We start from the raw sequence: 71382 nt of genomic DNA on the forward strand, positions 1-71382 counted from the left end.
TTGAGTACAGGCTTAAGATGCAGATGGACAAGACATGATAAATCTCCTAAAAGAAAACATAGGCAAAACATTATCTGACATAAATCTTAGCAACATTCTCCTAGGGTAATCTACCCAGGCAATGGAAATAAGAGAAAAAATAAACAAAAGGGACATAATTAAACTCATAAATTTCTTCACAGCAAAGACAACCATAAGTAAAACAAAAGGAAACAACAACCTACGAATGGGAGAAAATATTTGCAAATGATACGACTAACAGAGGCTTAATTTTCAGAATATATATAACAGCTCATACAACTTAATAACAAAAAAACAAACAACTCAATCTTAAAATAGGCAGAAGACCTAAACAAGCATTTCTCCAATGAAGACACAAATGGCCAATAGGCACATGAAAGAATGCTCGATATCACTAATAAACTGAGAAATTCAAATCAAAACTATAATTAAGTATCAGCTCCCATCATTCAGAATGGCCATCGCTCAAAAGTTCATGAATGATAAATGCTAGAGAGGCTGTAGAGTGAAGGGTACCCTCTTACACTGCTGGTGGGAATCTAGTTTGGTGTAGTCATTATGGAAAGCATGGAAATCCCTGAAAAAACTAAAAGTAGACTTACCCTATGACCCAGCAATCCCACATCTGGGTATATAACTGGAAAGAACTCCAATGTGAAAAGATACCTGCACACCAGTATTCACAGCACCACTGTATACAAGAGCCGAGACATGGAGGAAAGCTAAATGTAGCAACAGATGACTGGATAAAGAAGTTGTGGCATATTTATACACTGGAATACTACTCTACCATGAATAGGACAAAATAAAACCATTTGCAGCAACATGGATGGAGCTAGAGATCGTCATTCTAAGTGAAAGCAGCCAGAAACAGAAAAATACCAAATGATACCACTCATATGTGCAATGTAAAAAAAGAGAGAAAAAGACACTGTGAACTCATCTACAGAACAGAAACAGACTTGCAGACTTAGTAAACAATCAAGGTTACCAGGGAAAGGGGATAGGAAGGGATAAATTTGGGAGTTCGAGATTTACAAATGTCAGCCACTATATATAAAAAGAGATTTTAAATTAAGTTTCTTCTATATAGCACAGAAACCTATGTTCATTATCTAGCAATAACCTATAATGAAAAAGCTGATACAGCCACCAACTGAGGAAGCAGGAGAAGAAAGGAGAGTTAGTTATGCTGGGCTAGAGCCCACTTCTAAAATCCTTGTCAGCCACTGAGGCTGCCCCGAGTACACTGAGCTTTCCTCCCAGGGACAGGCTGACATGACATGCGTCCTGCAAACCTGGGGCAGCAGAGGCCGTCCCCAGGTCTGGCCCTAGGGGAGATGGGAGCAAGTCCACCTGCTCCCCTTGGGGCAGCACCCCTCCCTGCAGCCCCCGCCACCTGACTGCACCACGCCTGCATCTCAGGAAACCACTGACTTGAAAACAACTGATCCACGAACCTGGGGCAGCGGCAGGGAGATGGGCAGCGACCTGGCAAGCTGGTAGACTTGCCCCCATCTCCCCCATGGCCTGTCCAGGGCTCGGCCTCTGCTGCTCCAGGCACGGTCCGCAGGTCAGCCTGCTCTCGGGAGGAGGGCACGGTGTGGTTGAAGGCAGTGGCGGGTTATGGGGTCTGCCCATGGGAGCCCTTGGATTTGCTTCAAACTCCCCAGCGCATGGCCTGAGCTTGGCCTCTGCTGCCTCAGGTTCGTGGAACTCAGGTTACAGGTCAGCCTGCTCCTGGAAGGCGGGTGCTGTGCTGTCAGGGAAAGGCGGCAGCTGCGATGGCGGGATTGGGGCTGCCCTGTGAGAGCGCGGGGGTTGCAATAATTTCCCGCTGCTGCTGCAGCCATCCCAGCACACTCATCGCACCGAGCCCATCTCCCAGGAGCAGACTGACCTGTAACCTGAGTCCCACTAACCTGGGTCTTTAGAGGCCGCCCCCAAGGTCAGGCCGCAGGTAAGATGGGAGCAAATCCATGGGCTCTCATGGGGCAGTCCCCATTCCATCCGAGGCCCCGCGACCGCACCGCACCCACCTGCAAGGAGCAGGCCATCGTCTGAGGGCCAGTCGGAGATGCTCTGGAACCGTCCGGCGCCCTCCCAACTCCCGGGGCTGTACCTGCTCTCCTAAACCCGTGTATAAGCGGCGGCAAAAACACGGTGTTCAGGAACTACTAATACCGGGGTTACCACGAACCACAGCGGCGGCTGGGACCCGCCTCAGGGTCCTAACGGGACGCGCGGCCGGGACCTCACCTCCGCACCCCTCCCTGGGCGCCTCCTCAGCTGCACAGCCCAGGCGTCACCCGCCGGCTCCCCGAGCAGCACGCCCCCACCAGCGCCCTCTTAACTGTCCGGCAGCGGCAGCCGAGCCGCGGGCAAGCGGCGGCCCAGGCCCCAGGCCGTGTTCCTCTTCCAGGAGCTGGTCCAGGAGCAACCGGCTGCTGCCAGCTTCCACGCGTTCTGGGTGGGTTCCGGCGTCCGCGCGTCTGTCCGTCTGCGCGTGCGCACCCCTCCTCCTCCCGCCCGCAGCGCAAACTGCTCGGGTGGGTCTCCTGCTTTACCGGCCCTGGCCGCTGGGGCCGGGAGGAGCCAGGTGGGGCCCCTCCTGCTTGTCCCGCCGGGTCTCCATCCCCAGAGCCTTCACCCAGCCACCGACTGGGTCCTGGCATTGAACTAGAACCACGACTGCCCTAGGCCAGGCCTCACCCACCCAGCCCCACTTTCCCTGCTCAACTTCCCCTCCCTGTTACTACCCTCCCACCACTGGCCAGGCCCAGTCTCCCACCAGACCTTGAAGACAGGGCTCCTTCTCCTCACACCATGGTCCCTGCCCTGACACTCCATCCTGCTAGGTCCTAACCTATGGCCCCTACACCCACAAGCTTACCCCTCATGCCTCAGCACAGGACACCCAACATCCTGAAATTATCCCCCTCACCTCTCAGCCAGGTCATTTCCACTCTGATCGGGCCCCACACCTCTCAACCTGTACCCCCACACCATGGGATCCCCTTAAATCTGAGTGCACCCCTACCCTGAGCTCACTCACTCACCCTTCACCCTGTGGTTGGGGTGGGGAAATCCGTGCTCCAGTAATGATGACTACTGCCACCAGTGGGGGATCGAGCCTAGTGTGCACCTTCAGAGTTAATGTCTGAGGCTACAGGGTGAGGCAGGCTGGGATGAAGGTGGTTCCAATTCCTGCCTTGGCACCCTGATCCCCGCAGCCTGTGCCTGAACTGACCTGATGGGTCAGGTTGATCCCAGACTGCCAGCCACTGGCCTTGGGCTTTCGGTGGTTGATGGTCCTGATGGTGATCTGGACTCCTAGGGCGGAGGCACTGGGCACGCGGACCTTTGGGGTGGGGGAGTTCAGAGTATGCACTTAATCCCAGGGTTAGACATCAGATGGTGGGCTGTGTGCATGGGGCTTTGTGCATGGCATGGACTCAGCACAGGTGGGTGCAGGGAACTTGTTCATTCACACCAGGCCAGAGGGAAGAGGGAAGGGAGCTTTTAAAGTGTCAAAGTGAGGAAGCCAAAGCTTTAGAGCAAAGTAGGAAGGTGCACTGGCCAGGCCACCATGGATCTTGCCGCAACGCTTGTCCCTTGCATCAGGGGAGACTGGCAGTTGACTGGCCAATGAGACATCCCCTGCTGTGGTATAGTTTACAGGCAATTGAAGGGATTTTGAAAGGTAATTTTAATCCAATAATTTTCAGTTTCTCTGTGGTAGATTAGGTCCAAAATCATGGTGAATCTGGCAGGGATCCTGCCTGAAATCCAGCCTGGGACAGTGGAGGACCCACCCAGGAATCATCCACTTAGCTCTCACCAAAAGTCACTGTAATAGAGAAGAACAAATCTGACTCCATATTGGATCTGTTCCTTTTCCTTTAACCCTCTGCCGTGTTATCTAGGCTTAGACTTGCAAGCTCTGCACTTTTTGTAAAACAGTGTTGCCTTTAGCCTGAAATAAACAGGAGAGCCTATTCTCAAAAGTCTGAGCTTTAAGGATATTAACACTTTGCACTCCTATAAAGATAACAAGTTGCAGAATAGAAAAAGTTTGTTTTGTTGCAGGTTTTGCAGGAACACCATGATCTGACCCACGTGGACAGCTGCAAAGGATTCCAAGAACAAAGAATTCCTACACCAACAAGTTTGCAACAACCAACCACAGCCCCTCCCCTTTTTAGTAGAAAAGGAGCCTGAAGTTGACATGGGGAAGATGGTTCTCCAAGATATTAGTCCGCCATTATCTTGGTTTACAGCTGTTTACGTAGACCAGGTCATAGTGCCTCTGTAAATCCCCTAACAAAACAAAAGTAGTTTTCTATTCTACAACCTGTTGTCTTTATATAAGTGCAAAAGTGTTAATATCCTTAAAAAATCAAAGCCTTGAAAGTAGGCTCTTCTGTATATTTAAGGCTAAAGGCAACATTGTTTTACAAAAGGTGCAGAGCTAGTAAAACTAAGCCTAGAAAAGAGGGCAAAGGGTTAAAGCCAAAAGGACAGATCTTCTATGGAGTCAGATTTTTTCTTTTCTATTATACTATATTCTATTTTTGTTTTAAGTATATAAGAATAAAGTTTAGCCTTTTCCCATTTTAAATTGTGCAATTTTAAGGAGCATTAATTGCATTCACAGTGCTGTGAGACCAGCACCTCTTGTTTCAGACTATTTCCTTCCTCAAAGTAAAAGCTTGTATACAAAGAGCACCCCACGTCCTACCTCCCCTAGCCCATGACAAGCCCTAATCCCCTTTCTCTCTCTATGTCTTTACGTATCCTGGAGGTTCCCTATCAGTGAAATCGTATAAAAGGTGGCTTTTTTTTGGTTTGTCTGCCCACATATCTTAAGTAGGGACGGGTAAATTATTTTTTTTTGTTTTCACGTGAATTAGCATTTTTGTATTTTGAGAGGAAAGTCCAGATGGATTAAAGATGAGACGTACCAAATGAAGCCCTTTTAGTAACTCTGTGTATAATCTCGGGGTAGGCACTGCTGTTCTAACTGTGAAACCAGAGCCAGAAGGGAGATGCTTAGCTCTTCTTGTGGCAAAATAAATCCAAACAAAAGCAGAAAACAAAGGCCAAGAAAGACAGCTGGAAAGACAAACCACAGCCTGGAAAAACCTTTCCTCATGACCCAAGATCGGAAAAAAGCTTCACATCCCTGTGGTCCAAAAAGCTCTTGAAGCCCAGTGTTCTGAAAAGAAACAAAACACACAGAGTCAGTTCCAACGAGAGGCAGTGCAGGTGGCCGGTTTGTACTGGAGATGCTTGACCTCTCAGGTGAGGACACAGGCAGACAGACAGACTGCAGAGACAGCATTGGCCACCATCACCCTGGCAGGTCTTTAGCCCGGTGACAACCAGCCCTGGTGACAACGTGAGCAGGCAGAGGCCCCAGGAGGTACCCTGGAAGGAAGAGCAAATGGACGCTCCTCTCCGGCAGAACAAGGTGTAGGATGCATCAAAGTGCCACAGGTGTATCCCTTCCCTAGCAGTGCTGAGCCTTAGAGAAGATCCCACCAAAGTGCTTGCACAATTTTCAAAGATAATGTTTCTTCAGTAACATGAATTCAAAATAATCAATATGTCGTCAAGGGATTTTCAGAAGTGACCTGCCCTGGACCCGTACAATACACACACATAAATACACACATATACACATAAATATATACACACATACATACAGGAAAAGAGACAGACAGACTGAAACACAGAGAAGCAGGGGGAGACAGAGAAACAGAGAGAGAGACAACTCAGAGAGGCACTGAGAGACAGAGACAGAGAGAAGGAACACTGGAGCTGGTAATGAGTGGAACTCACATACATTTTCACAAGTCAGTCTATGTGTCAGAACCTGGTCCCAAAGTCGATCCACCCTCCAGGGGAGGGTGTGGGGATCCCACAAGGGTGTGGGGATCCCACAAGGGTGTGGGAACAGAAGGCAAAAAATAGGAAGCCATTGTGGGGCAGCCCACCACAGAGGCCGAGATGGGACACTGGGCCTGTATGTCAACATGACAGAATGACCTAGGAGGTTGTATGCCAGAGCGGACGATGTCAGAGTTGTATTTAATTTCAGTCTCACGACTGGGAGCGGGGAAGCAAGCAGCAAGGAAAGTGACTTTCTCCAGACCCCAGGGCAGACCCCGGCCTGTGTGGGGTGTGCTTTGCACTCCACCAGCCCTCTGTGGGTTCCTTCCTTTGCTGAGTCTGTGCACGATCTCCCTGTGATGCCAGCCCGTGGGGGTGACAGATGCAATAGGTGTTTCTAGGTCTAGAGACAGGATGGCTTCTCTAGGAAGCAGGGGCCAGAATGATCCCCACTGCGCTGATGGGGGATTGGGGAGACCCTGAGAGGCACGTGGCTTGTCCAGGATGATAACACTGCTGAGTAGGGGGAGCCAGGTCTGAACCCAGCTGTGTCTTCAGAGCTGCGGCACTGGTTGCATCCAGGACTCCCCAGGGCTATGGGGGGGGCTGAGTTGGTGTCACTGTGTGTGGACATGGCATGGAGTGAGAAATGAGAGATTGGAAGCCCAGAAAGGCCCTTGAGGAGCTTTGTGTCAGGAGGAAGCTTGGAGAAGTGGACCCCAGGAAGTGACCTCACTTCCCTGGCAATAGAGCCCAACAGAACTTGGAACCGAAGTCACCAGGCACCCGCTCTGTAGAGAAGTCCCTACTCAGCTCACCTGGTTGGAGACAGAGGCATGTTCTGCTGCATCCCATTATCCTGAGGCCACAGGCCCCGGAAAGCCCTCAGCGAGGGTCTCTACCAACGCTGCCGGCACTGGGTCAGGTCTCACCCAAGGCGCCTCTGGCCTTTTGGCCAGAGAGACCCAAAGGTAACACAGGGAGGCCCAGGGCAGGCCCCCCCAGGCTGGGCCACCACTCAGATCCCATCCAGGTAGCCACACGGCCCCATCCTGCCTGGTGGAGGTGGAGCAGTCATGTTGGGGATGGGTATCTGCCTCAAGAAAGAGCAGGACAGAGGCCTTGGGGGCCCGGTCACGTAGACAGCCCAGGACAAAGCTGGCTGGCTGGGATGTGGAGAGCCGGGGAAGGGTCCTGCCGCCCGAGGTGGAGCCCATGCTCTCTGGGTATGCATTTTCCCTCCCGGATGTCTGAGCTGAACAAGGTTCCGGTCTGATCTAGCAGCAGAGGGTAGAGTCTACAGAATCAGGAGTGTTCCTGGCCGGGAAGGACTCTGAGACTTCCATGCTGGGTCAGCTGCTGGTCACTATCATTGCAGAGCCAGATACCACATGTTGAAAAGAAGCTGATGAATAAGAACACCAACGCCCCCTCCCCAAGTGAAGGACTGGTGTGTCACTCTTCTGAGGGCCAGCGCAGACTCCTGGTGGGTCTGAATATGGAGGGGTCCCCACCACCATGGCCCACAAATCAGTGGGGCAGGCCTCCGACCCAGACATCACCCAGGGCTCTCCCAGGGACCTACCCGGGGCTGACGGGTTGCTCAGCACACCCTGGTCTGACCTGGAGCACCGTGCCCACCTCGCTGCAAGTCAGGTGGAGGACCAGGAGCCCCCGAAGCAGAGACCAAAAGTCAAAAAAGCAGGGCTGGTGTATGTGTGTAGGTGAGGGTGGGGCGAAGGCTGGGCCACACAGGGAGGTGTCCCTAGAGGCTACTGTTGGGACCAGAAAAAAGAATGGCCTCAGAACACCTGTCTGGAAAAATTCAGTCACAGAATACATCCTGTGGGCACTTTCTGGGTGGGAGCTGTCTGGAAAGCTCTGGGAAGATTTCTGTCCTTGTAGAGGCACATGGAAAGGGAGGCAGGTGCGTAAATTTTTCCTCTCTCACAGCATGAGATCTTCCACAAGACTTAAAACTCTCTCCACTTCCAATAGTTACAGAGGAGGCAGGGGCAGGGGAAGCTGTCAGAGACCAAAAATGGGACGAACTGGATCCAGCAGGAGACCTCGAGCTCCCTCCTGCCGCTCCTGCAGCTCCTCCTGAACCTGCGTCTGCAGCTGGACTGCTGGGCAACGGAGAAACAGTTCAGGCATCACCACCACCTGGGGTAGAGCCCCCTCTGCACCCACCCACACCTTCTTCTCCAAAATGTTCTCCAAAATTCCACCGTCAGTCCCCCCACAAACTTGACGTCCCTTCTGCTGGAGATGTTTTTGTTTCATTTTCTTTAGTTTCCTTTGCTTGTTTCACATCATTTATGACATCCTTTATTTTTCTTTTTAGAGTTTCATGTAATAAAATGTAGACTTTTCCCCTTTTAAATTGTGCAATTCAGGAGCATTAGGGGCATTCACAATGTTGTGCGACCATCACTACCATCTAGTTTCACACTATTTCTTTCCTCAAAGTGAAACCTTGGATCCAGAGCATGCACTCCCCTCCCTCCTCACCCAGCCCCTGACAACCCCAAGTCCTCTTTCTCTTTGCGTGTCTTTACCTCTACTGGTTGTTCCCTGCCAATGAAATTTTAAAAAAGGATTTTTTCCTTCCTGCCCACATGTTTTCACCTGGGGCTGAGGATTTTTGTTTGTTTTCACTTGAAACAGCATTTTTATTATTTTCAGGGGATATGCAGGGGGATTAAAGATGTGATGCACAAAATGAAGCCCTTTTGGTAACTCTGTGCATAATCTCAGGGTAGACACTGCTGTTCCCCCTGTGACACCACAGCCAGAAGACACAAGGGAGATGCTTAGCTCTTCCTGTGGCAAAAACAAAACCAAACGAATCAAAAAAATTAGTAAAAGCCCAGAAAAATTGCTTGAAAGGCAAACCACAACCTGGAAAATGCATTCCTCATAACCCAAGGTTGGAGAAATTTTTCCCATTCCTGTAGTCCAAAATCCTTTTGAAACTCAGTGTTCTAAACAGAAACAGAACAGACATGGGCAGTTCCAATGAGAGGCAATGCAGGTGGCCAGTGTGTGTTAGAGATGCTTGACCTCTCAGGTGAGAACAGAGGCAGACGGAAACACTGCAGAGACAGCATTGGTCACCATCACACTGGCGGTTCTTTAGTCAGGTGACAACCAGCCCTGGTGACAATGTAAGCAGGCAGAGGCTCCAGCAGATCCCCTGGAGGGAAGAGTGAAGGGACGCTCCTCTTCAGGAGAACAGGGTGCAGGACGCATCAAAGGGCGACAGATGCATCTCTTCCTCAGAAGATCTGATACTTACAGTTCATCCTGCTAAAATCCTTACACACCTATTCAAAGATGCCTTTTCAAGGGTGTTCATCACAGCACTGGTTGAAACAGTCGGAATTAAAGCAACAATAATGTTGATGGAGAGGGGATGGGGTCCATTCGTTCTGGTTCATGTGGATGAATGAATGCTGTTCAGTTGGAAAAGTGGGTGCCTGGTCTCAACCCAATGTCAAGGGAGGCCTCAGGGTGGAAGTATGCAGACCCACTCTCTGCATCCAGGGTCCCATCTGCACGACCACATGTGTGTGAAATCAATATAGATGGAAATTGATCTGATTGTGAGTGTGTGAGAGACAGAGATGGAGAGAGACATACTGAGAGACACAGAGACTGAGACATAAGCACCAAATCATTCATGACAGACACCGCTGTGGGTGGGAATTACAAATCACTTCTTTTTTAGGCAATATTTCAATTTTTTGTACTGTGTCTGTATTACTCTACTAATTCTAAAAGGATTAAAATCCTATGCTAATGTGACCCATTCATTACTCATCTATGGAGTAATTAAAGTACATTAATCCCATTTTTAAAATAATTTAAAGCCTTCTCAGGACTCAGTTCCATTTCAGCTCAGTGGAAGCAGAGGTTCTCCAGGAGGTCGTGTCTCTTCTGAATCAGCATCCAATACAGGTGAGCAAGAAGTACCCGACTTGGACACTGAAGACTACAATAGATGAGAGAGTCTGTTGATAGAAATTAAGACCTAAATTCAAAGAGAATAATCCCATATTCATGGAGCAGAAGGCTTCATTCTACTAAGTTGACAAAGGTCCATGAATAGATCTAAGGATTCAAAGAATGCCTACCCAAATCCCAGGTGGTGTTTTGCAGGAATTGACAATCAATCTAAAATTCACGTGGAAAATCCAGGGGGTCAGAATACATGAGTGAATCTTGAAAAAGAAGAACAAAGTTCGAGGAATGGAAAGTCAGATGGAACCCACGGTTAATACAAAACCTCTTTAAGCTGAAAATAATTGAGATTCAAAAGATGCAGAAGAAAACCTGTCATGGAAGCCAATTCTCTCCTTTCCCTTTTCCCTATTAAGTTAGGTTGATAAAAAAGCCTTTAACTTTCACCATTTAACATGGTAGGTACTTTTCTGGTTGGCTCCTGCGTGTGTATAAATAAAACGTTTCTCTCGTTCATCTCCTCTTTACTTCTGTGGGCTCTTTGGGAGGGACTCTGGATTATGGGGACCTGCTCTTTTCTCACCTTCTTTAGTGACATCTTTTGCCCATGGTGAAGTTCTTAAAAAAAAGAAAAGTCTCATTGGTTTTGGGTCAGATTTGGAACATGTATACCTTTGGAGACCCCCTGGAGGAACAAGGGGGTTCAATACTGCCTGGAGAATTCACTTGTCAAAATGCCTAACAAGACGCTATTTGCAAGGTTTTTTTTTTTTTTAAAGATTCTTACCCTAAAACAAATCCCCTATCTAAACCTCTTGGATGATCAAATATAAAGAAAAAAGGAGAATCATGTCTGGCCTAAGAACACTTGCTTAACAAAACAGAAGGACAGAATCAGTTTCAGAGCAAAAATTAAAATGCATTTATACCATCAACCCTCCCACCCTTTTGTACACTGTCCTCATGTAATCTGCCAGATGGCCCCCTGGAGAAGGCCCTTTGCCCGGAACTCGTGCTCATTTTCAGAGCTCGGCCAAGCGGGAGGTTGGTCCCCATGGCCTGAGAGGGGCTATGTGTGAAATCTTCTCTGCTGAGACCCAGTGGGCTGAAGGGAACTGTGTTCTCTGAGGGAGAGAGAGCACACCGAGCCTCTGTGGAGGCATCTCTGAGATCCTCCCAAAGGCACACATCTCTAACTCTGGACACGGGAATTTTTGATTAGCATCTTAGTTGGAAATCTCCTCCTGGATAGAAAGAAGCAGATTCAAGATGTTGCAATTGGATGGGCAGGTCGGCCTCTCGAATTAGTCGATGAGGAGGACACGCAATTCTCTGCAGAAGTAGGAACACCCATCCCTGCTCGGCTGACGTCATGTACAGAGAAACAGACGCGACTCTAGGGGGAATTCAAAACCCACCAACCTTTCTTACCGAAGTCAACATCCCCACTTTATTCTCCTGTCAGGTCTCTGCACAAAAACTGTGGCTCATCCCCAAATATCACATACCCATCACCCTGTACCACTCTGTGTCTGTGTCCAACTTGAGCATTAAGGCCTGTGACCGTTACTGTTAATTCGTGTCCCCCTTTCTGCCCGTCTCCCGCCATCATCCCAGTCCAACCTCGGTGTCTCTCTCCAGGTCAGCAGTACTCTTCCCACTGGCTTCCCATCAGCTTACCTTGCCCTGCTTCCATTGCTTATTCCCCATACGTTACCCACAAGGGTCTTATTAAAGTATGAATCAGATCAAGTTGTTCCGCATTGCAAAATACTTTTGTGATTTTCCATTGTATTCAGAAGGATATCCAGAGTCCCTACCAAGGCCCTATGTGATCCGGGCCCTCACCGATCTCTGCAGCCTCAGCTCTCACCGTTCTGCTCCAGCCCATCTTCACCGCCCCGATGGTCCCCACCAGGACAGCTGCGTTTCTAACTCCAAGTCTAGTACTTACACTTCTTCCGGCCTGGGAGGCTTTTCTTGTCTGTTACATACGTGGCTTATTCTTTTGCTTTATTCAGGACTTTGTTCAAATTATTTACCCTCAGAGAGGACTTATCTGACCAGATTATTTAGAATAGCATGCACATATTTCCTATTCAAACATTTTCCCTCCTAAAATGCTTTATGTTTCTTTGTGGCAATTATTAGTACCTGGTAGTACATCATATATTTATTTGCTTACTGGTTTACTGTCTGTCTTTCTTACTAGACCTATATTCATGGAACCACAAATAACTGTTTTAACCAGTAACTTTCAAACCACCTTTAAATGAATTCTTTTATAAGATGAGAATTTCAGAGGCTTCCACGGGTTGCTTAGGGGAAAAAAGAAAAAGGATTCAGGTTGAAATAATTTATTAAGGACCTGAGAGTTGGTTATTTATTTTATACATAGTAGTGTGTACCTGTTAATCCCAAACTCCTAATCTAGCAAAAGACCTAGCTGACTACTATTTTTAAAGGAATTTTTTTTCTTTTTAAACTGGGGTTGTTTGAGATCTCTTTTCTTCTTCATTATTTTTCTTTTTTTAAAGATTTTTTCTTATTATTTTTTTACATTGAGGTTCCGCAAATTGAATCCAGCATGTACTCTACCCCTTGAACTATACCATCCCCTCCAAAGACAATTATTTTTATACTTTGACAATACCATATTGAATTAAGATTTTTGTTCCATTTTCCCTTCATAGAGTTTATAACTGAGGGAGAGAGTCAGAGGAAGCCCTGGGCCAACCCTTCCTTCTCAGCGGGTCACTACACAGCAGAGGAGCTTGGCTGTCTCCAGGCCCAGCTCACCTTTCTGCTCTGAGGGCCGACTCAGGCCACTTCTCTTAAAAGCGGCGTGTTAGAAGCAGCAGAAAGCCAACTAGCGAGCAACAATGACAAAACTGACCCACCTGCAGTTGGACATCATCTGCTCTGAAACGAACCTCTTAAATTTCTTCTTATTAGTGGATGGTTTTCAAAAATATTCCCAAGGAGATGAATCTCACTCCATTTTTCTGGATTTCTTAGGCCTTCTATGACTTTAACTGCAGGCTTCATTTTCTGCACAACATCTGCAGGGAAGCCAGGCAGAAAACGTGAACAGACCCTGCAGGCCGCGGCTGAGGCCTCCCGTCAAACATCCTTGTTGTGCAGAGCCTACGTTCATGGGACCAGTTTCATTACTGCTGTAATTAGTTCTTGTCCAAGTGTCCCACCGGAAATGTTTCTAGATAGAACGTGGCCTGACGCAGATGAGCAGTGGGGATGTGGGGTGCAGATGACACACAGACTGGAAGAAGAAAAGGGAAATGTTTCTTCAGGCTTCAGTTTGGAAGATTTCTGATTTTTATATGGACATTAAACTTGGTCAGGCTGAAGCACCATTTGCTCTAAGACGGGGTGATGTACACGTATCCCTACAACTTCAAAAAATATGTTGAAGCTGGGCGTAACAGCCTAGGGGACAGACAGCTTTGAGTGACACCTCCGTTCCAGGATGCCTATGATCTAGGGCTCACAAAGAGGAAAAGAATACACATATTTTGCCTCTGTAGTTCTATGTGAAATTATTTTGACCCTTGCCGGATGGTGTAAGATCAGAGAGCATGTAGTCTTTCGTACATCGCAAAGACGACAAGTCTTCTTGATGAGTCAGCAGACTGTTTCCGATGGCCCGGGGTCTATGTCAGACATTAGCTGTCTAGACAAATACCACACAGCCCCCCATCCCTCAAGGAGATCACAGTGTGTCGTGGAAGGGAAAAATTTAAATAGGTTTTCAAAACAATTTGGTAAGAGTCACTTTGCATCATATATACTATATGTTCAGAGGGGCTCTTGCACTGCCTGGGGCTGTGTTCTAGAAGGTAGGGAAGGTGTCAGAGAGGAAATGCTTTCTGCAGTGACATCTGACGGATTCCAGCAAATCTCTAGACCAGGAGAGTGCATGGTGGGGACGGGATTCTCAGCAGCTTGCGTGTCTTGTGCAGACCCCTGGTCATGTCTAAGAGCACTTTGCACTTAGGGAAGGAAGGTCAGTGAGGCTAGAGGCTGTGAGGAACTAACGGAAGCTGAGGCTGAAAAAAAGCAGCAACGAGGTGATGAGAAGGTGTGACGTTAAATCAGAGAGCGTGGAATTCTTTGCAGTTTTAAGGAGGAGAGTGACACAGATTAGTCATTAAAAGTGAGCAAAGTGGATTGTTCACTCTAAAGTACAGCACTGGGGAGACTAGAAAGGGGTGGGAATTAATGCAGTGGGGAGCGAGGAGCAGGGACTTAGTTGGGGGACATTAAGGAATAGAATTGTAGTACTGATGGGGGTGAGGGAGTGGAAAAGTAAAGGAAAACTCCCAGATGTTTGGCACAGAAAAGAGATGGGACAGTGATGCCATTGTTTGAAAAAGGAAAACTAGTTCTGGGCGAGTGTAAATCCAGACAAACAGAGCTTGAGATTTTTATGTGCTAACCAAATATGAATGTCTACTTGTCAATTAGAAATATATTTCTGGAACTGAACTGAGATGTCCATGCTGGAAAAGATTTGACAGTTAATCATTGGACAGAGAGCAGTTGAAGCCATGGGAATAAATGCCACCCACTGACAGTTTACCAAAGAAAAGGGAAGGAGGGCACTTCTGGTTCAGAAAATATGGCAGACCAGAATCTTGAAGACCCACTCACTTAAGACACATAAAAACGTAGGACAAAATGCTGCCAGTGTTTTCCTGTTTTTTTTTTAAGGGCACGTTTATTGTGGTATGATACCTGTACAATAAAATACACATATTTCACATGTACTACTTGGTGAATTTGATAAATGTCTACACCCAGAAAACCATAACCACGATCAAGATAGCTAACATTTCCATCACTCCCCAAGAGGGGCACTTTTCGAATCCCCATATTTATCCCTTCCCATCCCCTTCTCTCCCTGTGAACCGTAAGTTTGTTTCTCTATGTCTGTGGGTCTGTTTATCTTCTGTATTTAAGTTCATATGTTTCTTTTTTTGATTCCACATATAAGTGATATCATATGGCATTTTTCTCTTTTTCTGGTTTACTTCACTTAGAATGACTATCTCTACGTCCATCCATGTTGCTGCAAATGACATTATTTGTTTTTTCATGGCTGAGTAGTATTCCATTGTATAAATATACTACTACTTCTTTATCCAGTCACCTGTCAATGGACATTTGGGTTGTTGCCATGTCCTGGCTATTATAAATACTGCTGCTGTGAGCATTGAGGTGCATGTGACTTTTTGAATTAGAGTTTTCTTCTGACATATGCCCGGGAATGGGAAGGCTGGATCATGAGTTAAGTCCATTTTCAGTTTTTAAAGGAACCTCCACACTGACTTCTCTAGTGACAATGCAGCCCATCTTGTGAAAGCAGAGCCATGCTCAGAAAGTAATGGGTATTTCTAAGGGCCAGACATGAAGTGCAGTGAGTGTGGCCTGTTCAAGAATCAGAGGGCAGTCTGCCAGGGCTGGAGGAGAGTGACAAGGGAAGTGTGGTACAGGTAGGAGTCAGACCATGTGGGGACATGGCAGGCTGGGATAAGGAGCCTGGACTTCCAGTAATCCCTTGGTAACCATGGGGCACTGGTTCCAGGACTCACCCTGAAGTCAACATCCATGGATGCTGACGCCTCTTGTATAAAATGACATAGGACTTGCATGGGACTCATGTACATCCCCCCATCTACTTTTATATATATATACAAACTTTTTTTAATGAGTTATAGTCATTTTGCAAAGTTGTATCAAATTCCAGCATACAGCACAAGTTTTCAGTTATACATGAGTATACACATATATTTGTTGTCACTTTCTCTTTCACTGTGTCCTCCTGTGTACTTTAAGTTATCTCTAGATTACTCATGGTATCTAATACAACATGAATGTTATGTAAGTAGTTGCCAGTGTATGGCAAATTCAAGTGTTGCTTTTTGAAACTTTCTGTTTTTTCAACAATATTTTCAATCCACCGTTAGTTGAATCTGCTGGATAGGGAGGCCCTAGATATGGAGAATCCCCAAGCTCCTCCTTCCCACATCCTATATTTTCACTGCAAGCACTGAAGGGGTCCAAACATAGAAGAGACCCATCTACCTGCTGGAAACCCTGAGGAATTCCGTCAGCGTATGTAGAGCAGGAGACAAGGTTTAGGGCCAACTAGTGGGAAAGGAGGGCCTGCCTGGAGAGGATGGAGGAAGGACAGTAGTGGAAGCCATCACGTACTCTTACTGGAACTAGCTGACAGCAGTGAGGGACGCCAAGGAACTGGGTACACGTCACGTGTGGGGCGATCCTGGCCACCAGGTGCAGGGTTCACATAACTGGGACCCAGTTTGCAAGATCAAAATAACAAGGAGGCAAAGGGGCTGCCTCAGTCCCAGGATCCTGACAACGGCCACAGCGACGTGACCCCAGCTAATGCGGTTCCCCTAGTAAGCCAGAAAAACGAAACTCTGAGCCAAGATATTGCAGATTCCACTGCAGCCACATGGATAACTAGATCTCTAACCTGACAAAATGTAACCACCAGAAACAGGAATCTTTCCTTTTCTCTTCCTTTGGAACTTTGGACAGGGAGTCACAAATCTTTGACGGGAACCACCTATAAACCAATAGAGAGCTCACTTTTTCAGGAATAAGCATGGAGAAAAAGAGTGGGGTGATGGTTTAAAGCAGAAGTCAAAGTTGAAGCCCATCTGAGAAATGGTAAAAACATGTTTCTCAATGAATTCGAGTTATGGCAAAAAGAAGGAGGAAGGTTAAGGAAATCTCTATTAATATCCATTCACCATAAAAGACTAGCCAGCCATAAAAAGACAACACCTTAAATTAATAATTTTTTTTTTTTGGTGATGAAAATCAATGCCTTAATTTAAAACAAGGCTTGGGCCATCAACAACACTCTGAGAATTGTTGACGAGGAGAACATAAATCTGCATATAGATATGTAAGTGTTCCAAGTCCACCACTCAAAAACAATTAGTCAATCATCTGTCCAGTTGATGGGGAAATCCCAATAAGTAAATAACTCAAAAGTGGGAAAGACATGGGATTAAATAGTGGTAGTGAGCAATGAAATCCAAGATGTATATACCTATATTTTCTTTGTTAATGTAACAAACTTAAAGCAACTGTCTAAAAAGTAGTAACTGGAGCACACAAACACACACACACACAATTTAGAACAACAGAGAGGTAAAATATGCTAAATTTATCATTATTGAGGAACAGGATCTGATAGATTATTTCATTTTTGAGACACTTATAGGAATACTGGTCCAATTGCATAAAAATTTATGAACTTAGAGATGATTTATAAAGATTTAGAGAGAATTTTCTTTAAGAGGCAATATAGCTTCCAAATCACTGAAGAGAAAATTAACAATAAAAAAATTAATTAATCTAGGTAATATGGAGTAACACTGACCATATTTACCACCCTAAAATAAACCACAAAATGGATAAAATATATGAAGCAATGATTTTTAAGACACGTGGAAACGATCATCCACTAGGACCTTGCCTTGCCATCTCGATACCAAGGCTCCTAGGCCTCCTACTGCCATCACAAAGGATGTCCACCAGGAGGCGACATTTCCTTCCTCTGCTCCTACTGCAGAGCCAGTCCTGAGCAGTCCTTTTCCAGGTGTTGGCAGGCAGCTCCCAGAAGTGCTCTCGTGGGCCTTGGTCCCTTTTGGCCACCAGCAAAGGGATCAAGGATGAGCAGTGAGCCTCCTTCCTCATCCAAGACCTAGGAAACTATCTGACTTCTGAGCAGCCCTTCACTCTTGTCTGCTGTCTGGTACTCTCCACCCGGCTTCCCGAGTCCCCGGCACGGGCAGCCTGCACACTGGCCACAGCCCATCAGAATCTGTTCCCCCGCCAAGAGGCCACGCATGATCATGAGCAGGGCTCCAGGCCTCTGGAGCAGTGCGGCTTGGACTGGGTCCTGGCCCTGGGCGCGCGAGCTCCATGCCCTTGGTTGAGTCAGTCAACATCTCTAAGCTACAGTTTCCTCATCAGTAAAATGAGGACATAATCAATATGGAAAAAAAACAGAATCTGAGGGGGACTAAATTTCTGGTGATTGAAGATAATTTTAATTTTGATTTATACAGCAAAGGACATCATACAATTTTTACTACATCGTATTTCTAAAGGACAGCTTCTACTATTAAAAGTAATGCATGCACGTACACACAAACACACGTGCAGACACACTGGCTCTAGTCCACATACATCCCCACGGGCACACACACATGGAGTCATGTACCACCCACACACCCATAACATACGCACAACCACACACATCCTCAGGCGCACACACACACATAACATACAGAACCACATACATCCCCAGGTGCACGTGAGCACACACAAACACACAGTCATGTACAACACACGTCCCCAGGTGCGCGCGTGCACACACACACGTCTTACACACTTTGGCGTTATTCTAAATCAATTTACAATTGAGGGTCACAGTGTCCATTGTTTTATCCACTCAGAAGGTCCTGACTTTGGAGCGTGAAGCAGGAGCTCTCCTCTCTGGAGATGGTCTTTACCAATTACAGTCTCAGTAGAGCCAACATAACTGCTCTGGACCTTTGGAAGTGCAGGCCAGAGCATACCTGGGAGCTCACATCCTGTACATGTAAACATGTTAAGTGCAGTAGGTTCTAAAGTCCTGCCTTTACAAATATACGTTCATTATAAGGGGGAAGACCAGGTTCAAATTTAGAATTCCAAGACACAGGGGAGTCCGGCAAAGAAAGTGAGCGTGTGGGGAGAGCTGATTCCCAGTCTCTGACCACTAGCCTGATCCTTTTCTTCCCAATGCTGGGTCCATCCCTTGCCACAAGTGGCCTTGGATGTTCACAGGGGGACACTCAAAACTCACATTCGGGATCTGCTCATACCCTCCATACATACAGCTGCCCTTTGGCCTCTCTGTGAGTCCTGGGAATCTGAGCTTCCGGGAGAGCCGGTGCAGGCACTAGGAATGGGTCAGGGGCTGCTGAGACAGGGCATCTGGGGTCCTGGGCTTCTAGAGCATGGGATGGAGCCAATGACCCTGCCCCCTTGGCCCTGCTGACTCCACCCCATGGAGGGCGTGGCCAGAGGAAGTGTCAGGGCCAGAGGGACCCTCTGCAGTGCAGGACCCAGGGCAGCGGGCCCCCTTGCCGGGGTCTAAGAGCAGAAGGCCTAAGGAAAGGTCTGAAGAGGCTGTAAGGTATCTTCATTCCCATTAATTAAACAAAAATAAAAGCATACCACAGGCGTGAGTGGAAAGGGATTTGTTAGAACAAGGGAAGGCACTTGCCAAGGTCTGGCCATAGAGGGCTGGTGGGTTTGTCAGGTTGATGAGGAACCAAGAGGCTGTTAGTCCCTTCTGGGTCTAAACACCTCTTGAATTCCTCCGGGTGACACTGAAATGCAGTGAGACACGGAATTCTCTTAAGTTGTTAAAATCTTCATGGTGAACCATTCAACTCTCTCCTCATTCTTGGCTGCGAAAGCACGATAAACACAGGCCAGAAACTCATCAGCCTGTTGGTTGGTTCGCTATCCGTCTGGCGCCTCCTCTTGTAGGAGCCTTTATCACATCACCCAGGGCTGACCCGGCTCAGGATTATAGCTGATTTTCTGCAGGTGGCATCACTTGCTAGTGACATGAAGCAGGCACATTAGCCACCTCCCAAACACTGAGGCTCCTCCTGGGAGGAGCCTTCAGACCCCCAATCCAGCCTCTGCACCACGATGTTCCTTAGTGTCACTACCGGTTTGCTGCCTTGGCCTCTAGTTTTGACCAGATCCTCGCCAGATTGTCGATAAATATCACCCATATACCACATCTAAGCTTGCGGTCCAGATGTGACCATGGTTCTTATTTTCTTCCCATCGATGGATTGTTTGATCTTTGAGTAATCATGTCGACAGCAAGGCCAGTACAGCCCTCTTGAGGCATCCCCGAGCCGCCTCTGTGTATAACTGTCCTAGCACCCCAGGGGATCGGGTCTGAAGCCTGGCACTCAGACACGAGGATGTCAGCTGGAGAGACAGGAATCCACTCCTGCTGTGGCTTCTGCTGTGGCTCAATGTGGCCATAAAATCGGATCCCACAGGCCCTGACGTCACTTGACTCACTGCAGGGATGCTCCCACACTGCCGCGTTCCCCCAGAGACTGAGGGCTTTCTGCTTGTTCCGGAAGGCCCCACCCCCGAGGGGACACTGGGTCCAGTGGAGCGTCCAGCCTGCTTCCCCGCCAGCCCTTAGGGCCTTTGTGGGGCCTGGAACATCAACTAACCTCCCCTTAGGGACCCCTTTGTCCTTTGCAGCCAACAGACCTAGGTCATAAGCACTTTAACTCACCTGAGGGTGTTTTCCTCACTTCAGGGGCAGTGAGGACTGGGCTTCTTCACACTCCAAGTGCCCCCGGTCTGGATGCAGACAGTCTGGCTCTCCCCCCAGTCCTGCAGGTTCCGGCCACACCTCCTGCTGGTCACGGAGTCTGTGCTGTATTCTCTTCCAGGACAACAGGTGCACTCTGCCCCCCGCCCCGTCCCCACCAGCAGTGGCAGAGGTGGAGGACAGGCGGGTGAGCTTGGGCCTGAGACACTGCCCTGAAATCAGTGCCCCAGAGGCCGCTGGTGACTAGAGGGACCACGGGGAAGAAGGCAGCATGGGATGGGAGGGGGAGGAAGGTTCAGGATAATGAGATGAAAAGGGGAACAGATAGCACTGTGAGGACCTCGACCATGAAAGGGAAGAAGATAGACAGTGACAGCTGGAGTGGTGTTGGCGTTAAAAGCTGCGGGCATTTTCATTTAATTTTATTAATTACCATTACATATAGTGACATATTTTTATTTGATTAAAGATTAGGTGCCATGTCATATAACAGGATATAGTATATTATTTATTAAATAATACATAATAGTAGATATACTAGCATGTTATGTTCTGTTTATTTATTATCAGATAGTATATAATACATATGTAGTTATTTATATACATAATATATAATTCAAGCATCTATATAATATATAACACATAACAATGTAGGATTATGAATATTATATTTTATAACAAGATTACATAACAATAATGATGTAATATTACCCATTGTATATCTTGGCTCATGACACATTCTCACCTTAGGTGCCTGTCAGAAGTATTTATGTATTAAAATTAATATTATAAGAAACAGTTGTGAACCTGTCACCCAGCACCAGAACAGGACTATTGACAGTGACATACTGTGTCCTATCCTGCCCTAGGCCTCTTCTCACAGGAAGCAACCAGCATCCTGAATCCTGGCTTACACTTGCCTTGTGTTACTTTCACACACACAACATTTAAGATCAGTTAAAACAAATGAACTGCAGGTACATGCAACGAAGTGGATGCATCATACACCCTATGTTAAATTGAAAAAGTAAGCCCAAGAAGGTAGCCTATAGTGTGCTAAGCTTTTAACTGTGTATATATATGTCAACTAAACTCACTAAATTAAGAACAACTACAGCTAGAGTCCAGGTGGGAGAGGGACAGATAAAAGGTGAGGTGAGCAGATTTGCTGCAGGTGAGCGAGTTCCCTTCAAGTAACATGTCATTCTCTCTGAAGCAGGAGGCAAGGCCATCTGCTGGGAGTCAGGGAAGAGACAGAGGGAAGCTTAGAGGTGTGCAGAGAGCATAGAATGTTGACACCACTGTGTGGCAAGTGGGGAAATGTGCTCACTAGAGAAATCCTGGAGGATTGCCTGGCAGTGGCAACATGCTGGGCATTGATTTGTAGTCTTAGAAATCTGTGCTGGGAGAGCCTGCTGCCTGCAGGCTCAGAACAAATAGAGCTGGGTGAACCGAGATGGAAGTCATCCTGGTGAGGAAATGAAAAGATCAAGGGTCAAGGGGGTTTTGTTTGTCATAAAGAGAGTGCTGACTGTGGATGCAGAGCTGGAAGGTGGGGAAGTGGAAGTAAGAGGAACGTGGACAGGTAGGAAAGCAGAGGAGTCAGTGCATGATGCCCCAGTGAGGGTGAAGGAGGGCCAACGAGGCTGGTGGAGAAGCAGCTGGATGGCTAGAGTTGGGCACATAAAGGAGAGAGGCTGGACCTGGGGTGGAGACACGCCCGGGTATGAGCCCGGGGGTAGGGTGAATGGGAGGTGTCTGGCTCAGGCTGACGGAGAAGAAGACCCTACAATGACCATACTGGGTGGTGGAGGGAGAATCAACATTGACGTCTTGATGGTAGGCGGTGAGGCAATACAGAGTTGGTGGTCCAGCTGCTCCTGACTGAGGCAGATGAGCAGGGAGGCCAGGGTGGCAGGCACTGCTAGGAATGGACTGGGTTTTCCAGGTGTTCCCAAGAGAGGAGGAGAAATCACCTCATGGGGGAAAGTGAGCACAAGGAGGTCAACCCAGGCTCCTGATCAAACGGAGAGTGTGAGGGGGCAAATCGTCAACTCCAGAGATGGTGGCCTAGGAAGCAGGGACCATGGGTGAAGTGAGGGGACACTCAGAGAAGAGAGAGAGATGAGTCTTCTGGGTGTAGGGGGAAGAGAGGCCCCAGGACAAAGGAGCACAGGGGCACAGTGATGAGGATGGACTGGCTCTGTTGTGACACTGCAGGAATGGCTGGATCTTTGTCCTGAGGGCTTAGTTTGGGGGGGCTACTGGCCTCATGAGGGCCCCCCTCTCAGCAGCCTGGACAGATGCTCCCGCTCCTGATAGCTCTGTGGCCACCACTGTTCCCGGAAGGGCTCTGCCTCCATCTTCTATCAGACATTCCTGCCCAGTCCCCGACTGCCAGCGAGGGAGCCTGGGCCTCAAAGCCGTTTGCCGTGGAGGGACACAGGCTCCTTGGAGAAGCAGGCTGATCTTATTTTTCTCTGTAACCCACGGCCTAGCAAAGCGCCAGCCTATGGGTGGGCCATTCAGGGGCTCGGATACTTCTTAAATTAACTCAAAGCAGTAGAATAGCAGAGCTGGAGGAAGTGACCACTGAGCTCACAGAGTTCACTGCCCACACCCCCATTCTACAGATGAAGAAACAGAGGCCAAGCAGCCAAGGTCATGCTGCTCTTTAATGCTGGCCTCTGTTGGGCATACCAAGTGATGAGCTGCACTGAAGGGCCTGAGAGGGGGCTCTGGGGTCAGACAGATTGGGTTCAAGTCCCACCCCTGCCATTTACTAGCTGTGTGATTAATGACTGTCCTTCCTGTAAAGTGCCACCTCATTTGTTTGTCATGAACACAGAGTTCCTTGAACAGCAGGACAGAATTCTTTAAAGGTTTGCTGTTGCTTTTGTTACTATTATCACCAAGTGAACCCTGAAATGAAGAACAAAGACAGCAAGATTTTTTATTTTAAAAGATTTTAAAATACGATGATGACTGTTTGATTTAATCTACTCAAGTTTGCATTTGACCATTATTAACAACTGCACAATGGATGACTTTTGAGGAAATGTTACTTCATGTCTTTAATTCTCACTAACTACACAGGCTATTCAACAGGAAGCAATTTTTTTTTCCAGGAAGAGGGACAAAAAGTTAACAATATCTCTGTACCTCTCGGTTCCCAGTGAGTTGGTTGTGATCTGTCAACCCAACTTTGGGGAAATGCCCGCTCCTCCTGGGCTCGCTGCACTGCCACGTGGCCTCCAGGGGGCGATTTACCCCCACACGAATCCAGTATCTTGGTTCATATCTTTGCTTCAGATCCCTCAAGGACTGCCCATGCACCAGGGCCCCATCTGCCCCGCCAGTCTCACCTGCTGGCCTCCAGGAAACTATCCTGGGTCTCAACCATCCTCTGTTCCTATGCCCGCCCCACTACTCTTCATTTTGTCCTTCAAGTGTGGGCTCCTGTGGCTTGCCACCAAGCAGGGGTCTCCCAGTCCTCCACCTTGGGGAACTGCATCGTCCTGCACAGTGCCTAGCGAAACTGTGTGGAGGCCGGAAGAATACAGAACAACAGGTGCTCAGAGGGGCTGCCTTTCCCACTGCAGGGGCCCTGGAGAGCTTTCTCCCAGCTGGTTATTCACAGGCGCTGAAGCTGTGGAATCTCGATCTTACCATTTTAAAGGGCATCATCACTAATTACAAAAGAAATCATTTTTTTCAGTAGCAAAAGGAGAAAAGACTTTGTGCCCCATGCCCCCATCTTTCTTCCTCCGCCTTCAGAGGTGATTCTCACTCTCTGGGCAAGGGTAGAAAGCAACAAACAGAATATTCTTTTTCAATGATTCTTCTTTCCCACTCTGAAGATTGCATCCCAAGACTGATGAAGGCTAGGATGGTTTGGCTTCCCTGTACTGAGTATTCAGAGGCTCAGGGTGGAGGGGGTTAGGGAGATAATTCAGCATTATGGAACCAAACAGAGACATTAAAAGGTTCTACTCTAAACAGAAAGGAAGCAGGATGCTATAGAAATGGGAAAACCATCATTGGAAATGAAATAACGAGTTACAAGACAATAAACATGAAGATGTAAAAAAGAAAAAGTATATCAAAATACAAAAAGGTGGAAAAGGGAGACGGTAGCAAGAAAAGATAGATTTTTTTCTCTTTCTTTTTCCTTTTTCTCATTATTCTTAGGATGTGTTGGAGCCTACGTGATTATCAGTCTAAAGGAAATAGATATGATAATGGGTTGATATACTTGAAAAATAGGGTAACCACAAATCGAAAGCATATAATAGAGTTGAAAAAAAAAAACCAAAAAAGAAACAAACTCTAAATGGCTTAAAGACTTAAACATTAGACAAGACGCTAAAAAACTCTCAGAAGAAAACATAGGCAAAACATTATTTGACATATATCTCAGCAGTGTTTTCCTAGGGCAATCCACCCAAGCAACAGAAAATAAAAGCCAAAATAAACAAATGGGACCTAGTTACACCTATCAGCTATTTCAAAGCAATAGAAACCATAAGCAAAATGAAAAGACAACCTATGGAATGTGAGAAAATATTTGCAAAAGATGAGACTGAACATGGCTTAACTTGTAGACTATAAAAATAGTTCATACAACTTAATAAGAAAAAAAAATAAACAACCCAATCCAAAAATGGGCAGAACAACTAAACAAGCAATTCTCCAATGAAGATATACAAATGGCCAATAGGCATATGAAAAAAAGGCACAATATCGCTAATTATCTTAGAAATGCAAATCAAAACTACAATAAGTTATCATCTCACACTACTCAGAATGGCCACCATTCAAACATCCACTCACCATAGATGCTGGAGAGGCTTGGAGAAAAGGGAACCCTCCTACATTATTGCTGGGAATGTAGTTTGGTGAAGCCAATATGGAAAACAATATGGAGATACCTCAAAAGACTAAAAAAAGACATCATTTGATCCAGCAATCCCACTCCTGGGCATATATCCAGAGGGAACCTTAATTTCAAAATATACCTGCACCCCAATGTTCACAGCAGCATTGTTTTCAATGACCAAGACATAGAAGCAACCTAAACGCCCACTGACAAATGACTGGATAAAGATGTAGTATTTAGATATAAAAGAATATTACACAGTTGAAACAAAGAAGGAAATAATGCCATTTACAGCAACATGGATGGAATTGGAGATTATCACACTAAAGTGAAATAACTCAGACAGAGAAAGACAAGTAACATATGATACCACTTATATGTGGAATTTTTAAAAAAGATACAAATAAACTTATTTACAAAACAAAAACAGACTCACAGACTTAGGAAACAAACTTAGGAGTTTGGGATTAACAATTACAAACTACTATATGTAAAACAGACAAACAGCAAGGATTCACTGTAGAACACAGGGGAAAATGTTCAGTATCTTGCAACCTATAATGGAAAAGAACCTGAAAAAGAATAGACTATGTATATGTACAACTGAATCACTATGCTGTATACCTGAAACTAACAAAACAGCTGTATATCTGAAACTAACTAAACAATGTAAATCAACCACATTTCAATTAAAAAAAAAGATAAGCTCTAAATAGCTGTATTCAAAGAAAATCTTCAAATCTTACCTCCTACAAAAAGTAAAATGGGAAGCTTGAGCAGGACCAAATTATACTGAATGAGAGGTTACATACCTTCTCCAGCACGTGGCCCATGGTACACATACATCGTGTTTTCCTTCAGGTAAGAATGGCCCTTACTGCCCAGGGAGTGAGTCCTGCTGGGACAAGGCCTCTGTGGCAGTGGCCTCCTTGTCACCGCTCCATCTCACCAGAAGGCCAGGGTTTTCAGAGGGGAGGGAACACAGAGCTCATACACTTCAGATATATTTCCTGAGAAAAACTGTGGAAAGACCAAATTCACCTGCAGTGCAGGAAACATGAGCACGGCCCCTAAGCAGACTGACAAACCCGAAGCAAGACGGCCCGATGTTCACATCGGAACCAGAACAAAAACCGTCTGGCCCCAGTTAAACGATCACCGTCTCACCTGCAATGAACTGTTCGTACTCATTGTCAGGGATGTTTCTGTTGAGACTTGAGAGATCAAAAAAGTCAGACCAGGGAATCCGGACCTGGTGGATGTCCAGGCTCTGCTAATGGTAGAGGCGGCCCCAAGGGGGTATCACCAGCACCGACTCTTCCATTTTCAGCAGGGTCTTCAGGAGGAAGGCGATGTGGATACAGACGCCCCTACGGAGGCTGAAGCCCTCCGGAGGGTTGACATAACACAGAAGGTACCTGGCAGGGAGCAAAGGAGAGCGGGTCTTCAGAGCCAGGTCTCTGCACAGGAATCCCGGCTTAGATAGAACAGATACAATGGGAATCTCTGCACAGCACATGGCCTAGACTCAAGACACGTTCAGCAGCTTCTGGTTTGTATAGTGGAGGCACTGCCCACCGATCTCTCTGTGGCCAATTATTTCGAGTCCGGGAGCACATGCAGAAGACATCTTGGCATCTGTCTATTAACGCTAAGCACCTGACTAGTACCTGAGCACCCGTTCTCCAGGGAATCTCAAACTTCTTGGCCTAAAGACCCCTGTACACTCTTAAATACTGAGGACTTCAAAAGGCTGCTGTTTATGTGGGTTAAATCTATCAATAGTTCCTGTGTTAGAAGTTAAATAAGAACTTTAAAAAATGCTTATGAGTTCACTTAAAAATAATAACAACCTACTACATGATACCATTAATACTCTTAAGCAAAAAATAAGTATATTTTTCTAAACAAAAATCATTAATGAGAGGAATAGCAGTGATTTTAATTTCTGAGAATCTCTTTTGGACTGGTGAGAGCTTAATTCTATCTGCCTCTACATTACCTGTTTTGTGATATCACAGACTAGGTTTTCCCTGGAAAACCCCACAGGAAACTCGGGAGTGCAAGAGTGTGCAAAAGGCAGGTGACTTCCCGGCGTTCCTACGAAAATAGTCTTGCATCTCAGGGGCCTCGGACTCACTTTGATAACTGCTGCCCTACCCTAGGCGAGACTCTCCTACACAAGAGCCAGGCAAGTGTCCTGGCTTCTTTAATGAGTTACCGCAGCAACACCCCTCCCTTCTCTGTGTTAATGTTTCCCACAACCTCCATTACTGCAGATGAGGATGTAATCCTCAACTGAGGCCTCTAATCCCAGAAGACTACCAACCTTGAAAGGGAGGGCCCATCTACCATCTCTACACCCCGCACAGTCTATTTTGAGTCAAGCCCTAGATAACTGCTAATTGACACTGACCCTTGTCTTATTCCTGAGTTTTAGCGAAGGAGCCAAAATCTGGATGGAACTGAAATTTCCCTGCTGATATACAAGGCTGATAAACCACCCTATTCCAACATCTGATTGTGGGGCTCTTCAAAACGCGGGTAAGGCCCCGCTTCATAAAAGACGGGTCCTCCACCTGCCCTTCCCAGGGGTTCTGGGAGGCCGCGGCCACGCAGGGCTACCCGGACTCGCGGTCCAAGCCCCAGAGCCCGAGGGGGAGGAAAGCCGGAGGCTGTGCCCCAGCCCTGTCCCCCCCGCCCCAACCCGCTCCCCGGCACCACAGCCCTCCCCGGCCGCCACACCAACCCGGATCCCACCCCGGTCCATGTCCACTGGCCCCGCCAACGGCGCTGCCGTACGTTTACCGTCTGTGAGACGCCGCCCCAGAAAGGATGTCGGCCGCCGACTGACGCGGCCAGAACTAGTGGCCCGGCCAAGCAAGCTGCCATCCCCAGCAGCAAACACCGCCATGGTCCCGGGCAGCTGCACACTTCCGGAGCCCGCTGCCTGCCCCAGAAGCGCACGCCAGCACGCGAGGAGCGCGGCGTCTTTATCCATGGCAACGCCGCGGGGCCCTCCCCTAGCGCTTGCGTCTGCGTCCTCCGGAGGCTAGACGTGCGAGAGCAGAACTTTCGGAGCCAATGGGAGCAAGGGCGCGGCCAGGACGGGGGTGGGGGGAGGCTTATGGGGCAGCTGGGTGGGGCCGGGGCGGGCGGGGCCGCGCGGAGGTCCTCAGCTGCAGGTGGCACCGGCCGGAGGCTGGGGCAATGCTGCCAACAGTGGGCGGGGCGGCGGGGCAGCGGGGCGGGGGCACCCTCACCTGTCTGTGTGCGGGGCTCAGCCTGGGCTCCGCGGCCTCCGCTTGCACCGGAAGTGGACCCAGGCTACCGGTGGGCAAGATAGAGGACTGAGCCCAGGCAGGCACGGCTGGCCAGGTAGGGCACCTGAAGTGCAGATCCGCCAGGCCGGCTGCCGGCCTTGAATACGCGCTGCTAGGCAGTTTCCAAGAAGACGGGATCTGTCCCAAGAGGGGAGGTAGGGCAGGGTGCCAGATGCCTGGTTGGGTGCGGTCTTACAGGAGAGCCACGTTGAGAGGGTGCAGAGCAGCCCCTGTGTTGGCGGGGCTAGGAATTTGGGGTATAGGGTGGGGATGATGTGTGCCATTCCCTGTGGTCTCCCAAAGAACTCGCACCCCCAAGCAAAGGACCCTGCTCCCTCCACCCTTCACTGCATCCCCTGCCTTCCCCAGCACCACCGCCCCTGCCCCCGGAGTGTCCCATGACCTCTCCCCACACCAGGCACCGTCCCTGTTACAGGTACTTATCTCCTGGTGGTTCCAGCCCAAGGGTGGGGGCTGTATCTGACCAGTTAGGATGCCTGGAGCCTTTGTATGAAACCTCAGACTATAATGCAGGCGTGCACAGAGGCCCCTCAAACAGGATTCCCTGCATTCCCTCCCCACCACGCACCCACAGCGCAGCTGCCACACCAGGCCAAGCCTGCTGGAGGACCGCTGTTCCCTCTCCACCTGTCCCTGATCAAGAGTGCACCGCCCACACTGCTGGGTATTTAGTGGGCCTTAGAAGAGCAGCTGGTATTTTCATGGACAAATATTTGCTCTTTTGGGAAGAGTTGAGTGCAAAGGGATGTAGGGTATGCCTTTTCTGTTGTCCTGGAACTGGTGACTAGGATGCAAACTTAAGTCAAAGCAGTTTTTAGAGAGAGCCGCAATATATCTTACCCAAAGATCACTGTTCCCCTACAAAGGCAACACCACCTGGCGGGTGGGGTCCTGGTCCCTCTTTCTGGAGGTTGGGCTTTGCACCCTCCAGCTGGGACAGAGCCCAAAACAGCTCTGAACACGCTCCAACAGGCTTTCCCAGCACAAACTGCCTTTATTTTGAATCTGGCTGAAGGAAGCTGCTGAGAAATCTGGGTAAATCTTCCTGGGTGTAACCATGCCTTTTGTGCTGAATGAAAGAGCGGCTCTCCACATGCTAACAGCTTAGAACTGAATGTGTGTCGAAGCCTTCATGCATGTAGCATGTTGGGAACAGCGTTTCATGGTGAGGGGAACTCTATAACTTACATGTGTATGGGGCAGCCCTCACTCCAACAGGGTTTTCCTGCACAAACTGCCTTTATTTCGAAATTGGATCTTGCTGAGAAATCTTGGTAAGTGTTCTTAAGTGTAGCCATGCCCATTATGCAGGATGAAAGAGCGGCTCTACACTTTTTCACATCTCAGAAATGAATGTGTGTTGAAGCCGTCATTCATGTAGCGTGTTGGGAACACAGAATTTAGTGGTGAGAACTATGTAAATTACATGTCTATGATGAAGCACTCTCTCGAGCCGGGTATTCCAGTGCATACTGCCTTTATTTCGAAACTGGCTTCTCAGAAGCCTGTGGTCTCCACTGCAGGTCTGTCTCCAAACCCAGGGCCAGCATGGTAACTCTGCTCCCCCTGTCTATTCTGGAAGTTCTAGGTGTCCTCCATGGCCCTTCCACCATTATGTTTTTGGAAAACCCCGCAGATGGAATGGGCCTGAGAACAGGAGAGCTGGATGCCAGAAGCCACTGCCCAGTGTGAGGCTCCTGGGAGGGGCATCTCCTCTCCGTGGGCTCTGATCTAACCTCCCCTCTCCCCCACCCCCACCCCTCTCCTCCTGCATTTCCTGATTGATCCCTGGATAATGGTCCATACCAGGAATGACCTGGGAGAGGTTTTATGAGTCTTTAAGTGGAAAAAAAAAAGAAATCTTTAGACAAGTTACTGAAAGTAACTTCCAGCTTTACCGGGAAAGACCTCATTCCAATGTTTAAGGCTAGTTGACAGGGTGTCAAATTGCTTAACCACTCACATCTGAGCAAGTGCTACCTCTCTCTCCAGCTCCCCGCAGCATCCACCTGTGGCAACTTGGCCAAAAGAAGGCAAGAAAGCTCTTTCCCCTCGCCAGCACCAGCGTGGCTTTGGAGTCAGTGGAGGCTGAGAGAAAGAGCCCCGCCCTGAGGTTTGAGGGGCCTCCAGCCACAGCCAGAGGAGCGGGGGTTTTCAGAGTGGCCCAGCAGGGAAACCAGGCAAGGCCACCTGGCCCAAGTCTTCCCTGCCCAGAGAGCCCCATGAACTGCTTTGGGCCACACTCCCCGTTTGGGCCCCCTGCAAAAAGTTACCACGGGAGCCACACCTGAGAAGGCAGAAGGACAGCCCTTTAGCCTGGGGTCCCAGCAGGTGTGTCCTGTGAGACCTGTGGCCACATAAGTTACTTGTCTCTCCAGGTCACTGAAGGGACTGTGCTGGGCATCTTGGTGGTCAGGGACATGGGAACACCTCTAAACTCTGAAGAAGGACAGAGAGACTCTTCCTGGAAGCAAGGATTCCAGGGAGACACCTTGCCCAGAACTGGGGGACTGTGTCCTGAGTAGACCCCTGGGAGGCAATGTGGGGCTGTGGGGTCCTCTTCTGAGAAGGGAGCAGGTGAGTTTTCCGGGGGTGGGGTCCTGCTTTGTCCAGACATGTCCTTGTGTAAGACTCATTTACAAACACCTCCAAGTCCACCTAGGGGTGGCCCCAGAGGTGGGGGTAGAGGAGGAGAGTGAAGGGTGCAGATTTAGGGCCCCCTGAGCCACCCAGGGGGCCAAGGGTCAGTGGGAACATCTTGGGAGTCTAGTGCAGGGGTGGAGGATGAGCACTAAGAACATGCCAAGTCATGCAATAAAGTGACCCATGACCACGAGACACAGGTGGCCGTACACCAAAAGAGGCAGATAGAAATTTAGACCCAGGATCTGAGAACCTTGAGAGGGGCTGGAGGGTCCCAGGAACCCTCAGGAACAGCTCTTCTAGGGGCACAGACATCCCAATACACACATTTCTCATGGAAGCTTTTTGGGGTGCAGAGTGAGTTACCAGGATCCTGAACTTAGTATGGAATCCCACCCCCTTGTTCATCACAGTACCTGGCAATAAATTGCTGTCATTTGTCCCTGGACATGCACAGGGGAGCTGACTGCTGTGGGGGTCACTGCAGGACTAGAATCTTCTGGTGTCTGCTCTGTGACCACAGAAACCCAGGGGGATTTCTCAACGAGAGAACCTGGAGACCATGCCTGCAAGGACCACCCTCATGGGATGGCCAAGGAGCTCGTGGTACCCAGGTCACCAAGTGACGAAGTTGTGAGGTTGCCTGGGGTATCCTGGGGGCATGTAGATTTCTGAGGTCAGCACGTGGGCCCAGCACTGCTGGATGGTCTGCACAAAGAGGGGCCTGCCCTCCTGATGATGGCTCTTAACACCTGCAGGGAAACTGCTCCCAGGGCTCCTGGAGGTACATATTGAGAGTGTCCTGCCAGCCTTGTGGGGTCACCTTCCCCTGATGCAGAAGCAGACCTCTCTCCCTTGAGGCCCAGGGGACACCTGGCTCAGGTGCCACCTGTGTGCCCTGGACACGCAGAGCCCCAGAGCTCTGGCACAGCCTGGGGTGTGGTGGTGTCCGGGCAAGAAAGGCCCTGGGAAGGGGGTCATTCAAGGGCAGAGGCCACTCTGCAGGGATGCTGGACCTGGCAGCAATGCACTGCTTCAGTACTCCCTTGGGTTGGGTCTCCAACCTGTGGGATGGAAGGGCCACTCCTTCCTGCGGTGCAGTCGGGGGAACTAGATCCATCATCAAGGTCAGCCCTGAAAATGGAGGCTGCGCTACCTCCATTCCTGGAAAGAAAATCAGTCCCCTCCAGTCCAGGTGATTCAGAAAGTCATTCAGCAATGTTCGGGGCCTCCACTTTAGGCTTTGAATTAGAGCTGAGCGGCTTAGGAGGCCAGATCCCTGTCCGTGGCTCCAGGAGCAGGCTTTCTGCTGGGGGACAGGATCCTCACAAACACCTGTGTCTTTGTGGGACACTCCCCTCTGACAAGCTGGGAGGCAGGGTGCAGTTGTGGGAAATCGTGTTTACATGAGCAGAGGGCCACCATGTGGTGGGGGCACAGGAGACTGTGAGAATGAGTCCCACAGCCTTTCTGGAATCAAAAAACTGGCAAATGTGAAAAAGTGCATAATTTGTTTTATTGAACAGGCTGCTTATGTACGTTTGGAGGACCAGGTTCAAGGACTCAGCATCCCTCCAGGACAATAGCCTCAAGAGAAGAACAGACAGAGCAGGAGGAGATCTGGGGTTTCTCCCAGGAATGAGGTGGAACAGGGATTTCTGCAGATTTGCAAGGAGTCCCCGACCACTGAGCATGGGGTTACAGCCCCACGAGCCCCTGTCATGTTTGGCTTGGGCTCTGGTTCTGGCCTGCTCATGTATTCTTCCAGCAGAGTTCCAGAAACTCAGAGGGTGGAATTAGAGGGGCTGCGTTTGGAACCTAGTGAGGAGTTGGAGGGTCCTTTATATTGAGTCCCTTCATCCTAATCACCGTAGCTGAAGCCCAACACCCCCCAGGCCCCCATGGTTGCCGTGGAGGGAGAACAAGCCTGGCAGGCGACCTAGGGGTCCCACTACTGTGTCCTTCCCTTGTCTTCGTTCCCTTTCACCCCGGAAGGTGTGATTGTCTCGTGTCATGGTGGCTTCCACAATGTCCCTCCCAGTAATCTCTCTTCTCCATCAGGTGGGGTTCCCAACCCCGCTCAGCCTTCTCTGCATGGATGCTGAAGGACCAGGCCCACCTGAAGTTCTGAGCTCGAGCAGTAAGGTGGAAACAAAGAAACCAATGGAAAAAAGAAGCAAGTGATTGTGGCAAAGCTCCCCACCACAGAGAAGCTGCCCTGAGTGGAAGGGAGAGTGTGGGCATGCCCGTTTGTTTCCTATCTTCCAGTGCTCTTAGCTTTCTTATTGCCTACCTGCATGGTTACAACAAAATGATCTGCAAAACTGAAAATATTTACTCTCTCGCTTTTACAGAAAAGGCTGGCCAGCCTCTGGTCCGGTACCAGGCAAGAGATTGGAGTTCCTTTCCAGTTTGGAAACATCTTGGCAGGCCCAGGTTTGCAAAGGTCTTTAAGAGTAGTTACGGAGTTTTGCTTTTAAACTTTTTTACGGCTGTATATACTTGTGAGATGTGGTTGTGATGTATAATTCTGAGTCGGGATTTTCTCAAACTGTTTCTCACTTCTTATACCAGACATTCCTAAATTCCAAGTGGAACTGCATATTAAGGAAGCCATGGAATTTAGCAAAAGGATACAGATCTCATTTCATTTTAAGCATCGATGTACCTCCATCATGGCAGTATTTGTTATGTGTTATTGATAGGGGAACTAAGTAGTAAACAGATTAATAGAAAATAGGGGATTTTAGGTACACAGGTTCATCTTTTCAACATTGTTTGTAATATTTGCAGTTTAAGATGACCATTCCTGAGAAACAGGCAGCCTCTTAGAATGAAATAGCATTTCCTCTGAACCATAATTAATTTTTATTTTGTAGACAGCAGGAAGGGTAATAACACGTCACACATTTGGGGACGTCAAAGAGAAAATGTAACTTTCTGGGAGCGCACTCCCCCGCCTCCCCCTGCCCTTTTTACTGTCCCATTCTCCCTGGAAGGCTCTTTCTTATCTTCTGCTCATGGCTCCAGTAACTCTTTCTTCCTCCTTGTTCCTCAGCTGGTAAGGTTAGTTTTCTACTTTGAACAAGCAAACAAGCCAACAGAAGAGAAATTTCACAAGCAACTCCCAGCACATCCGCTCGCCTTCTGATGCCTGTGACCTCACTCTCGGTGCCCCACCGCTTATTAAAAGTGGCATCGAAAGCCAGTTCCTCCAAAAGTCCCCGAGGCCCCATCCCTCCCATCTTCTCTGGGTTGTCACTCCCAAAACCATCCTCTCTTTCACTGCCTCATCTATTTTGTTCTCCTGCTAGTTGGCACCATCAGTATATAAACGTCCATCCTCTTAAACCAACAGCACTCCTTGACCCTAATTCACCCCCACCAATTGCCACCCTGTGTCTTTGCAGCAAATCTTTAAGGAGTTGTTTAAACTCACTGTCTGCATCTTCTCTTGAGCCATCCCCTTTTACACCCATTCTGGCTTTTCGCCTGATCCCTCGCTCTATGGAAACTGCCCTGTCAAGGCCATCAGTGACCCCATGTTGCTAAATATAGTGGTCAATTTTGACTCCTCATCATGCTTGGCCCCTCGGCAGCATTTGACCCAGCTCTTCCATCCCTCCTACCCCGTGTTCCTGCTTCACTCAACCTCCAGCCCATCTCTCTGTCTGTTCCTGCTTTTGGCCTGCTGGCTGGTCCTTTGCCAATGTCTCCTGTTTTTTCCAAACATATACTGTGGGTGTTCCCCAGGGTGGGTTCCTGGGCCTCTCCTCTCTCTCTCTGCTATTCCTTTGGTGGAAGCAACCCAGCCTTGGAAATTGGCATGCCATCAATTTCTCGATTTCTCCAAAATTCCCTGATTTCCCCTTTCCATCTGAGCCTTTATCCCTGAGACTCACATCACATTCTTTTCCTTTCATTCATCTTGCTTTCACATTCATACATATGTTCTACTATGAAATTACTTTTCCAAATTTTGAATCAGTACATATATATATCATGTAAAATGCTCAAATATGTATTATTTCCACTAAGATGCTAATTCTACCTTAGAACATTTCTGCACTTCTGTATTTATGTGAATAAAGCGAATAGTATTTCTACAAGCCTCATAGTTAAACACTGTTAGTTTGGGGCTATTATGTAACATGAAATAATGGTACATCAACATAGTCGTTTTTCATTTATTTTTATGTAACACCGAGATGAGGTTTTTGCCCTGAAGACTGGTTTTATTGAAATTTTACCTACGTTACGGACAGTCAGTTTATGTGAAAGCCCTCATTTCTCCCCTTTTTGATATATGCCCCATTTGGCTATATATAACATATAACTTGGCATGAAACAAAATTCCCAAATCATTCACATAATACAATTAATATGTTTAATTATATTATTTAAATGTTAAAAAGAAAAAGAAAACAGATTCCTCTACCTATTAGGCACTTCTGTGGCAATATGTAACACACCCCTTAACCATGACATTGAAGAACTGAGCTGATACCAGCCCCTTTCCACCTGCTCAGCCCCACCTTTTCCCATCCCCTTTCCCATCCGGAGAGGACATCCCTCCCATTGTCCAGGCCCAGATGTTGGAACCATGTCCTTTCTCTCTCTTTCTTTTACACTCACAGACAGCAAATCCAGCTTGTTGGAAAATTCTGGATATTCTGTCTTAATTAAATACCTGCTCTCTGCTCCCCACCCTCCTAAGAGCCACCTTCAGCCTTTCCTGGATACCAATAGCCTTCTGTTTCCATCTTTGCTTTCCTACAATCTCTCATCCACACAGAGTCAGAGGGAGCCTGTAAAAACATACATTGGGGGTGGTGGGTGTTGCTCAGTGGTAGGGCGCATGCTTAGCATGCCTGAGATCCTGGGTTCAATCACCAGCACATTCATTAAAATAAATAAATTACTTCCCCCCAAAAAACACAAACACAAAAGCATAAGTTGGACTACATCACCCCTCCCCTCAAAACTCACTAAACGGGTCACCATGTCATTAGGAGCCAAAGTCGTCACAAAGGCCTCAGGACCCGGCGTGCTCTGCCTCTCTGCCCACACTCTCCCCCTCACTCTGGGGGCCTCTGGCTCTGGCTCTTCCTTCTTCCTCCGGATCTATTCTGCTTCAAGTTCATTACTCCGTGAGATCTGCCAGGATTGCCTTATTCTCTCCTGCCTGCCTCCCACCCCACCGCCATCACCCGAGTTTGCTCATATCACTCTTTTTTAAAAATTTATCCAAACTCTTGCTACCCCAACATGCTGCCTGTTTCCTCTGCTAAAATTCTGAGCCCCCAGTGATGGGGAGTCATGTCTATTTTGTTGACTGATAAAGCCCGAGAGCCTTGGGAACGGTCTAGTTAGGAGATTCCCGTATGTAGTAGGAGCTTATACACATTTGCTGAATGAATGTAGATGCCCTGGTCCAATCCGATGGAGCACTTCTGTGACGTGCTCAAAGAATAACTCTCCTTTCCACCTGAGAGGGGGTGACAACTTCCCTGGTGATTAAAGGCAAGAATTTTTTGCTTTATGCTGTTAACCTTAGGCGGGGAGACTGGGGGATCTTCATATATATTTTTAAATTTGGTTCACTCTGCAGTTGGTCTTTGGTCTCTGTATAATTTTGAGAAAGTCTTTATGAGTGATCATTCTTTGATCAGATTGAACAGGTTCCAGGGGGAAGGACCAAGCCTGTCCCATCAGCCATTCTATGTGTCTTGTCCTGGGACCCAGTGGATGCTCAGCATGTAAGTGAACCGACAGGAGTGAGTGAAGAGATGGGAGCATCTCATTATTGTGGCGGATCTCTGTCCAATGCCTTGAGATTTGGGGAAGGGTTTACGAGTGCAGAAGGGAGAGGTCAGGTCCTCTGTGCTTTTCCTGAGTGCCCTGGCCTTACCCATTCCCCCAGCCCCCTCTGGGCAGCCAAGCCAAGGATCTGGGCCACCAGGGGTTGTGCTGATCAATAATCCACCTTCACCCCAATTCCGGGGGTAGGTACACATGGTTGTAGACACTGGAGTCAGGTCCTTGGAGGAATTCCTCACCGAACTATGTTTTGGACCTTTTATTTTTCTCTAGAACCTCCAGCTGAAGAAGATTGTCTTAGACACATGAAAGTTGAGGACACCTTCTGTCCCCTCGCAACCCAGGTGGGGCTGGGAGTCTGCTGTTTCTATAGCCGGTGGGCTCGTGTTGATTTGGACATCCCTGTGCCTGAATTCCTGCAGTACACTCGGTGGTAAGGATGGGGGTGCCTGGCAGGGAGGGAAGCGGGTTGGGAGACTGTACAGCTGGGCTGATGTTAACCTGGGGTGAGCGGGAGCTTGCTGATGCATGGCATCTCGGGGCAGGGAACTCTCCACACTCAAGAGGGGTTCCCACTCCTGCAGGGTCCCTTTGATCAGGGTGCTGGGCTGTCAGGGGACCACAGGGGTCCCAGTGAGGATTAGGGTGCCTTCAGGCAATGGGAAGTGTGGGGTCCAGTGGCAATTGAATTAACTGTGCACCCAAACCCAGCCCCCACCTCTTTCAGCCTGTTTCCTAATCTGCAAAACTGGAATGTTATTAAACATCTCACGGGGTCATTGATGGGCTGGGACAGACTAGACAGTCAGGAGCTGGAATTCCTCTGTCCCCTGATTGTTTGCCTTCTTTCTGACTATTTGCTCTCACAAGCTCAGTCTCTCTGTCTCTCGCTCTTTCACTTCTAAGTGTCTCTCATGCTCTGGTTTCATTTGATTTCCAACCACCGCCCCTCCCCTCCACCAAACTCCAGATGAGTGAACTTGATTTCTATGTGTCAGTTCCAAATTCCCAGGAAAGATGCTCTGTCACCCTCTGGATCTGCTGTCCAACCCATGAGTTGTGGCCAGAGGAGCGAGTCCTTCTGGGACCAGCAGAGGGTCTCTGCCGAGCCCCCAGCCACTACTGTGGGAGCACATAGCTCTCCGTGGAGGAAGTACTGGCTGTGACCTTGTGTCACTAAGTGTGAATTTATGTCTTCTCTTGAACCACCTTCATCCTCCTAAACAAAGATGAAAATTAAACACTCCCGGGATTTGTGTCATGGAACACTCAGGGTGGGGGCTAATGGGGCTGGAATTTCTGCTGTATTTAAGGGGCTACACTGAATCCCCAACGAGAGCCTACAAAGGGAACAGCACCGGCCCCACCCGGCACTTAGGGCGCTGAGTCTGCTTGACGGTGAGCCAGGCTTCTGACCACAGCTCAGGGGTCTGGTCTGACCAATTAGCCTTTGAAACCAACCAGCTTTGGATTCCTCAATCCCACCCTGAGGTTTTACCTGAACCATCAGCTTCTGTATCTCTGAAGACAGATGCTGAGGACTCTTCACGTAAGCCGTTCGCACAGCCCTGTTCAGGCCTTTGTGCTGCACGGTCTGCCCGGCGAGCTGACCGAGGTTGGTATTTTACTGATGTTAGAAGTAGTCTGGTTTCCCGATGTACTGTTTCACTGAACAAGCAACAGAAGCCACTTCTCGCTGATAAAAGCAGAAAAGGGACATAATGAAAAGATACTGGGAGGGTGTGTGGAGTGGCCAGGACCGGAGCCAACCCAGGAGCTGTAGGAGGTGTTAGGGAGCCCCAGGCACCAGGCTGGGAGGGGTGCTACCGGGCCCCCTGCCACCCCAGAAGGGACCCCCCTCCACCCGACCCTCCACCTCACTCACTGCAGGTTCATGTCCCGGCAGGGCCAGGTCACACTGAAGCCACCAGCACACACCTCAGTTGGGGAGCTGGCCCCGTCTGAGCTGCGGGCGTGCCTGGTGTGGGGAGAGGCCCAGTTAGAGGAAGGCAGTTCCCCTACTGTTCCGAGTTAAGGTGCAAGTCAGTGCCCATCACTCAGGAGAGCCAGGCTGGACGGACCTCATTGTGGTGACTAGGCTGTCTGAGTTCACTTATTACTTTCTACGTTTGAAGGCCCTGGAGGGAGAAAAAGTGAAGGTTCTAGTACTTATTTTGTGTTTCCCACGTACCAGGTGTGGTAAACAAGCCACTTCAGACAAGGCCCGGAGCAACCACGTAAATAGGCCACGGAGCAAGTCGTGCAGTCAGGCCTCTGTGGTCCCGAAACCCGTGTCCCCATCGGCTCCATAGTTACCAGTGGAAACTAGGGGGATTTATGGGACTGTGTGCTCCTGTGAGGGCTGGGATATGTGTGTTTAAGTCCACATCTTCAGAAACTCGGCTAGAACCACAGCCACTGATTGCACGGTGGCAGAGGAAGGGAGGATTCCAGCCTCTGGTCCAGCTCGTGTGGAGCTCAGAAGTTCTTCCTCCTGTCCTGAAAATAACACCAGATCTGAGGGAGCTGCAAACCCACTGCTCTTCTTAGATCCCAGAAGACTGAGGGGGAAAGCTGCTTCCAACCCAGAGAGGTTGCAAAGGGAACAGCGGGCAGGCTTGGAGAGTCACAGCTCCCAAGGCAGAACCTGCTTTTGTAAGAACCCCGGGGGCAGGCAGATTTAACAGGTCCCTGAGGCCAGCAGGAGGCTCAGTGTGGGGAAATCAGAGTGTGACAACTCCAGGGGGCCAGTCAGAGGGGCCCCATGCTCTTTTTCATGTATTTTACATCCAGGACCGTGTCCTGTTCTCAGAATGAAGGTCAGAGGATAACTCCTCATGCTTCCTGCCTGGAGAGGAGAAAGTAACTGTATTGAAATACACCCAGAACATTCTGTTTCATTGGGGGAAGTTGTTTTTTGTTTGTTTTTTTAATGAGAAATTATTTTACCAGAGCCTAACCAACCTGGGAGAAGGGAAATCCCTTCTGTGTCACCCAAATTGGGGTGGGGGGAAAGAGACACACTTGTGGAGGTCACAGCTCAGGGCACAGGCTCAATGAGAACTAATCACAGGACTACAGATGCCCTGCTCTGTCCCGCTCCCCCAACACCTTACCTCCATGTCAGTAGGGCCCGTGTGTAATAACAGGAATAATACTAACAGAAGTAAATGTCTCAGGAGTGTCTAGGGAAAACCCAAAGACAGCGGGGAGATGAAAACAAGGACACACAGGCTGTTTTAGCCTCTCACACCAATAGCTGTAGCAAACTACACACAGCCCAGCCCCAGTAGATAAACAGACAACCTCACAGAAGAAATTATTTATTTTGGTTCTCTTACCCAGTGCATTCCATGGTGCATCCTCGCCTAGAATTGAGTGGAAGCAAGTCCATCTCAGAAGGGACATAACTGAAGAGGGATGGCTTCCCAGACTCTGAGGGGCAGAGAGAGCACCAGCCTGGGTTAGAGAAAGGTGAGGGGTGGGGTAGGGTGTGGGCTGCCTTCTTCCCCATATAAGGAACCTTCCTGAGGCCAGCACAGTAGGAGGGAGGGCCATGGGGTGGAAGCAGCCAGACTTCATCCTGAGAACTGTTGGGATGCCTCAAAGGGACCATTCAGGTGCCCAAACTGGGCCCTGATTGAGGGAGCCAGTCGGTCTGACTCAGAGCCCAGGACTGAGGTGGGCTCACAGCAGGCCGGTATTACTTGGCCGGATCCATTTCACTTCTCCGAAGCCCTGTGTAAAACATGAAGCGTGGACGGCCTGGTGAGCACAGCTCTGCCCTCAAGACCGGTTTCAACTCCTCTCTTCCCAGAGAACAGCATCTCTGAACCCGTCCTGGGTGACCTCACAGAGATCACCCTAGTGGCCCAGGCTAGTGACCGGGAACATGTACCTTCCTGCAGGCAACCCCTGACGTCCACTGATGAATCATATACTGGCAAAGAGTGAGTCCCTGTGCATTGGTCTAACAGCAGAGACTCTGCCAAAGGCCCAAGAGGTGGTGTGTGGGACATGCAGGGGTGCAGGAGTGTAAGCAGTGCAGAAGTGTAACTGGTGACAGGGGTGCAGGGGCTGTGGAGGGCGCAGGCATTTCAGGGGATGTGGGGGTGGAGGGATGCAGAATTGCAGAGAGTAGCAGGGGTGCAGAGGTGCAGGGAGTGTAGGGATGCAGGGAGGTGCTCAGGGACCTGGCCAGGATAAGAAGGCAAGTGCACATCCTTGCAGTCAGCCTGACCCCGGTAGGCTATTGCAATGCTTTTGGGCGGCGGCGGCGGCGGTGGCGGTTGGGAGGCTGCCCGGGCAAGCCGATCGATTTCTTCTCTTCCCTGCAGCCTGGCCTGGGGTGGGGCTTGGCCGCCGGAGATTCGCCAGATGTTGCACTCCAGGTAAGCTTGCTCCTGGTAGGTGGGGCGGTTAGGTCAGAGGGCGGTGGCAGCGGCAGAGGGGCGGAGCGGGTCTACCCTTGGTGAACGGGTGGAATAGCTGCCTTGTCCCAGCTGCTGGGCCTGGGAGCGGCCTCTTCTTCCCCAGGTCGCCGGACACTCCTGTCCCACTCAGCTTGCTGAGTGCGGAGTGGGGGCGGGGCCGTTAAGGTGCGGGACCCACGGGGGGAGGGAGGCTGCCGCGGGGGAGCCGATCAATTCGCTCCGCTCTCCCCGGAGGCGGAGCCAGGGGCGGCTTCTGCTGCCCTAGAGGTGGGACGCGGGTCTCCAGATGAACTTGCTCCTGGGAGGCGGCGGCGGAGGCGGCAGGGGCAGGGGATGTGTTCCAGGGAGTTGCTCCATTTCTTCTCTCCCCCACGGCCTGGCTTGGGGGCGACGTCTGCCGCCGGAGATTTGCCTGAGGTCCGACTCCAGGTGAGCTTGCTCCTGGGAGATGGGTGCGGTGCGGTCAGGGGGCTGGTAAGATGGTGGCTGCAGGCATAGGGAGGCTGCCCCGGAGGAGATTGTGGATTAGCTCCATGTCTGCACCGCGTGGCCTGAAGGCGGCCTCTGCTGCTCCAGGTCCCGGGACACCCCTGTCCCACTTTGCCTGCTGGGGGCGGGAGGCAGGGTAGTCAGGGTGCAGGGGTGGCGGTGGTCGGGGGCCTGCAGCGGGGGAGCGGACCATTTGCTCCCATCTTCCCCGCGTCTTGTCCTGGGGGCGGTCGCTGTTGCCCTGTGTTATGAGACGCGTGTATCCTAGTCGGCCTGACCCCGGGAGTTGGACTTGGTACTTTGGGGGTGGTGGCAGCAGCGGCAGGTTTTCCCATGGAACTTGTCCATTTGCTCCCACTTCCCCCCATGGTTTGCCCTGGGGGCGGTCCCTGTTGTCCCAAGTTCGTCGGACGTCCATCTCCAGGTCAGCCTGCTCCCTAGAGAAGGCCACTGTGAGGTCATGGGCAAGAGTGGTGGCTGCTGCGGGGGTAGGGTGGATTGGCTCCCGTCTCCCCGATGGCCTGGTGTGGGAGTGGCCTCTCCTGCCCCAGGTCACCAGACGCACCTGTCCCACTCAGCCTGCTGGGGGAGGGGCGCCCTGGGCGGTGCCTTTAAGGTGCGGGGGTGGCGATGGCGGGGGTAGAAGACCTGCAGCGCGGAGCCTGTCAATTTGCTCTCCTCTTCCCCGTGACCAATCCTGGGGGCGTCCTCTGCTGCCCAAGAAGCCGGATGCCCGTCTCCTGGTCAGCTTGCTCCTGGGAGACGGGCCCGATGTGGTCGAGGGGCAGAGGCAGTTGCGACGGCCGGCTGCCCCGCCTAATGGGGCCACTTCTTCTCCTCTCCCCTGACCTGGCCTGGGGACGTCCTCTCTGGCGCAAGATTCGCCTGACACCCCACACCTGGTCTGATTGCTCCTGGAAGGTGGGCGCGGTGAGATCAGGAGGTGGAGAGGACAGGGGCTGCCCCTGGAGAGCTGGAGGATAAGCTCCAATCTCTCTGCAGGCCTGACGTGGGGGCGGCCTCTGCTGCCCCTCATTCCCAGGTCACACTTCTTCGGGTCATATTTCCCCGGGGTTGCGGTAGGGTGCGGGGGCGTCGGGGTGTTGGCGGGGGTATGGAGCCTGCCGCTCGGGAGCTGGGGGTTTAGCTCCCATCTTTTCCGCAGATTGGCCTGAGGGCAGCCTCTGTTGCTCCAGGTCGCAAAGCAATTTCTCTGACAGCTTAGCCACCGGAGGTGGGCAGGATGGGCTGAGAGGGCTGAGGCAGCCGCCAAGGCAGCGACGGAGGGGGCTGTCCCTGGCCAGCTGGTCAATTTGTTCCCATCTCAACCTTTGCTGCCGCAGTTTCGCAGAACGCCCTTCTCCAGTTTATTCTTCTCCAGGGAGGTGGGCGCAGTGCATGCAGCCCGAGGTCTGGGCTCTCCCTTGGGAGGGGCAGAACTCTCTTGTTCTCCTTTGTCTTTATTCTTCAGCGAAGTGGTTACTGGACGCAATTCTTAATTCTGAGAAAGTGTAGCCTGTGTTATGGAAGAGCTGCTGGACAGTGAGGTTTCTGGGTGGATTTTCACATCAGCTGATGCCCCAGGCAGGCAGGAAAGCTATTACTCAGAGCTTCTTAGTCTGGGGTTGGGGATGGCCCCGCCATCCTCACCATGCATTTTAAAAATGTGTTACTCCCCTCTTTTTCCTAGGTGACATTTTAGGTTATTGGGTCTCAGATTGCTGACACACTCATCCCTGTTCTCAGACAACTTTTTAACTTGGGTGAAGTGATAAGTAGGGGAAGATGATTTACTGAAAGGTAAGAATACTTAAATTCGCATTAAAGCTACATTCTGTCAATCTTTCTAAAATGATTTTCCTCTGATTCTAAATCCACGACCTAGTGAATGTTGTACTCCTGTGTAAATTATTGATCTTCACATCACATTTGTTGAGTGGTCAACGAGATTTGTTAGTTAGATTATTCCTGAAAGGAAAAGTTCAGGCTTTTCAGAATTCCTTGTCTGATGTCACCCAGGCAGTCACAGTAGAAGACAGAGCTGATATAAAAATCCCTCAGCTGCCTGAACTGCAAAGCTTCTGGGATTACTGATCCCTGAAATGCAGGTGACTCTTGATGATAATCTGGGGGATGGTTTAAATGATCAGATTCTTCCAGTCCTATAAATGGGTTCCGTGGCCCCAGCCCCGGGAGAACTGGACATAAGGGCCATATCGTGTGTGGTGGGATGGGAAGGCAAGGTGTAAGAGCTGGAATCCCTGAGATTCCACACTCGCTAAACACAGACTCCAGAGCCTAATTGTTGTCGGGTTCTGTTCTGGATTTGAGAGTGTGTTCATACATGATTCTTGCCCTTCTGGAGTCACTGCCTGGGTGGAAGTAACCTTTACATAGATCTGTGGAGGATGACATTTAAGTAGATGGGCTGTTATGGTTCTCAATGTGCCCAGGCTTGCTCTTCCAGGCACTCGTGGGACTAACGCGAGTCATGTTATTCACTCATTCACTGATTTATTACCCTTGAATTGATCACTTGTCCCACAGTAAGTGAAACAAGGTAACAGGAAGCTGAGTTTTGTCCCCTCTCCTATCACTGATTGTTTTTCAGTCGGGCACCCTGCGTATGCATTGTGAAACGGTGGTATTCGTGCCCAATGGGGCAGCACTGTCAGTTCTGAGAATCAGGGGAGACACATGGGTAGGACAGCACCCTGACACACATGGCACCCCCCATCCCGTGAGACAGAATTGTCGATGCTCAGGTGACCCGATGTAGACTGCGGTGCTAAACCTGAGCATGTTTAGTTATCCTGGTGGCTATGAAAATACAGACTACCAGTCGCTACCTCTGGAGACTCTGAGGGTGTGCACCCCAGAATTCTGCATTTTAAGAAGCACTTTAACGAATCCTGATGAAGAGATCTGAGTGCCCCACGGAGAAACACTGGTGTGCGAGGCACCAATATTGAGGATTCTCAGGGAACGATGTCTTTTTAGGATGGTCCATGGGCCCTCACTTTAGACTTTTGCCTTGGGTTTAATTGTATGTGTTCAGAAGTGATGTCTTTCGATTCCAGTGCATGTCAGCATGCTCTGTGCAGGGATTTACTCTCAGTAGATGGCAAAAACTATGATTCTTCAGGTCACCGAGCTGCACTGTGAACGATATTTTATTTTGGTTTTCTTTGTAGCAATGCAGAGTCTCCCGAGAAGAGATTTAGACTCAACAGCTTTGTGTCAGACTTTGGAAGACCGCTGCTGCCCAAGGTGTTCTCTGGCAGTGCAATGACGAATCTAGGTCCCTCTTTCACTGCTACATCAATGAAGTGGACCACTTGGACAAGGCCAAAGCTGGTATCCCTACCATAGCCCTTTACAGTGTTATTCGGCTCCAGGAAGCCATCAGATGCAGCAGGTGGCCAGAGGAGGAGCCGAACAGACTCATGAAATGTGACATCCCCAACTTTATCAACACGGACCAGAACTCTGCCTTTGTGGAAGATGATTTCCTGATTTTGTAACTACCGATTGTTCTAGAAAATAAGCCAGTTGCCCAGAACTCCCACAAAGACTTGAATTGAGAAACGTGCTTTCTCAGGTATCTTTCTGAAGATGTGAAGTCTGTCTTTGTATGGAAGGAAGTCCCCTTTCACAAAACTGAATGTGTTTGTATCTGAGAGAGGGAAATGGAGACAGAAAGACGAAGAAGCAGAAGAGAGCCCCCTCAGAAGAGATCTAGTTAAGGTGAGTTTTTGTGCCTTTAAAAAACATTTGGGGTTTTAGGGGGAACAAAGTATTTACACTGTCTTATTCTCCTCATTGGAAACCTTGGCCCCGTCGTCAGAGTCAGCGGCCTTGAACGGGGGTTGCACGCTGCGTTTCATCTGGCACTGCGACTTCCACGCTCTGCCTTTAGCACGTTGCTTTGCCTGTCAGGGTTGCCACCCTTTTAACTGTAAGGTGAGGAGTCTGGAGTAGATGATGCACCCCAGCTCTGCTGTTTTGCAAATTTCTGATTTCGTATTCGGATGAGTCTGGGATACACCCAGAGCAGTATAAACCAGGCCCTACCTCCTGCCTATTGCTGGGGCATCCCTCAGGTCTGTGCCTTCTACTCAACCCTTTACTGAGCCCAGCTTTTGTCAGGAGCCCAAGTGCCTACCGGGATGGCAGGGGACTTGTCTTTCGTGGTCACGGTGGCCAAGAATTCTATTGGTGTGCTGAAACAACTCTTCTGAGATCCTCCACCCACCCCTGCTCAAACCTAATGACAGCACTACGGTTCCTTTCCTAGGAGGAGAATCAATCCATGGTGCATTTTATGACAATCCTGTCCCCAGGGATGCACGGAAGTTTATCAGCTGAGTGAGGGGAGGTGCCTCTGTGTCCCTGTATCTCTGTCTGCTCACAGTTCGCTGCCACCGGCTACTGAACAAGAAAAGTGCTATTCACCATGTTGTGTGTTTTCCAAATGTGTAGGTGATGGTCTTGTGGCTCGTGCGTGGGCTTTGATTTGGGATGGTGAAGGGCTTATAAATACCTCATCAACATGTATTCGAGGTGGCCTGGTGCCACACAGATTTGATTCATGAAGGCATCAAGCCTGCACACTGGTTTGGAAACAACTTGGTTTTGATCATTCACACTGCATGCATGACTCGCTGCTAATCTCTGGGTGGTTTTTTCATTTCAGATTTATTCACCCCATGTCTTGCTTAAGCTGAAAAATACATTTATTTCACCAGAATATTCTCTGATTCTTTGTTTACACACATCCAGTTTTTTTAATTCCTTTAAAAATGATTCTGTGTTTATAATGCCTCCTAATTTCTATCATCTCTATGTTGCCAGTGGCCTGAGACATGCACCAGATTTGATGCCGGAACAGTTCCACCAAAAGAAATCCCTTTGCCGTAATATCTTTTGAGGAAAATATTATTCTTTAAGGCTCTAACAGTAAATCGTAGAAGAAAGCATGGAACATTTCTTGTAGTTAATACATGTTCATGTGAAAAGAAATGATATTTTCATTAAACAATGTTGATTTTAATAACTTTTACAAATGTGAACATTATTATTCATAATTTAAGTAACCAGATAAAACCACAGTTATTTATTATGAAGATTGAAAACTATTTACACGGTCTCTTAATTAGAAGTAGCTTTATTAGAAGACTGAAGGGTATTTAAAAGATGGAAAAATACCCATGATGACACCATCATTTTTATTAACTAAATATGAAGAACTGTGCAGGGATAAGATTTAACCCTCTGCAAACTGCCAAGTTAGCATGAGGTAGTTTGTGGATGCTGCCAGAGGACAGGACACTCCCCCAGGATCAGAGACAAAGGACTTCCTGCCAGCACAGCAGGCAGCCTGTGGTTCAAGTTCATATTGGTTCCTGAGTTCCTTTCCTATTGCTGTTGTAACAAAGGACCACAGACTCAGTGGCTTAAAGCAATACACATTCATCTTCTCACTGTTCTAGGGTGCAGTAGTGCAAAGTCAATGTCAGTGGGCTAAAACCAACGAGTGGCCAAGGCTAAGTTCCACACCGACGCTCTTGGGAGGGATTCGTCATCCTACCTTTCCCAGCTTGCAGAGGTGCTCACACTCCTTGGCCCAGGGCCCTGTGTCACTGTGACCTCTGCTGCCACTTTACATCTCTGTCTCTGACTATATAGATATAGAGGAAGAGTCTTCTACATCTGGTATGGACCCTTTTTCCTACATGGACATTGTATCCCTATTTATGTGCAGATGAAAACCCCTTCCCTCCAGGGTGCGGTGGCATCAGCTCACAAGATGACCACTCTGGGCTTTAAGTGTCCTCTTTGTATTGTCATCAGGGAACTTCTCTCTCCATAGTTAGCTCTGTGTTAATTTGTTGTTATATTTTACCCAGAATTACTGAAAGTTTTACTTAAAAGGGATCCTAATTAGCTCTGTTTACCTGTTTCCAGAGCTGAAAGCTTCAGTTCTAGAGTATCAGTTTGATTTTTCCTAAAAATACATTCCAGTATATTTCTCTGGTGAAAGTCTCTACCCTGTTATCTATTGTCCCATCATTTCCTTATTTTCTTGAATATATTAAAAGTATTTTATAGCCTTTATTGGTAACTCTGATGCCTACATCACCTGGGGTTTGCATCCTTTGTCTAATGCTCCTTATTCTCATGTTATCTGTCATATAGTCTGGACATGTTGCATGTCTAGAAATTCTTTATTACATGGCAGACATTGCAAATGAAAAATCCATGTTATCTTCCGTGAGAGCTTTTCTACCTTCCCGTTAGGCAGACAGTGTGAGGGACTGATCATGTCACTCCAATCAGGCGCTGAGGTGGATCAGGACTAAAGTGCCTTTTTTCTTAAAACAGCTTTGAGGTATACTTGGCAAAATAATTTTCACACGTTTAAAGTGTACAGCTTAATACGTTTTGACGTAAGTATATCCCCAAGGAACCATGACCACACTCAAGACAGTGAACATACCCATCACCCACAAAGCTTCTCTCCTGACTTTTGTTGTCCCTCCCTCCCTCCCCGTCTCTTCCCCTGGGAACCATTGATCTGCTTTCTATCACAACATATTGGTTTGCATTTTCAAGATCCTTATATGAATGGATTCATGCAGTATCTACTCTATGTTGTCTGACTTCTTTCATTCAGTGTAATTATTTTGAGAATCATCTGTGTTGCTGTATTAATAGCTTATTTGTCTTATAGTAGAGTATTGTTTAGTGCTGAGTTTTTACTGAAGAGTTTATTGTGAGCAGTGTTTGTATAGACCATCATTTCTTTCTGCATTTACTTCTTGATGGATGCATGGGTTATTTACAACTTGTGCTATTATAAATAAAATAGCAGTGAATATTTGGTTACAAGTCTTTGTATGGACATATGCTTTTCCTTTCTAAAGCACCAGATGAGGAATGTCTGGATTATATGGTACACAGGTGTTTACCTTTTTAAAAGAATCTGTTAAAGACTTTTCCAAAATGGTTGTACTATTGTAAATTCCTCGTGGTGTGTATCAGTTCTGGTTGCTCTACTTCCTTGCCAGCACCTTGTAAGGTCAGTCTTTCTAACTGTATTCATTCTAGTATGTATGTGAACTAGTATCTCACTGTGGTTTTTAAAAGTAATCCTCTAATGACTAATGACACCTTTAATCAGCATCTTTTCATATGCTTATTATCCATCTGGATATCTTTACTGAAGTGTGTTTTCTGGCCTCATTCATTCAGGTGTTTGAATTATTATTGAATTTTGAGACCTCTTTATTCTGGATCAGATACAAAGAGAGACCTTTATCAGATATATGACCTGCAAATAGCTTCTGTCTATGGCTTGTCTTTTCATTTGCTTAGCAGTGTTTAGAAGAGCATTGAAGAGTCTTCATGTTCATAAAGTTCACTCTATCAGTTTCTTTTTAAAATAGATGATACTTTTGGTGTCATAGCAAAGAAAAATTTGCCAAACCCAAGGCCATAAACCTTAAGCCTATGCTTGTTCTCCTAGCTGTTTTATAGTTTTAGATTTCCTATTAAGATCTATGATCCATTTTGAGGTAAATTTTGTATATTTTGTGAGGTGTGGATCAAAGTTCATTTTTTTTTTTTTTTGCGTATCACGATCTAATTGTTCCAGCACTACATGCTGAAAAGATCCTTTCTCCACAGCATCCTTTTTGAGAATCAATTGTCTGTATAAGTCTTGGTTTAGTTCTGAACATTCTATTGTGTTCCATTATTCTACTTTCCTGTTTTACACCAACACCATAATTTCTGATTACTGTAGCTTTATAAAAAAAGTTTGAAAATCAGATAGTGCAAGTCTTCCAACTTTGTTTTTCTTGTTCAAAGTTGTTTTGGATTTTTGGGATCCTTTGAATTTTTATATGAATTATAGAATAAGTTTTTAAATTCCTTACATCCTGTTCTGCCAAAATTCCACCCATGTCTTTGGCCGTCTCCAAAGCCACATTTTCTGAAGAAGTCTCTCTAGATCCCAGGTGAAAGGAATTTCTCTTTCGTCTGTGCTCAAATCACATTTGATATTATTTGATTACATTTAATCATATTTGCCTGTATGTACTTGTCTGATCTTTCCAGCCATTTAGTAAATCTCAAAAGATTAGGAATCTTGACTTGGTTCCCTCTGTGTGCTGAGAAACTAGTTCTATGCTTTGCAGGAGTGAGCCCTGCAGTAAGAGGTATCTGCAGCACACATCTAGCTCATTGCTTGAATATTGTCAAGGAATTCTGCAGATTTAGAATTGTTTATTGATTGTTGTCTCCAAGACGGCTCAGTCTTTTTTATTTCTATTGCTACTGCTGCAGTTTCAAAGAACAATGGGCTAGTTATTTTCCAAATATCAAATCATACTCTAATTGTGTTGTCACGCAAATTATGTGCTGCTGTGTCTTAACAACCTGCTTAGTGTTCACAGGCTCCTTCACTCATGGAAAATTTGGGAGAATGTCATATCCTTAGAGATAGCAATGCTGTCTTTGGCGACCTGAGCAGCAGTATCTGAATTCACTCCTGCTGTTTTTCCAGTGTCCCCTCTAGACCTCCTCCAGCCCTCCATGGGGGGCCCTGCAGTTCTGCCCTAGAAAAGCCTGTTGCTTCTCAGGAAGACTTCCCTATGAAACATAATCATGTCCTTCTTGTGGGGACATTCAGTCCAGAGACCTGAAAGCAGGGGAAAATGTTTAGCCTGCTTTTGGTAGAACCTAAATTCTTCCATACTTGTTAGAAGCAATTTCAATGAGGAAACTGTTTTGGCATCTAACAAATCAGCATAAATGACTGATGAGGAAGATCAGCTTCCCCATCCCACTCAGTCGTCATGTTGATGTGACACACACATTGGCAAACATTTTCTCCTGTGAGCAACGTAAAGTTCAAGACGTTATGAATGGCTTTTTGTTTTTATTTCTTAGTCTTTCCACATTCACTGTGTCTCGTGAGATTATATGAATCCTGCTTATTTTCAGCCCAGCACTAAACTTTTTAAAAGGATCACGTGTTTAAAAGGCTAGTGGACAATTTTTTAGAAGACAGAAATCCTTAGATTTTGGTCCCAGAGTTGAATCTTGGTTAGTGGTGAATGAAAATTCCCGTTAAAATTTTAAATTCAGTGATATAAAGTCTTAAAAATAGTTAAATATTAGTCAATTTCATTAAACACTATAAGAGTTATTTACCTTTAAGCCTGTTTCTGGGGCAATTTTGCAATGATTCCCTCCCTTTATCGATTCCCTCTTTATCAGAATCCTTGAGAGGCCCCTGTCATCATTGTCAGTATCATCATCATCATCATGGAACTGATTCTTCTGGAAGATTCTAGGAAAATAAAGAGATGGACGGGATTATGTGTAGGTCAGTGTGTGCATATACAATAAGAACAGCTGTCAGACATTAGATGCAAGATACCCATTTCATTTAGGGGAGAATGTGGTCATGAAATCCTGATGTGGTGAATGAAGGAAGCGGTGGGAACAGGATAGTCAATGGAAAGGAGGAGGAAGTGAGTGAATTGGAGAGCATAGACCCTTGGTTAGTTGATCAGCACATTGGTGAGAATGAGGGGAGTGTGATGGCAGAATCATGTCCCTCCCCGGCCACAGGGTAGCCACCTGTGACATGTTACTGTACATGGCAAAAGGGATGACAGATATTTTAGGATTAAAAATCTTAGAGGATTTCTGTCTCCTAAATTGTCTATTAGTTAGCCTTTAAACCCATGATACATTATTATAGATTAGTGCAGGGGCACAAATAAAAAGGATTCATATAATCTCACCAGACAAACTGAATGTAGAAAGGATAAGGAAGAAAAACAAAAAGTCACTTATAAGTGCCTTGAACCATAAATTGCTCATGAGGAAATGTTACACAAGGTGAATGTCACAGCCACATACATACTGCCTGAGTGGGATGGGACAAGGGGATCCTGAGATGAGACAATAGGGTGAGTAGTCTGGATTGTCCAGGTGCGCTGAATGTAATCACAGGGGTCCTTAAAATGGAGGATATTTCCCAGCTGAGTTTAAAATCAGAGGGAGGTGTAGCGATGGAGCAATGTTCAGAAAGGCTGCTGACCATGAAAATGGAGGAAGTTGAGGGGCACAAGCTAAGGAAGGTGGGTGACCTCTGTAAACTGGAAAAAAAAAGGAAACGTTCTCTTCTAGACCCTCTAGGAGGAAGGAACCCTGCTGGTATCTTGAATTTTCCCAATGAGAACTGTGTTGGATCTCTGACATCCACAGCCATAAGCTAATAATTCTGTGCTGGTTTAAGCTATTAAGCTTATGGGAATTTGTTACAGTGGTAATAGGAAAATAACATAGTGAGTGGTAGTGTAAGGGATTAAAGGTCTAGGATGGGGTGTGGAGAGAATTCTGACATTTACACCTAAAAACAACCAGGTGAAGTGGGAAGGTGTTTTAAGGAAGACCTACCTGGCAGGGCTGTCAAGCAGACTGGAGTGAGCGAATCCTTGGAGTTAGAGGAATCAATTAAACCTCACAAGGAAAATAAGAAATAAAATGTAGCAGGGCTTCAGTGTTAGTAGATGTAGGAATGGAAATGGGCAGAGAGATATAAACATTATTTTGAAATTAGCTACAGGTTTGATGACTGCATGTTTGGGAGAGTTAGCCGATGTGTGGACTGAATGCATCCCCTCAAAATCCATATGTCGAAACCTCATCTCCCAGGGTGATGATATAGGGATGCGGGGCCTTTGGGAGGTGATTAGTAGGATAAAATGAGGTCATGAGAGTAGAGCCCTCATGAATGGTATTAGTGTTCTTATACAGGGCCCCAAAGTGCTTGCTTCTCTCTCCTCTCTGGGCCATGAAGATAGTGGGAAGACAGCCATCTTCGAGCTGGCAATCCTCTCCCAGATACATTGACCTTGAAAGCCTCAGCCTCCAAACCATAAGGAATATGCTGGTTGTTTAAGCCACCCGACACACGGTAATTTGTTACAGAATCCCAGACTGACGAAGACAGTGGAGAATGCCACTGTGTTTTGCACTGATTGCCTGGAGAATGCTGAAACCCAGGGAAGTGGGCAGCACAGACGTTTACTCATTTAATCCTGCCAACACTGTAGGGGATAGAGTCTACATTTTCCTCGCTATTTAAAAGGTAAGGAAAAAGAGGCACAAATAATAACAATGACAACGACAACAACAACAACAACAGCAACAATAATTTGTCCAAGATTCACACAGAACTCCCTGGAGGGAGAGTGAGAATTAATACTTATTCAGGCTGGCCCCAGAGCCCCTGCTCATAACTACTAAGTCAGATCACCTTGCTTATTTAATCAGTTTTTTTCAACTGTGATATGAGTGTACTGTGTCCAGTAACTTATAATTTCAAAATACCTCACTGTAAGGGAAACATTAGTCGCAGGCATTACAACCCACAGAAAGCTAGACATACAAAAATAACTTGTTAGGGCAAGATAACCAATAATGTTTTTAAATATTATACCTGCTGACCCTTTGCAATAAAGTGTTTATTTATAATTCTGTCTGGCTACAGAATAACATCATAATCCTGCATGTGGCTGGTGGCTCCCGTGTTGGACAGCACGGGTCTAGAGAATTTAAATGACTTGCCCAGCCTTGCCCAGGAAGCTCGTGGTGGGATCAGAGCTATAGTCTGGGACTGTTCCTTCCTATCCAAGTCCCTCATGGAAGTTTAGAAGCTTCTCCTTTGGTGCCCAGCTGTCTATCCGTACTTATGACATCTTGTCAGGTGCCCCGGCCTGCTCCTGAACATCAGCCAGAACCCACTTCTGCTCTTTTTTGGCCAGGTAATACCTTCTAGCAACTTCCATTGCCTTCTTGGCATCAGTTTTTACATGGAAGGGTAGTGGCTAGAGAAGGAAATGTGTCCACATGACAGGTTTTTCATAAATATAGTAGGAGTGGTCAAGAGAAGAAAACCTCAGGAATACGAGTGGAAGCAGGTCATTTAATATACCAAATGCGTACTTTCAATGTATGTTTGTGTTTCCGAGTCCACGCTTGTTCTACTCGTGCATTATAGGCCAACACATCAGGAGACAAGGATTTGGGGCAAGAAATAGCGGCTTTAATTTGTAAAGCCAGTGGAGAAGATGGTAGACCAATGTCCTGGAGAACCATCATCCCAAGTCAGAATTCAGGCTCTTCTTATATTAAAAAGGGGAAGCGGGAATGCTTGGTTGATGCAAACTTGGTGTATGAATTCTTTGTTTTTAGAATCCTTTGTTCTTGCAGCTCTTCACCTGGGTCAGATCCGTGTAAACCTCCAACAAGCAAATGTTATTTTCTATTCTGTATCTTGTTATCTTTATACGAATGGAAAAGTGATAATATCCTTCAAAGTCAGAGCCTTGAGAATAGGGTCTCCTGTATATTTCAGGATCTAGGCAACATTGTTTCACAAAAGGTGCAGAAACAGCAAGACTAAGCCTAGGAAACAGGGCACAGGTTTAAAGTCAAAGGAACAGATCTAATATGGAGTCAGATTTGTTCTTTCCTATTTCAGTAGTGCCATGGAGAAGGCACTGTGGGCAGCTTTCTGTAGGGTCCTGGAGGCTTTCTCTCTCAGCCTCTGTGCGCCTCTATTGAAAACCCGTCATCGCTATCTGGCCTGCTGGAAAACCAGTCCACCTGTTTTGCCCTGAAGTTGTGTTCTGTTTATAACTCATCTCTACTCCTTGGAAAACAACTCAATAAAAACTCAGTTGGTTTCCCACCAGCCCTGAGCAGGGGTGAGGGATAGCATGTTATTATTTTATAAAAAAAAATATAAAAAAGTTTTAAAACAGCACTGGGCACATAGGAGAGAGACAATCAATGCTTCCTGGCTTAAATCGAAAATGATGACTCAGTGAGTCTATGGCTGCTGTATTTGCTGAACTAGTTACTCCTTTGCTCCATTACACATTTATTTTAACTGAAAAAGAAATATATGCATATGGTTAAAAAAATTCAAACAGAGCAAAAAATACTCAAGTGAAAGAAGTTTTCCCTCATCCTCTGTTCTTACACGCCTCCCTGGAGATGCCAATGTTTACAATCCTTTGTGTGCTTTTCCAGATATGCTATGCAAGTTCCCACCAATGTATGTAAATTCCTTTAAAGTTTTACTTATTTTTAACTTTAAGGGATTTAAATCCTCAAGTGGCTTCTGCCACAGTAATAGAAAAGAAGAAATCTGACTCCATATTAGATCTGTTCCTTTGACTTTAACCCTGTGCTCTGTCTCCTAGGCTTCTTCTTGCTTGTAAAACAATGTTGCCTAGAGCCTAAAATATACAGGAGAGCCTATTCTGAAGGCTCTGACCTTTAAGGGTATTTAACACTTTTCCAATCATATAAAGATAACACGTTGCAGAATAGAAAATAACGTTTGTTTTGTTGGAGGTTTACAGGGATCTGACCCAGGGAGATAGCTGCAAGAACAAAGGATTCTAACAAGAAGGAATTCCTACACCAAGAAGTTTGCAAAAACCAAGCACATAGGAAAGCAGCCTGAATTCTGACATGGGGAGATGGTTTTCCAGGACATTAGTTTGCCATCTAGGTCTACAGAAACTTGCTATTCCATGCCCCAACACTTGGTCTCCCAACTTACTGGCCTGTCCTGCACTGAGGAGAATGAATTTGGACTCAATAACACTTCTACCTACCTAGCAAGTTGGACACTGGGACTGAGGGCAGCTCTCCCACACACAGGGGCCTACGGTGAGCCCTTGATTATTCCCCGAGGTTGGGGTGTGGTTTACCCAGGAGGGATGGGGACTCTACACCAACACTCAGGCAGTCTGCTCCTTCTGGGGCTCTGACATTTTACCTCCCGCTCCCTGCCAGCCCAACATTTGGGACAGTGGAGCTAAGGCAGAGATCGTGCCTGCCTGTTTCCCAGCGTGTAAAAGGGGAATATGTACTCTTCCCAAGGTAGTTCTGAGAAACAACACCTGCGGGTGCTTGGTTCCCTGAGCAACAGTAAACCTAGCTCCTTGTGGGGGCAATGGGTATGATACCCGTAGGGTTTCTGCAGAGACCTTAGCTGGAGGGCTGGGCCAGGGACGTAAAATATGAGCTGTGGGCAATGACGGGTAAGAGAAGGGTGTATAGGCAGGACTGCTGCCTCCTTCGGGGTGCCACAAGAGGTAAAACGCTTTCTCCCCATCTCTGTTACTCCCCTCCCAATTCCAGATAACTGCCTTCCCTCTGCTCCTCCTGTCCATGTGTCTCCCTCCACTTTTCCCCGCCTCCCCTCCTCCTCCCCTATTCTCCCTCCCTCAGGACCCAGAGCGGATCGCTGGCCCTCCTTTGCATGCGCAGTTGCTGCCAGCTGGACCGCGGGTTGGAAGCTCCAGCTCCGAGCCGGGGATCGGCCCCAATGGCTTCTCAGCTCTGTCGCCCTGTAGGCCTTTGGCTACTGCCTGGGGCCGGGGCCTCTGGCTGTGGAAGTGCAAGGTGAGGGGATATCGGGAAAGGGGTGAGGCGGCTGCGGGAGGGCGGTCGGCGTGTCACAGCCCCCCAGGGCGCCAGTCAGCGTGTGTTCAGCTGGATTGCTCGGGCCAGACCCCTCTGCCCGCGCCACCTGCCCCGGCGCCCCGGCCACAGCTGTCCAGGGCCAGGTGTGCCCCTGCCGCCTCTTGGCCCAGCCGGGCTCCCCTCAGTCCGCGGCTGGCGTCCGCTTCCCCTCTCCCGCCCGCGAGTCCTCCCCTCCCGGGCTTCCTCTCCTAGGCCGCCGACCCGTCCCCACCACTGGGCGGGCTGTGTCCCGGGCGGGCGGGGTCTGCACACCCGGACGGGGCGGGCGGCTTGGGCTGGGGCTGGGGCTGGCCTCCGAGCGGGGCTGCAGCCCGCGTCCCCCACCCCGCTCTCCCTGCCCCGCGACCCCGGGGCTGCCTTCCTCTCCCTTTCCCGATCCCTGAGGTCCAGATTAGCGGCGTGGGCGCTGCTCCCCAGGCTGAGAGCCCGCGGCTGTAACTCCCAGCTTCTCCTGGTGGAGTCGGGAAAAGGGAGCGGCAGTGCTGAGGGAGCTTCTGTCTCCTTGATCAGGATTTCTGCCCCAGGTAAGTACCTTGAACACTTTCAGGTGTTATGATGGCGGTGCTTGTTGATGTCATGTCACATGTTTTTATACTGAGAGGGATTACAGTGGTGAAAGCAGGGCTTGGTTCAGTTAAAAATGAGCTGAAGGCATGAGGCTGTCTCATCCTCCATCATTCACTCTCCCAGGGTGAAACGTGAGACCGTCGATCTTAAAAAGATACTTATAGTCCCTAACTAGTCCAGCCCAGCTATTGTGTATTAACAGGAACAGCACAACCTGAGGCGTTGGAGACCCAGGGACATTGCACTCCTAAAGAGCTCCTGGCAAAATCTGGTTTGTTTTGTTTTTTTTTGTTTGTTTGTTTTACTTAAATTGTGGGACAGACTAGTAGTATAGAGGGAAAAATAATTGGCAAGAAGGATTTTTTCATATAACAGCTTTATTGTGATATTGTTCACACACCATGAAGTCCACCCACTTGAATGTTACAATTCAGCAGCTTTTAGCATATTCACATTTGTGCAACCATTATTATTACAGAACGTTTTCATCACATCAGAAAGACCAGTTGAAATGCATGACCTATCCACCCCTTCCCAGTGGTGGTTCTAAAGAAGTTTCTTGGCTGTTCCTGACCATAAATTAACTTGTTACATTCCATGAAATATCTGGGAGGAATTCTAATCAGAATTGCAATGAATCTGTCTAGCAAAGCAGGAAGAATTAATGTCTTTATGGCATAAACTTCTTCTACACATGAATATATCTGGGACCCTATCTTTTCATCTGTCCAGAGCCAGGCCTATGGGAAATCCTCATTAATTCTTGGGTTTGTGAATGATGAGATTCAATACATCATTAGATGCAACTGTAGCCTTTCACTGAAGAGAAAAGTAACCTCGTAGAAGCCAAGTGATTCTCTGATGGTTAGAATGAGTGACCGCCAGTGCTGGAGTATTCGAGTGGACTTGGTGCTTGCAGAGTTCTCCACCACCTACAGCTAAGGGGATTACCGTGTTCTTTTACTTTTTTTTTTTTATGGCGTTGCTTTTATTTTTACTTATTATATAAAATTATTTTTTATTGAAGTGTTGTAAATTTACCATGTTAGCTTCAGATGTACAGCAGAGATTCAGTTATAAGCTTATGCATATGTATATAAATGTTTTTCAGATTGTTTTTAGTACAACTCATTACAAGAAATTGAAAATAGTACCCTGTGCTATATAGTAGGTCCTTGTCATTTATTTTATATTTATTAATGTGTATCTGTTAATCCTCCCTTTCCTGCCTGCTAACAACAGTTTGCTTTCTATGTCCATGAGTCTATTTCTAGCAGCACCGTTTTTGCTAGCAATATATGCTGGTTGGCTCTTTTCTGTTTCAGTAGTTCCATCTTATGTGTGGGCGTTTTTCTTCTGGTGGGCCTGTGTGTGGTTTGCACACGTGATAATAGAGATCTGTATTTGGGAGAACTCCAGGCCTCGTGTAGTCCCTCGTATGGAGCGCCCACTGAACTGATGCTTAAACTTGGAAAAAAACAGTAAATGTTGGAATTTCCACAATGGTTGAGACTTCCAGGTTTCTATAACCTCTTTAGCCCACCTAAATTTTGGCTGCACCCAATACTGGATAATTTGGTGGAACTTCATGGTATGGTGGTGTAGAGACAGGGCCTTGTATGCTTCTTCTCTTTCCTTTTTCTAACAATCATTTTCCTGGGCCTTCCAGGTACTCCCCCAGAAGGGCCCAGGGCTGGCTTGGTGCTGCACTGAGACAATATTTGTTAATAAGTCCCTTTCCTCATCTCTTCTGAGCCTCCATTTCCTTCTCTGCACAATGAGGGCTTAGACTAGATAAGTGCTTTTCAGTTTCTTTTAAAGCCATGTTTCCTTTGAGAAACAGAAAATTCAAATCTCTCCTCCCATCACAACCCTTTAGATTTTGACACGTCCTCCAAGGAGTCACATAGCTCTTTGTGGTAAATTGATGTGATTGTGATTCCACGTGGCACAGAAAAGACTCTTCAGAGATTTATTGCAGGGAGAGGGCAGGAAAGGGGCAGTATGTCACACTTTCTTGTGTGAGCACTGGAGCAAAGGCTTGGGTTTAAATACAGTGTCTGATGTGGCAACTCTCTAATCTTGCACAATGTGATAAACCTCTATCCCTAGTTTCTTAATGTGTCAAGTTGGGGTGGTAATGTTTTAAGGCTTTTGTGAAACATTATACACATAAGCCATTTGTGTCTCGGTAGATACAAGACCTGCTAGAGAGTCGGAATTTCTTTAAAAATACATATATATTGTCCACATCACTCTGTCTGTGTGTATTTTGAAGTTCCTGGAGGGTGAGGGTTGAGTGTAATGTCCATCGTGGGACAGGTGGCCCATGGGTCTGTGTGCCTCAGATTGCCCCCTCCTCCCCAGTCCTCTTCCTCTCAGTCCAGGATGAAGTTCCCTAGTAGATTTACACAGAGGTCTTGTGGAAATGGCTTTTCATTTTATTGTTTCACCAAGGAGGGTTGCCATCATGATCTCTGTGGTCAGGTTTTGGTGACCTGAAGGCTATGCAATTGGGGATTTCTATTTTATAAAAAGAAAAAAAATTACAAATACAAAATTAGACCTAGGTTGGTGGCAGGGGCTTTTGAAAGTGGGGACCATTAGCTTTTTTAGCTTCAGGTGCAGTGGCCTCTGGCCACGAGGACACATCCTCATGCTCTGAATTTGGAGGGACCAGTGGGTTCAGTGGGAATATTTACTGAGTGCATCTCATGGGCTGCACATTGTCTTATTTGTACTGTGTGTTCCTTATTTGAGACGGTGAGCTGATTTAAACTCAATAGCCTCTTTAAAATAATAGACTTTTTATTTTTAGATGTAATGTAGATTCCCATGTAGTTGTAAGAGATAATATGGAGAGGGCCTATGGACTCTTTGCCCAATTTTCTTTAATAGTTCCATCTTGCAAAGTTGGGGTACTATTCATTCGTGACTCACTAACCCTTTTAGGTTTGTGTTATTGCCCTCATTTCTATTTATGAATAAACTGGTGTTGAGAGAAGCACACAGGTCTGCCCAGGTCACCCACGTGGTTAGTGAAGATTTAGGTGGAACGTGGGCTTAGCATTTCCAAGCAGTACCATTATGATGGTCTGTGGCAGGGAGCAGCATTCACTTTGCTTGTTTATTCATTCATTCAACAAACATTTATTGAATAAACTCTGTGGGTCAGATGCTTTCATAGGGTTATCTGATTCTTCAGCAGTATGGAGAATCAGGTAATGTTTTATTTTTCTTTTTTTTTTAATATGAGAAAAATATCTCTGAGAGGTTATAATCTCCCCAAAGGAAAAATAGCTCATAAATGAGGGATAGTACATTTGTACAGTTCCTTCTTCTTATGCAGGTGGTACCCTAGGCATTTTACATTTGCAAACTTCCATAATCCAGATATATTCTTGTAAGGCAAGTAGTTTTTTTTTAATTGAAGTATAGTCAAGTTTACAATGTTGTGTCAATTGCAAGGTGGGTTTTTTTGAATTTTGAATGGAGAAAATATTTTTTGAGGGGGATAATTAAGTCTATTTATTTGTTTCATTTTTCTAAAATGAGGTACTGAGGATTGAGCGTAGGTCCTTGAACATGCTAAGCACGTGCTCTACCACTGAACTGTACCCTCCTCCCCAAAGCAAGTTTTCTTACCCATTATTCTGCACCTTAGGAGTTCAAATAAATTGGCGTTGAAATCCAGATATTTTGATCCTACTATGGTTCTTTGCATTATATCCTGCTGAGGGGTGGGGAAGCAGTTCCTTTATTCATTCATTTATTCAGCAGTTTTGAGCACCGACTTTGCATCAGGGCCTGCCTAGGTGCTTGGAAACAGAAAACAAGAAATGATCCTTTTCTGCAGGGGATGGAAGCCTAGACCAAAAGCTGGGTAATGTGATCTGAGCTTCAGTAGCCATGTGCAGACGCTGAGGACAAAATTATCCCCGATTTGCTTGGACTTCCCTTGCCTTCTGGCTGGTGCACACCAGGTCGCCTCATCCCAGTGAGGCCCGCAGCCCACAGCACAGTGTGTACATCGATTTACCCTCCCTTCTCGGCAGGGCCTGCAACATGAACGCCCCTGACTACGTGCAGTGCGCTGAGGACCACCAGACTCTCCCGATTGTGGTCCAACCCGTGGGGATCATCTTAGAGAATTTCTTTTGCAGCTATAATGGAATCTCCTTGGTGAGCCAGATCAGACCTTGCGGCTCCCAGTGGGCACTCTGTATCTACTATAGGTATCTCTATGTGCCCGAGAATGGATGGAGTGACTTCCAGACCCACCGCAATGTCATGGGCCTTGTCACCATTACTGACTGCCTCTTGGCCAAGACCTTCTAGAAGCTCCACGCACAGAGGAGCTGTATGGCACCACGCTCTACGACTCTCAGCTCTTTGTCTTTGTGCTGTATGGGGAGGTGGCCGAGCAGCCGCACACCGACGTGGCCTTCAATCTACGAGGACTGCGGGTGGTGGAGAAGAGGATCGACGACTTCACTGAGTCACTCTTCATCTTGCCCAAGTCCAAGTGGCTGGATGGGGACCCCGAAAATTCTGGGGAGAAGACCCCCCTCCTCTACATCCTATTTGAGAAGGAGGACTTCGTGGGACTGGACACAGACAGCAGGTAAGTCAACCTGAAGGCCGGGCCACCCTGGCTGTGTGACAGATTGCTTCCCTACATCCAGAATGGGATCATCAAGGAGGAGGGCTTTCTTGTAGCCAAGGCGGGAAGGAGGTGTAGCCCGCCGGTTTTCAGACGTTTAAAACTAAATCCGCCTTTGTTTCAGAGAGATCCTTTTAGGGTTAGTGTGGACACTTACTCCCCCTTTTCAGCCAGGACACTTGGGGGGACCCCTGGAATTGCTGTCCAATAGAGTAGCCACAGCTACTGATGTTAGTAGTGCTGGGGAGGAGGCCGGTCTGAGCTGAGATGTGCTGTAAGTCAAATGCACATCAGACGCTGAAACTTGTCTAGTAAAAAGAATATAAACTATCTTGTTACTTTCTATATTGATTACACGTCAAAATGATAGTATTTTACATACAGTAGAATAAGTAAGGTCTGTTCTTAAAATCAGTTACTTGGTTTTTTTTTTGTTACATTTTAAACGTGGCAACTGGGAAACGTTATTTACATGACTCTCATTTCATTCCTGTTGGACAGCCTGTCCTGGGACAGTTTCATCCCTTTGCTTATAAATGAGACTCTGAATCCCGAGACGCAGAACGAGGTGCTGGTTGAGCTCAGGGTGGAGCCGATGTCTCCTGCCTCCCAGGCCCAGCACCAGCACGGCTCAGGCCCTCTCCCCTGCCTGACAGCCACCATGCCAAGTTAGGACATCAGAAACACTGCCAGGGGCTTCCAAATTAGCTCCTTACACAGGGAAAGGCGTGTCACGGTGTATGGGACACAGCAGGGAAAAATTCGTCCTCACTTTGTCCCTGTGATTAGGTCAAAGGCCCCACTCTGCCTTGGAAGTGCAGACGATCACTTCTGGGCTGCCTAACCCCTCACCCTCTACTATGTTTCCCTGTGTATCTTTCAAGCTGTCCCTCGGGCAGAAGAGGGTGAGACGTCTTTGCCGAGAGGTGGTCCCCCTTTACTGGGGAGAGTGAGGTGAGCTGTGTCCCCCCGGCCTACAGCCTCGGGCCTTGAGTCTGGAGAGCGCTCATGGCGGTCCCACAGGTGACGGTCGGAGGACATGGCACGTGCTGCCGGGCCCGCTGTGCAGGAGGGGCTCTGTGATTCTCTGTGATTCTAAGGTCAGATTCTACTTTCTTGTTGTTGGTAAGATGGAGGAGAAGATGCCAGAGAATTGATAAAAAGAAAATCCACACCAGTCCTGTGAATGACAGACACAGGGGATCCGTGTCCCACCTGCGTGTGGTGCCTGGCGGGCTCTGGAATAATTTTCACTTCCTCCCCGGACATTCCTCTATGGCTTAAGGAAGGGGAGAGGCATGTCGTGGCCATGATCTGTACTTGTCCTCACAGGGCCCTGTGATCTACATGCCCACACTACACTTCTGCTCCTTGGAGATGAGGTGTCAGGTTTAGGAAACTGGGCACTGCTGAGGGCATAGCTGCCAGAACCGTGCTACACCAAGGCTGGCTCCGTTCACCTCACCTGTCACCTCCTGTTGAGTCCTAAGGCGTCATTCAAGGTAGGTGCATCGGTGCAATGAAAGCAGGGACCTCCTTCACCCCCTGGACAGACTGGTGGGTGATCAGTGGAAGCCTGGAGCCCTGCCCCAGCCCCACGCCAGTGCCTCCTATTTTGTCATAGGAGGCACTGGTGACATTTTTGCTCAGCAACTGCTTGGCTCTGATTCTGCAGAGCCAACAGAGAATGCCAGCTTGTTTTTGCCTTTTGAAGTCTGCCCTTGGGATTTGGCGGAGTAGCTGGATGTGTGCTTAGCCCATAGTGGTTGACACTGTCACCATTGTTTACCCAGAACCTCGTGTACCAGGCATGGCTGCCGGCATCAAAATACAGCAGCGCATTAAACCTCCCTCCTGGTGGGTCTGTCTGTTCTGGTACCATAAGGGCTCAGCCAGCATCTGAACGTCAGTGAGATAACGTGGCCAGTGAGCTCGGGTCAAGCACGTTCTCCTCCAGTGACTTTTACTCCATTGTTGCTTTTACTATTACACAGTCATTAATTTTTTAAACAATGCTTTGGTTCAGGAGCAGAACCTAATTCTCCCCTGTTCCTCTTGGTGGGAGTGAGTAAAGTTGTCCAGCTTGAAATGCGACCACATTTTGTAGCTCAAAAGCTGTCTACACGCATCTAGGTGAAGTTTTGGTTTGGGGCGCTGACCACGTTGGGGTCCCCCGGCAGCATCGCTCCCCTCAGGCCCCTGCCTTCCCTGGATCAGGAGGTGAGGGTGGGTCTCACCGTCCCTGCGTCCCTGTCCTCATCACACTGATGTAATTTCTTGTAAATGCTCTCAAAGTCATTTTTGTTCTCGTGTGTTTCTAATTTTGGCTGTTCCTCTATTCCTTTTTCTATTTTCCTTTTTCCCTTATACCACCCCGTGAGCATGTTGTTGGGTCTGAAAATGTGGGCTGTGCACACCCTGCATTGGAATAGCCAGATCGCCCTCTGTGCCGTCTCCATCGCTATAAAAAGCAAAAACTTAACAGTTGCCATGATTCGTATATTATCCTAGTCATCTTATTTTCTACTTTTTTGGAATTTTTGCTATGTTAGCACATCACCCACTGGAGTTTGATATCTGTTAAAGTCCTTGCTTTGAGGAACCTGTTAGTTCGTCCTTATATTTGGTAACAAATGCTCTCTTACTAATTTTGTTTATTTGTTTTGAAGAAGTGAGATGCGAATTGATTTAGGCGGCTGCTGAGGGATATTTTCATGGAGTATTTAAACTTGGAAAGTCAAATTCTGCAGCACCTTGCTTGATTCTGGCTTTTACACAAACGTGCTCGGCACATGGTTCCTGGCTGTCGCTGTGTGACGTGCGTGACGGCGCTTCCTGGCCGGCGGTCACTGGTGAGGAAGTGGCCGGCTCGGGGGTGAGCAGCTGCAGGGGACGCTGTTGGAGGAAGCAGTCACCGGTTTTTTGTTTTTTGGTTTTTTTTTTTGCATTCACCTTCCCAGTGCCATTTACTTTACTTTGCATTCATAGAGGGGCAGGAGCGGGCCTAAAACCATGCCACTATTTTGTTCCCTTTATGAGGCTGGTTTTTCTAAGTATCAGGAAAACATTGCCTTGTCCTAAGTAACTGGTTCACTTGGATCTGGTGGACACAGGGACCGCTAAAGGGGACCGTAGCTTCCTCTCTGCTTCAGCCAGTGGGCATTCAGAGCCAGGTCTGTGGTTTGCCTCAGCAGCCGTGCAGGCCTCCCTGCACCGGCCTTTACTTTTACCCCTTTTTGGCAGTAAATAGCTGACTCTGTGTCTGTTGCAGCTGATGTCCACCACTGACGGCCGTGTGGTTATTTTGCGGTAGTGAGTCTCCAACACCCCTGTCAGCCGTGAAGGGACCTTGCATTCTCACCCCGACCCTGGTTCATCTCACCCAGGAAAAGGGCTTGGCCACCACCGTCATGCTGGACATGAGGCCTTGTTTCTCCTTTCATGCTCTGGTCCAAATGTGGACACTTCATCCTTCACTGACTTGGTCTCGCTTGAGACAGTCCAGACTTTCTGAAAGAGTCCATCACATTCTGGGGGGGAACAGAACAGAAGTAAGAGTCGCAAGTAGGAGTCTAGGCTGTCTGGGTTGGCAAATGCAGGCTGGGATCTGTGATGGCCGGTCTGTGCCCTGGAAACTGGCCTTTCCCGTGGCTCCCGAGAGAAAAGGGGTCGGAGCGAGAACAGACTTGCCTGGGTTCCTACCATCCTCATCTGCTCACTGACAGGAGTGTCAGCTAACTAGGAGCTCCCCCAGACCTCGGGCCCTTCAAACCTCAGATCACGGGAGATCCTTGAGTCCCTTCTTCTGGTCCTTCTTTGTGAGAATCCAGTGCCTTCTGAGGTGACTGGCAGCAGGAGATGCCTCCCCCTCCAGGGAACTCCCTTCGGAGGACTGTGACTCGGTGCACCTTGCTGTGAGCTTGTGGGTTTCCATCGTGCTCCCTGCAGAACCAGACTTGAGACTGGCTTAGCGACAGAAATAACAAGACTGATTCCAGGGCAGGGCCAGGTGGAGGGAACAGTGGAAATTGAATGTGACCTCAAACACCTAGGTGGGTGCTGGGGCTGTTACTAAAATGGGGAGCCTGGGAGGTACCTGCCAGGAATCGAAGTCTAGAGTAAATGGTGGACATAAGGCCCTTTTTTTTGACATATGGCACTTTTAAGATGCCATTTGTCATCCAAGTTAGGACTTCCAAGAGGCACTCGTGTCTATGAGCCTGGGGCTCAGGTGAAGGAGCCGGACTAGAGATACACATTGGGATTCGTCATTCTTAGCTGGTGTTCACAGCCGTGCAAGTGGATCAGCTCATCTCAAGAGGTGCAGACTGTGTCTGAGGGGGGGCAGGGCTGTGCCTGGTTTGGAGGAAAGCCCGGACCATGCAGCTTTGGTGTGTCAGTCAGCGGCGTTTGTGATTTTCAGAGCAATGGCATTTATCCTTAAGGTTCTGGGGGGTGGGCAGGGCCACACAGGAAGAAATCTGAAGAGAGGGTTTTGGCCACGTGTGCGCGTCTTGGGACGATCCAGAGGCTGCAGGGTCCAGAAGGGGAAACTCCTCAGAAGCTGGAGTCGGAGTGGGGAGTTGGGAGAATGTAGTCACACTCTCCTGTGATGAAGGGAGGGAGGCCTAGGGAGTCCGCACCCTAGCGGACTCTCTTTCCCACGAACAAAAGGCAATCAGACAGAAGATTTGAGGTAAGAAGGGATGGGCGTTGGGAGAGGAGCCAACCTGGAGAACGGTGGTTGAACAATTCTTGAATAGTCTCCCTGAAACATAGAGTTAAAAAAACCCAGACTCTTAAGAATATTGATAGTGACTGGGGAGGAGGCAGTTGTTTTTCTGACCTCCTAAGGGTAAGGTATGTATCCGGGGATATACAGAAGAATCGGGCAGTCTGTTCCTGGGGCTACACCCTTACCAGGGGGAACAGTGCAAGTTTAAAGGGGGAGAAGGGCAGCGGAGGGAAACTAGCCAGGTCCCGTGTCACGTACCAGTCGGCCGCCCTACTTGCGTGTTGCATTCACATCCATGCCTCCCAAGTGGGCGGTGGCAGCCCCGTTTTGAAGATTGGGAAGCCTCCTCAGAGGTTTAAGGAATTGGTTCATTTAGCAGCTAGTAAATGCTGTAGCAGGATTCCAGCAGGGCCTTGTCAGACTTCAAGGGCATGTTCTCTCTACTAATTCCGGTTGTACCTGAAATGGTGAAGTGAGTCAGTTTCGGAGCCTTTCAGAGAAAGTACGCTTTAAGTGCCTCAGGACTGTTGCACAAAGCTCAGTGTTCTTTCATGGTTCGGAACCTCCGCAGTGCTTTTTGCCCCACAGATGTAAGGTCTTACTCCTTTGACGATGGCGTGGTTGTAAATGACATACAGGTGCAAAACCACACTTAGCAGCTTCTGAAGGGAAACTCTCCTGTTCTCCCTTGATCGGCTTTCTTCCACGGGATGTAACTGTGCTGCAGCTAAGGCCTGAGCTTTCCGTATGGAGTGAGGGTTTGATATCCAAATTTAGCATAAAACAGTCAGATGGAGAAAATCGAAGATGACAATATACTTTGGGGTTTCATTAGACAAGACATACTATCTGTTAATAGCTCATAAAGCTAATGAAATTGAGTACAGAACATTGCATTTCTTACTTTCTACTGAGAGCTGTCTTCCAACATAAGGTTCTCTGCTTTGGAACTTCAGCTCAGCCACTAGGGCGCCTGTCATTGTGTTGGTGTGATTGCATTTACACAGTGCATGTAATCTGGGCTTCCTTAGCCCCAAACACTCCAGTGCAGAATCATAGGCTGTAGCCATCACTTAGTTATACAAATACTTCTAAAACTATATGATACCAAAAAAAATAAATAAATAAAAATAAAGAGAGAGAGGGAGATTGCCTTTATCAAAGTTCCTTTGGATTTTAACTGCAAAGTGTTGTTGAGCAGCTCTGGTTTCCTTTGGATATGAATATATACATTTCTTTGCATGTAACTTGGATTTCAGGCTTGAACACCAAGCTCTTGTTTTCCATGAGCCACAAAAATCATAGCCAAATGACACACGTATGAAACAGATTATTCTTTTTATCTGAGACAGAATCCTTGAATTTGGGACTTGAGCTGCGACTTTCCTGTTTGCTCTTCCCACCCCTCTTGTCACCTCACTCCTTTTTCCCACGTGGCCTCCAAGAGGTCATGGTCTCATAGGAGCAGGTGGACAAATACCAGTTGGTCGCCAAGCAGTGCTGCTGTAGATGGAGCCCAGCCAAGAGCTAAAGGACATCATCAGGGAGGACTTCCTGGAAGAAATTGGCTCTACATTCAGTTCTGGGGACAGAGTAAGAGTCAGCCAGGGGAAGGAATCAAGAGGGTGACTCAGGTGGCAGGAGCAGCCCGGGTAGAGGCCTGGAGGCTTGTGGGGTGGGGACTCGGGGAGACTGCCCTGTGTGGTCCAGGGTGGTGGGTGACCCTGCTTTGAAGGACACTGGAGAGGGCCTAGGGGTGGAGGGCTTTGGAGGAGCTTGGTTTTTACTAGAACTGACACAGAAGAGGCAGTGAAGGGTGTCAGCAGGAAGTGACCCTTAGGAGAGCAGCTCTGCCTGTCCTTTTGAGTCCCACCCCTTCATTCTTTTATTCACAACACACGCAATTCTGAGTGTCTAGGGGAGAGGGGGTGGACCCACAGTAGTAAGCAAAATGTACTTGCTTCTTGAGAGCTTAGCAGTGTCAGAAGTTGACTTAGATTAAAATGTTTTATTAACACAGCAGGGCACCTAATCCAAAGTGCGGAGGTTGGAGGGAAGGAAGACTTCCTTGACAAACAGTTAAAATGAGCCTGGAGGCTAGTGGGAAGTAGCAGCAGGTCACGGGGCCCCTGAGGTCACTGGGGACCTGGTACTGAGGTGAGGATGGACAAGCAGGGTCGGGGGTGGGGCTAGAACTCTACCAGGGAGCCTTTGATGGGTTTGAAGTGGGGGAGATGTAATCAAATTTGTGCTTTGGGAAGGCTGCCTTGGCTGTGTGTGTGTGTGTGTGTGTGTGTGTGTAGCGGGGAAGAGGGGGAGGGTGTCACCAACTGGGAGGGTCATTAGAAGACCATTCACAGGCTCGGAGGCCACCAGTGGGAGAGGGGCGTCGGGACTGCTTGGGGACCGCAGGGGCAGAGTGGATGCCGGGTTTCCTTGTGTGGAGGGCTTGTTAGCGGGGTCGCTCTAGCGACACCTTGTGGCTGGAAGTAAACAGATGGAGGCCGCCAGGTGGACTTACCTCTTCTCTCCTTCCCTGCCTTGTGTGATGATCTTAGCTCTGCCAACATATGGAACAGAAGAGCTAAGTTCCAGAGTAGCCCAGGACTTTGCTGGGCTCGTTCAAGTGAGAGCAGATAGGATTTAGGCTTGTGTTGAGATCTGTAAGTTAACTTAGCTAGAAACGTCCTGTCTTTTGGATTTTCATAGGGGTAGTAATTCTTGATAAAGATTGCTTTCTTGGTGAGAGGAATTTTAATACAACTGATGTCTTTCTCAAAAAATATCTTATCTTTTAAGAAATTTAATATTCAAAATAATAGGAATATTTTAAAATGATAAACTAAGGCTTTCGTGTAGTTTCTTTGGTTTCTGAGTTGATGTGTAGGTAGACCCTTTGCATTACATAATAGCACATCTTTGACAGTATTTAAAGAGCTGTTAGTGAGCGCCCCCAATTTGAAAGCATCATTAAAGCTTGCTCTGAAATAGTGAAGTCATATAGGTCTTGTTTGCAGAAGCCAGATATTTGGTTTATAGTGTGCAGCATAGCTCCCTTTATAAAATAATAATAGATTCAAAATTAACAAAGTGGAAAATAATTGATTTTTTTTAAAAAATGAAACATAAACTTTCTTGTGCTATTGTTGCAACTGGAAATTTTGAAAAGAAAAATCCTATTGTAATATCATCTAAGTGAAATACATATATGTCTGTCACATTTGAATAGTAACTGCACAGTGGTTTTTGAAGTCATGATCATTCCAGCTCAGATACTGGCAGTGATGGTTGCTGGTTTTCAATGGAAGAGCCTAAATTTGCTTTCTTAGCTTTATTCTTTTCTTTTCTTATATTTTCTTTTCTTTTCTTTTCTTCTCTTTTCTTTTCTTTTCTCTCTCTCTCTCTCTTTTTTTTTTTTTTTTGGGGGTAGTGAGAGTGTTGAGTAGTGCTGTGCCAGCATGATTTGGGGGCAATTTGTGGGCAGATGTCGTGCAGCAGCAGTGAGATATTTCCATGCATTTTACTTTCCGGACATCACCAGGGAACATGTGTGGTTTGTGCCTGCAGGATGGGATGCTGCAGGACTCCCTGGTCCATCAATGTTATGTCTTGGAGCTGCTCCGGTCAGTGAATGATTTTCTGTGGCTTGGAGCTAATGTGGTCTGATGCAGATGATCAGATGTGTAACTAAAGTACTGTTACTTGAAATAAGAGAAAAGCTAGCAAAAATGTCTCTAAAATACAGGATGAGGGAGGAGAATTGGCTGAGCTGCTTGCAGTGGGGAATATTCTCAGGTGACTCCCTCACTGTGTCTCCTGTCACTATCCCCCACAGCCCTGCATGGCAGTCCTACTGAAGCAACCATGCACTTTCTCAGAAACGCGCTGAATTTCCTTGTGCCTCTGATTGTTCACTTTTTTTTTTGAAAGCACATCTTGCCCTTTGCTTAAATGCCATCCCTGCTAGCCACCACTTACACTCATTCTTCTGGACCTCGTCCATATATAGCTGCTGAATGAAAGAACAAAATGTAGTATCTCCATTTAGTGGAATATTATTCAGACATAAGAGTGAATAAAAAAGAAAAAATAAATAAAGGGGAATATGAAAAAAGCCATCTGCTCTGGGTAGTCCACCCTGACTGCTCAACCCGGCCTTTTCCCTTTGAAACCCCACCCCTTATACCCCACTCTAACTATTTTTGATAGTATTTACCACCTTCTAATAAAGTTTAACATTTTCAAAAAAAAAGAGGCATGCTGATACCACTTCAACATGGGAAAGCCTTGATAACAGCACGTTAACTGAAAGGAACCAGACACAAACGGCCACATATTGTTGATTTCAGTGATCTTAGAAATGCCCAGAATTGGCTCATGCAGTGGCAGAGAGCAGATGATGGTTGCAAGGGGCTGGGTGGAGGGGGGTTGTGGAGTGACTGCTAGTGACAGGGGTGTTCTATTTGGGTGATGAAGTGTTCTGGAAATAGATGGTGGTGAGGGCTGCACAACCGTGAGTGTGCAGAAGACTGCTGAGCGCTGTCTCTGGGAGTGCTTGTTGTTGGGGCGGCTTTATTTTGTTCTCATCCTGTAATGTGAAGGGTCATCTTGTGCTGAGACCATTCAACTCCTGTGAGTGGTAAGGCTAAGAGACTTTGCAGAGTCATGTTTCTTTTTTCCCCCTTGCTGAGTGTAGGCAAAAATGGTTTAAGCCTGAGAAAGTGCTCCATATGCAGAAATGTCTTTCAGTTTTGGCTGGTGTAAAAATCTTGTGAGCTTTTTAATCATTTAGGACAGTCTGTAGGGGGAAACAGCCTGTGAAGCCTGGGTGAGACTTGGAAGAGCCGTGCTACCCTCCCAGACACGGGTGGGGATTTCACCCCCATTCAGGCAGTGAAGGGCCAAGACCCGTGAGAGG

At 47.8% G+C, this 71382-nt stretch overlaps 5 long non-coding RNA genes across 5 annotated transcripts in view; 4 read left to right on the forward strand and 1 right to left on the reverse strand.

Moving 5' to 3' along the window:
* LOC140694842 (uncharacterized) overlaps positions 1 to 2405 on the reverse strand; it is a 12783-nt gene extending 10378 nt beyond the window's left edge. Inside the window, exon 1 of the long non-coding RNA XR_012070486.1 lies at positions 2281 to 2405. This is a non-coding gene — a long non-coding RNA (uncharacterized lncRNA). The remainder of the gene's footprint in view (positions 1 to 2280) is intronic.
* Positions 2406 to 6721: 4316 nt separating this feature from the next.
* Positions 6722 to 7999, forward strand: LOC140694856 (uncharacterized). The gene is made up of 3 exons (XR_012070500.1): positions 6722 to 6887; positions 7295 to 7402; positions 7915 to 7999. It is a non-coding gene; the product is annotated as an uncharacterized lncRNA (long non-coding RNA).
* A 21969-nt stretch (positions 8000 to 29968) lies between these two features.
* LOC140694841 (uncharacterized) lies at positions 29969 to 37423 on the forward strand. The gene is made up of 8 exons (XR_012070485.1): positions 29969 to 30216; positions 30521 to 30641; positions 30907 to 31105; positions 32698 to 32814; positions 33233 to 33407; positions 33526 to 33607; positions 36844 to 36930; positions 37265 to 37423. It is a non-coding gene; the product is annotated as an uncharacterized lncRNA (long non-coding RNA).
* A 1071-nt stretch (positions 37424 to 38494) lies between these two features.
* Positions 38495 to 41382, forward strand: LOC140694847 (uncharacterized). The gene is made up of 4 exons (XR_012070491.1): positions 38495 to 38606; positions 40337 to 40465; positions 40809 to 40941; positions 41329 to 41382. It is a non-coding gene; the product is annotated as an uncharacterized lncRNA (long non-coding RNA).
* A 4105-nt stretch (positions 41383 to 45487) lies between these two features.
* On the forward strand, positions 45488 to 53756 carry LOC140694848 (uncharacterized). The gene is made up of 3 exons (XR_012070492.1): positions 45488 to 45660; positions 52924 to 53083; positions 53486 to 53756. It is a non-coding gene; the product is annotated as an uncharacterized lncRNA (long non-coding RNA).
* Positions 53757 to 71382: the final 17626 nt, after the last annotated feature.

Source organism: Vicugna pacos, unplaced genomic scaffold (assembly GCF_048564905.1).
Source record: "Vicugna pacos unplaced genomic scaffold, VicPac4 scaffold_105, whole genome shotgun sequence".
NCBI lineage: Eukaryota > Metazoa > Chordata > Mammalia > Artiodactyla > Camelidae > Vicugna > Vicugna pacos.